The following is a 67,049-nucleotide window of genomic DNA, read 5'->3' as shown; positions in this document are numbered from 1 at the left end:
GAGAGACCCTTGGAGGCAGCTGAGTGTGCCGTGGTGGACACAGGAGCCAGACTCCCCCAGTGTCACCCACTGGCTGAGTCACCAAGAGCCAGGTGCTTACCCGTGCTAAGCCCTGACTTCCTCATCTATAAAATGGGATGATGGTAGCTCCCATGACACAATGTTTGGGGTGGGAAGAGTCACAGGCTCTCTGCATACGAAGCACCCAGCACTGGATTTGGCACATACGTGCTCAGCTGTCCTCAGAGCTGTCAAGAGGGGCTGGCAAAGACAGCAGGGGCTTTGGGGGCCCCACCTGTGGACGTAGCCCAACTGATGCAGCGAGTGAATGGCCAGCACCATCTCAGCCAGGTAGAACTGGGCCAGCCCGGGCGGGAGGCGGTCTTCAAAGCGGCTCAGCAGAGTGAGGAGGTCCCCTCCAGCATAGTAATCCATCACCAGGTACTAGACAGTGGTGGGTGGGGGGCAAGAATCAGATGGGGGGGCACCTGTCTCCCGCACACCTCACAGGGGTCCCGCAGGGCTCTGGAAAGGCAGGGCCATGTCTCCCAGCAGCTCTGGGGCAGCCAGCTCTCAGCCAAGGCTCAGGCAAGAGGCTCCAGGCCTGAGCTGGTGGGGAGTGGAAGCTTCTTGGACCCAGGAGGAGGGGTCTCTTTCTCCTTGGACCAAGGCTTCTGGCCCCCAAAGGTCTTCTCCTTCGTCCCCAGGGATGGCATCACTGACTCAATGGACATGAGTCTGAGCAGACCCCGGGAGCTAGTGAAGGACAGGGAAGCCTGGCGTGCTGCAGTCCATGGGGTCGCAGAGTCGAACAGAACTGAGTGAGTGAACCACCACCCCCCGCCCCTCCAGCTTTCTGAGCATCCTCACCAGATACTCCTCATCTTGGAAAGCATAATGCAGAGCGGTCACCCAGCGGCTGTCCCCCTTCACCAGAACATCCCGCTCCTCCCGGAAACAGGCCGTCTGTAACAGTTTGGGGAAATGGGGTAGGGAGGTTGGGATCAGAGCCCAGCAACCCCACCTTGCCAGTTCAGGGGATGGAGGAAGACTCAGTAAGGCTAGAACGGGGATCAAGGTCGCCTGTGTTAGCCTGAGCCTCAGTGTTATCATAAGAAAAATAGAAGAACTCTCCTTTTACTAAGAAAGGCTTCTTGTGCGGAAGGGATGGGAGGAACCCGTGCTGCTGGGGGTGGATCCTCTGCCTGTTTGGCAGCCATGCCCGGCCACTTCCCCTGCAGGTCTCAGAGGCCTGTAGACTTCCCTCTGCAGGGACCCCAAGTCCCCCCGGACCCAACACTGACCTCGGCCCTCTTCAGCATCTCCCACTTGTGCAGCATTTTCATGGCAAAAATCTGCCCACTGTCCCTCTGCCTCACCACAGCAACCTGAGGCCACAGAGAGTACTGGGGTCACGCCAGTTTGGGGGCAAACACCCTTTTCCTCCCCGCCACCAACCCCAGGGCCATCTGCTCACCTCCCCGAAGGCCCCTCGGCCGATCACCTTCAAGATCTCAAAGTCGTCTCTCTGCAGCCGCAGCTCTTTCACCTTTGCTACGAAGGGACTGACTGAGGGACAGAGAGTGGGGCTCAGAGAGCCTGTGTGGAAGGCCCCGGCTCCCTCTCACCTGCCCTCCCATGAGGCCAGGGCAGGGATGACCTCCCCAGCGATGGCCTCTGGCCAGGGGGTTGACAAGAGCTGCAGCCCATTCAGCCACGATCAGGAAGCACGGAAGGTGGGGTGCTGGCTCTGTGACCACCTGGCCCCTGGATCTCCCTGAATCCATGGTTCCCAGGTGGCATCTGTCCCAGGGGCTGATGGGATTTGTAGTCCTCCCCTGCCTGGGGGCTGACCCTGGCGGGCCAGGTCACCCTGGAATGATGGGGATACCATTCCCACCCCCAGCCTGCAGTCCTTGGCCCCTGAGCAGGACCAGGCCAGAGCCTGTCTTGGGAAACTGGACTGGCAACATTCCTTGTCCCCAGAGAGGCTTCTATGCCACCGAGGAGCTGTGGGTCCCTCGTAGGCACAGAGGTACCTGGGTGGAGTGAGGCCTGGGGCTGCCCTGGAGGGCAGGTAGGGCATGGTTCTGTGGGGCTCTGGGAGGGCAGGCTCTGTGCTCCCCGAGTGGGTCCTCCTTGGTCCGGAGGCACAGAGAGGTCTGCCCGGGTTCACACAAGGCTCAACAACAGGGCCAAGACACCTTTTCTGGTGCCCGATGCTGGCACCTGAGGGCGTGAGCACTCGGGATCTCCTCCAGGCCTAAGAAGCCCTATGACTCTGAGCCCTGCCTCCCTCTCTGGACACAGCCTGTACCTGGCCAAGCACCTCCTCCTCACCGCCCCAGACACTCCCAGAAAGGACATCTCCAGCCACTCCCTGGCCCTTCGCAGGCCTGGAGGAGCCCCATGCCTGGGGGGAGGAAATTGGGGCCTGGAGACTTAGGGAGGCGAGGGGGAACAGCTGGGGTCAAGGGCGCTACAGTCTGGGCTCCCTGCCTCAGTTTCCCCCTGCCAGCAGGTACACGCCCTGCCAGCTGGGCAGGTCTGTGGGTGGGACAGAGAGCTGCTCCACAGGTTTATCAGGCAGAACCCCCGCAGCAGGGGTGGTGTGGAAACCTCATTACAGAAATAAATTGTCCTTTTCCTGGGTCTGTGTATAGCTGGGGAGGAGCAGCTGCAGGACTCCAAGGGGGAACCCAAGGTGGGGGCAGCTACCCATCGATCGGATGGGAGCTGAAGCCTGGGCCCCAGAGGCAGGAGGACCCAGGCCCCCAAGCCAGGCTGCCCAGTCCCCTTGCCATGCTGCAGGGATGGGGGCTCTGGGAGGGAGCAGGGACAAGTTGAGGCAGGAGCAGAGTGAGTCACCGCCCTGCGTTACTTCAGGAGATGTCAACAGACAGGCCCCCACACCGGGGTCCCGGCGGAGGTGCCAGAGGCAGGCAGGGAGGAGCACGTGGGCATCACGGGGGTGATGACAACACGGACAGGCACACACACACACACACACACACACACACACACACACACAGAGTCCCAGGGAGAGAGGAGGGCAGCAGGGCCCAGGGCCCTCTGACCGCCCTCCGCCTAGAGGATGGCCTGGGGCAGGTCTCACAGGCCCCCAACCGTGCCAGGCTGGGCCTCACGCCCGCCTAGAGCTCAGGCATACCAGGAATGCTAGTCGCCCACTGGGCAAACACTCACCTCACCCCACCCTCCAAGCCAATGGCCTTCCCCCACGGCCCCACCAGGTGTAACTAGAGAGCCCTGGGGGCTGGCATTGGCTTCAGGGTCATCCGGGGCCAGCCACTCCTGGTGACTCAGGTAAGTCAACCCCAGGAAGCGTGCAGACCCACCTCCAGCCTGGCCCCCTTCCCCAGCCTGGGGCACAGCCCTCAGGAGGCCTGGTCAGCCGCTTGCCCACAAAGGGTGCCTGTGCCCAGTCTCGGGTGGTCCTGTGTGTGGGTAAGTGTAAGTGTGTGTGTGTGTGTGTGTGTGTGGTGGGAGTGGGGGATGCTACAGAGCTGTGAGTGGATGTAGACAAGCGTGTATCAGAGCCAGCGTGGGTGGGGTGGTCAGCAGGGCTCCCTGGGTCCCTCCAGGAGCTGAACGTGTGTCTCAGCGCGTCCGTGGAAGGTGGGAGCCAGAGAAAACGTGAGTCCTGTGCACAGGGGTCTCCATGTGAGTGTGTTCTCACCGGTCCTGAGGTGACTGTGTGAGCGTGTGTTGTGTACATGTGTCTGGACTCTCTACCTGGCACCAAGTTTCTGTGTGTCTGTGTGTGACGTGTGTGGGGCCCACGTGCCAGGTTCCGGGAGTGAGTCTGTGGGTGAACCTGAATGACGGTGAAGCAGGGAGGTGAAGGAGAGGGCCGAGGGTGGGGGTCCGGCGGCACGCATCAGGGCCAATGCAGGTCATCTGGGATGGGGTGGGGGAGCCTGAGGGAGTGCGGCTCCTCACAGGAGGGTCTGCGAACAGGGAGCACGAAGGCAGAGGCTCCCTGCGGGGTGTCCCTCTGTCCACCTCCCACCCACCCCCGCCCCCCACGGTCCCGCCCGGGCCACTCACCCCAGCTCAGGAACTGCGCCACATTGCGCTCCCGCCGCAGGGGGGCGCTGCTGAGCTCGTGGTGCAGCCCCAGCAGCAGATCCAGGAGGCCGTCGAGCCCCGGGCCGCCGCCGGCCTCGCCCCGCGCCAGCCGCTCCAGCGCGCGCAGCCGCCGCTCCATGGCTGCGGCCGGAGCCCCGGGCCCGGGCTAGAGTCGGGCCGCTCGCATGCCCGCCCGTCGGTCCGTCCGTCGATCAGTCCGCGGGTCGGTCCGCGAGTCCTCCCCCCACCCTCCCGCCCTCCCCGCTGTCACCGTCCGCCGCTGCCGCCCGCGCGCCCTCACCTGGACGCCGCTCCCCACCCTCCGCCCCGCCCCCCGACGGACGGGCAGGTGTGCCCCGGCCAATGGGAGACGGGACTGGAGGTGAAGGTGGGAGGGCGGAGGCGCGCGGGGGCGGGGCCAGCTCCCGGCCAGGAAGTGGGGGGGCGGGCCCCGAAGAGTAACTCCTGGGCGGGGCGGAGCAAGGAGAGGGGTAGGGGCGGAGGGGGACGTCCCATCGCATCCCAGACGGGAACCGGGTCCTCTCGCGGCCCCAGCCCCCGCCCCACCGGGGCCCTCGCCGGCGCCTGTCCTAGGTGGGGGATGCCCAGAGCACTGCAGCTCCCCTCGCCCCCTGGGGCAGGGGCAGCCTCTCCGGAGAGCCTGCCCTCTCAGCGAGGGGAGAGGGGCTGGGGACGCCTGCGGCCCCGAAGCCGGATGGGAGTTGTAGTCCGCTCCCTCCCTGGGATGCCGGCCTCTTGGCATACCCCCCACCCCCCTGGCTAGTTTCTGATTTCATTTTGTTTGCATCGTTACGGCCTACCGGGGAGACGGGTAGGTGAAGCAAGGATGCTTCCACCCATTTGGCAGATGACGCACAGGCTTGGGAAGGACGATGGTGAATTGAGGAACTGAGGGGTGAGGAAGCCCCGAAGCTAGATCCTGGAGTGGGGCTGGCCTGGTAATGTCACCACAGGATTTTTAAGCTTGGGCGGCCCGCCTGGAAAGTGAGGACGAGGGCCAAGGAGAGGTCGAGGCTGGGCCGGAGGAGGTGGGAGAGGGGAAGGTCGGACTGTCCAGGGATATTTCTGACTTCTGCCCAGCTGTCTCCAGCTGGGCTGGGCTAGACGCCATGGGGACATGGGGCTGTCCAAGAGGAGGGATCAAGGGGTGGGGCATTTTAATGGCTTCAGACAACAAATTCTTCCTTTAAAAGATCTCTTTGGAGATTTGCCTGCCTCCTCGGTTTGTCCGTGTTGAGCGGGGAGCCGCTCTGTGAAGGTCTGTGGAGCTGGACTGAACATCCCCGGTAGCACACAGGGGGCTTTCTCCGCAGTCTCCCATTTGCACTGCTCGGAGACCTGCCCTGGGGCAGGGCCAAGGTCTGTGCAATGGTCTGTCTCTCCCAAGTCAGTCAGGTGGGGGAAGGGTAGCCAAGATTCAAACCCAAATCTGAGGATGCTGTCATTGCCTCTGTGTCTCCTGGGACGGGGCAGGGGACAAAGATCAGAGGCCGTGTTGAGCACTCCTGGCTCTCACCTAAGGCAGGCCTCTGCTGCTGCTGCTGCTATCTCGCTTCAGTCGTGTCTGACTCTGTGCGACCCCATAGATGGCAGCCCACTAGGCTCCTCTGTCCCTGGGATTCTCCAGGCAAGAATACTGGAGCGGGTTGCCATTTCCTTCTCCAATGCATGAAAGTGAAAAGTGAAAGTGAAGTCGCTCAGTCGTGCCGGACTCTTAGCGACCCCATGGACTGCAGCCTATCAGGCTCCTCCGTCCATGGGATTTTCCAGGCAAGGGTACTGGAGTGGGTTGCCATTGCTAGGCTTCCTTAAAGGCCAGGGCCGGGGAAGGGCTCCCAGGAGGGATTCTCACCCTCTGTAGCCACAGGGGGGAGCCAGAGACCAGAGGAGGGCCTGGTGCTCAGGACAGGACCAAGTTCCATTTCCTGGGGAGTAAGACATGATGCTGGGAAAGATTGAAGGTGGGAGGAGAAGGGGACAATGGCATCACCAACCCGATGGACATGAGTTTGAGTAAGCTCCGGGAGTTGGTGATGGACAGGGAAGCCTGGCGTGCTGCAGTCCATGGGGTCTCAAAGAGTCGGACACTACTGAGCGACTGAACTGAACTGAAGACACAGACAGGGCGAGGGTCCTAGGTGGAAGATGGGCCATTCCTCCTCTGACCCCTTTTGGGCACCTTGATCCCCGCACCTCCACGGTGGCCCCCAGGGGTCAGCACTCAAGGGCCAGCGTGAGGTGAGGCCTCTGGGTCTAGCTCACTCCGGCTCAAACAAGTCCATCCCCCAGCACTTCAGACTCCATCCCCACAGTACAGCAGAGGGCAATACTGAGCCCCAGACAGCAAAACCCGAGTTCTGCTGGGGTCTTCATGGGGCCTGGCACTGGGGACTCCCCGCCCATCAGGCACATGATTCTGTTTGGTCCTGTATTCGCTTTTTTGTTACATCCTTGTTTCACGCTTCAGTTTCCTTGTCCATGACAGGGGATCGGGTCTGACTCTGTCCATTCCTTTGCAGTTGTAAGGCCAGAATGCCCCTCAAGACTCATTCTGTGTCTGAACCCCTCTTCCGGCCTTGACAAACAGCCGGTCCTCCCTTGCTGTCAGAAACAGCTCTGGCACGTGGGCCCACTTTGCCCAGCAGATCTGTTCTTTGACCTTGTGTTCTGGACCAGCAGGTGGGTGCTCCACGGAGGAGGGAGTCTGAGCAGGAGAGCTCTGCCATCTCCGACACTCTGGTCACTGCCTCCTGCAGGGCCAACTGTTCCTCACATAACCTCTCTCCCCTCTGAGTGCCCTTGGCATTGGAGTGCTGGCATTAGCTCTCACTCAGCCCTGGGGGAAGCAGCCCTTGCATTCCTATGGTGCTTCTTAGCAGTTCAAAGTGAATGTGGATGTTATCTTCACTAGGGCCCTGCCAGAAGCAGGGAGTTAACAATGCCCTCCCCCTCATTAACAGATTGCTACCTTGAGGCTGGGGAGGTGAGTGGTGGCTGGCACTCCTTACCTGGATTCCAGGCCTAGGCCAGTGCCTGGCAGCAGAAGGGCAGTGTGTGGCACTCAGACTCTGGGGACAGGGGACAGGAAAGTCCAGCCTGTGCTGGACTTGATGCGTGTAGGCTTCTGAGAAGGGTCTTAGATGGTTAGAAAAGGAAACTGTCAGTTTAATGACCTAGGCCTGGCAGAAGGGACAGTTCGGATAAGGGAGGGCCCCAAGAGGACAAAGAAAGAGCCCAGTGCAAACAAGTGGCAGGGAACCCTGGTTTTCTGACGTCCACAGAGCATAGCCCAGACACAAGGGGAGGGGCCCAGACACAAGGCAGGCTTCCGGCTCACATCCGCACCCACTTTTTCGGCCTTCCGACCCTGATCTGTGGCACCCTTTTCCCCAAGGCCAAGGTCCAGCTTGGTGACTGAGATGAGCCTCTCCCAGCCCTACCCCTTGAAGCACCTCTCAGCAGATGCCCTGCAGGTAACTAGAATGGCAAGCTACCCCTGCCCTTGGCCGCGCCGGAAGTGCAGCGCCCTCTCCTGGCCCAGGAGCCAGAGAACAAGAAGGGCTGCCTTGGGATCCTGTCGCCCTGCCTACTGTTGAGTGATTTCCGAGTCTGTGCACTACAGAGAACGGCTCCAGCTCCGGTGTGGGCGGCCAGTGGTACTGGGAGCGCCCTCCAGTGGCGGCTGGGGCTTGTCTCTCTAGGACAAACGTGTTTGGAGGGTTGGGAGCTCATGTAGAGTTCTCACAGTTGCTCAGAACTCTGAGTTTTACTTAAATGTGTGTATTCCTGGTGGTCCAGTGGTTAGGACTCCGGGCTTTCACTGCCGATGGCACAAGTTCAATCCCTGGTCACGGAACTAACATCCCACAAGCCTCCACGCACCACCCCACCCCCAACGCCCCCCTCGAAAAAAAAGTGTGTTTGCTAGGGTGCCTTGGAGGGAGGGGCTGATGCAGACAGTGTGGTTGAGGGTCCCCAGTCCACAAGCGAGTCCTTGGCAGGCTCACAGGCCCACTCCCCCGCCCACCCCAGCACAACAGGGGTGTATCCTTTGAAACGTCCACGCTCCAAATGGGTGGACATATGGTGATTTCATCATCCTGGCTTTTCTTCCAAAAACCTTCTCTGTGCTGCTCCTACACGCCACAGGGGCTCCCACGCCCCTCAGCCACAGCGGCTGCAGCCCCATGTGGCTTTCTAATTATCAATCCTTCTGGGCGCACAGGAAGCCAGGCCCAAGTCCCCTCGGCCACCACCGGCTCTGGCCCTTAGACGCCACCGAGTCTGGGAGCTGCTTCAGGGAAGGGTGGGTCCTGCCTGCTTTGTTCTGGGAATTGGGTGGGGTGTTGGGCTCCTTGCACCCTCACTCCCACCCTCATCAGCCTCCCCGAGGTGCTCAGCAAAGGCAGCCACTCAAGTTAGATATCCATGGGCCCTGCCTCTGGGAAGCAGGGATCACTGTCTGCCTTCAGCGCCTGAAGAAACAGACTTGGGAGAGGACAGATGAGCCCCAGCAAGTGGCAGAGCTGGGATCTGAACTCCTGCCTGTTCAAAGGACTTCCCTGATGGCTCAGAGGGTAAAGCGTCTGTCTGCAACGCAGGAGACCCAGGTTCAATCCCTGGGTTGGGAAGATCCCCTGGAGAAGGGAATGGCACCCCACTCCAGTACTATTGCCTGGAAAATCCCATGGATGGAGGAGCCTGGTAGGCTACAGTTCATGGAGTCCCAAAGAGTCGGACTGAGCGACTTCACTTTCTGTGTGCCCTAAGGTGCTGGATGGATGGGTGGGCTGCCTAATCCTCTCACAGTCTCAAGGGTAGCCTTGGGCACATCCTCAGACCAGTCCCTGTGAGGTAAGAGGCGGGCACTGGGTGGGATTCATGGTTAATCATGGTCAATCTTTTTATTAAAGAGCAGAAAAACTGTTGATTGCTCTCACATGGAACCTCCAGGTATAAAACAGAGCTGCTGTGTGGGGCCCCGAGGAGGCAATGGATGGACTCCCTTCCTCTCCGGCACCCTGGGATCTGAGGTATCATGTGGGCAGTCTGCCCCCAAAGTTTCTGACTCCAGGAGTGCTAGGAGGCAGCTGTAACCCCAACCTGACCCCAGTCCAGCCTCTGAAGAGGTAGCCTTTTACCCAGGAGGGAGCCAAGGAGGAGGCAGAGTCCACACCCGTTGGCCTTCCTGAACCCCATCATGGCCGGGAGAGGACTCCCTCACAACCAGTAAAACCCAAACCAAGGCGTGAATTTGGGGGCTGCCCTCGGCCCCTGGTCGAGCCTCAGATAGGCACTCCCATGCTGAGACACACAAGGTTGGAAGCCCCCAGGAGGCCGGAGGTGAAGGGGTGGAGCAGGCTGGACAGCACATCCCACACTCAAGGAACAAGAGAACCTGTCAGTCCTGATTTTTGTGCTCTGGTAGCTTGGATGAGCATCTCCGCCTCTCACGTGACTAGAAACCAAGGGGCTGCCCCAAAGCTTTCAGGATCCCAGGCCTGAGTGATGTTTAATCTTCAAGCTGGGTTTCTCAAGCCTGCGTCCACCGCTGCAGGCTTTGGGGGATGCAGCGACCTGTCAGCGTTGCTTTTCCTCTTAAAGAGTTATTTTCTATCGGAAACTCGGTGGTGTGCATGCTCTTGGAGCTGGGCAGACCAGCCACACTTGCTCTTCAACCTCCCCTGAGTCTCAGGTTCTTGGCTGTCAAATGCAGAGCATGTTGACCTTCCAGGTCAGGAGGTTCAGGGTCAACCTTCTGAGTAGAGCACTTAGCCTGGCCCTCAAAACCCACAGGCACCTGCTCACATCCTGCCTCTTGCCACAAATGTGCCTGGAGCGGATTCCACCTCAATTGCACCTCAAATCTGCACTTCCTCAGCGTCGGCTCCAATTTGTCACCCTCCCCTCTGCGGGTACAGTCCCCCATCTGTGACGCCGGCTGGCTCCCCCCTTTGTAGTTGTGTTGCTGGTGTTATCTGCTAGGTCTGCCCTCAAAGTACTACCTTCCCTGTCTCTAAATCACCCTGGGGCCAGCACAGAGCCCAGTGTTCCGTGTCTACTTGCCCCCTCCAGGTGCCCGTGGGCGCCTACCTGTCTGTCCATGGCTAGGGCGGAGCCCAGGTTGGAGGTGATGTGGTGAAGATCATGGTCAGGGCGGGGGTGTGGGCACCTGCTCCCCCAACCCCTGGGGGTGGAGGAAGCCTAGTCTCCAGTCATCAGAGGCTCTCCCAACCTCTTCACCCCATCCTTCCCTCAAATAAACGATTCCTGCTCAGTCCCCACTGAGCACAAGGGGATTGTTGGCCCCATTTGCAGGCCTAACCCTGCTGGGCTTGCCAGTCTGTCTCTGCTGGTATGTTGGCCCCCACCCCCTGGCTGTTCTGCCAGCATCCCGGCAGGCACTGTGGGGGCAGGCCCTGGGAAGAGACATCTCAGAGCCAGAAGCCAGCTTCAGCACAATTTAACATTTTTTAATGCAAGAAAAAAAGTCGTGTCTTCAATTGCTTTCTCTCCACGGGCAAGCGTGGTTAAGCCACTGAAACTTCAACAGTGAATTCCCGACGAGGCATCCGCCTCCATCCTCCTGATACTGTGTGGGGTGGGGGCCAAGGCCTGCTACAAGTAACGAGGCCAGTTCCTGGGGACGCGGACCCAGTGGGGGCCTAGAGAGCAGCACTGGGAGGGTGGGCCGGGTCAGAGGTCGGAGTGAAGGAGTCCCTGAGACCCCCGAGGGTGTGCCGGTGGGAAGCCGGCTGCCCTCGCCTCAGGGGCCCTGCGATCACAACCCTGGAGGCCATCTGCTGGCCCGCAGGAATGTCCACTGGCCGCGGTGGGCTCGGGTTTCTGGCTACTCAGCCTAGGGGGCGCCATTCTCAGGGCGTCCAAGTGGAGCCCCCCTCAGGAGGAAGGCAGGTGGGAGAGGGTAGGGGCTGGACTGTCCCTGGTCTCTGTCTGGACGCCAGATCAGACCCAGGCTGGAGCACCGAGCCCCACTAGGTTCCTGAGGACCCGCCGCCCACCAAAGTGGGGCAGGGAGGTGTGCCAGAATGTTCCAGGGAAGTGAGAGGGTGAAGCAGGGAACGCCGCCCCTGGGGTCTCCAGTGGGGTATGCTCCACATGCTCCCCACCCCCCACGGCTCCTGAGTGGGGTGTGGGGAAGGAGACAAAACTCACAGCTTCTGAACAAGTGGCTGGGAAGTTACTGGAAAATTCAGTCAAATACGAAAGGGGTTACTTTATAGAAGAAAAGCTAGCTTACGTATTTCTCTGGAAGACATTCTCCACCCCATGCCCCCTGAGCCCCTGGACTCCCCACAAAAAGGGCAGCCCAGCCTGGCTTCTGTGATGCCATGTCAGGGGGATGCAGGAGCAAGGGCAGGGCCTGCGGCCAGGGCACCTCGGGAAGGGAAGCGGGGAGGCACAGAACCACCGGAATCCGTGAGCGGCAGCGGAGGCCGGGCTGGGCGGGGAGGGGGCCACTGGCCTGAGGAGCGACTCAGCCTGAAAGAACGGCGACCCTGCATCCCTGTCTGCAGAGGCCGCAGCTGCAGGAGGGGCAAGCCAGGCCGACTCCCCGCCTCGGGAGGTGAGGACGGGAGGACAGAGGCCCTGCATGCATGGGGCTGCCAGACAGAGGAGGAGGCAAGAAAGAACGCTGCCTCTAATGTTATATATTAAAAATATCCATAGTTCTTATGCACAAAATTCCATCATTCACATGTGAGTGTCACCCCTGCCTCCCCAGGAGCAGCCTTAAGAGAAAGATGGTGTTTTTCCTTTGCGAGCTGAGGAAGCAGCGCTCAGCCTTTATGGTCTGGGAACTGCGGGCCCCCCCAGTCTCCGCCTTGCTGGGCACTGGGTGCTGGAGTCCGGCGGCAGGGCGTCACTCGTGCCTCCGCTTGGAGGGCGGGACCAGGTGTGGCGGCAGGTCAGCGGGCAGCTCGTGGCCCTCCAGCTTGACTTTGATGAGGTGGTTGGCCAGGGCGAACTCCTCGTCGTCCAGCAGCCCGTCCCGGTCCACGTCGGCCAGCTTCCAGATCTTCCCCAGCACCGTGTTGGGGAGCTTGGACTTTACCATCTCCTTCTTGGCGTTGGCGCCCGTGATCTTGCCGTTGACGGGCGACAGCGTGTAGAAGATCTCGTCGTAGGTGGGTTTGTCCTTGCCCACCACCCACTCGACATCGTCGATGCCCTCACCGGCCCCCTCGCCATAGCCGTGCCCGAAGGGCCCATTCATGGTGCCGTCGAAGGCACCGCCCTTCACGACCTGGGCGGGCATCAGGGACTCCTCCTGGCGCACCATCACCATTAGCCGGGCGATGTCGTTGGCTAGCATGTCGTCCACTGTGTCCAGCAGCTTGGGCTTCAGGGCCTGGAATTTGCTGAAGTCCTGGGTCTGCAGGAGCTCCTGTCGGGGCAGGGGAGGGCAGACAGGCCTGGGTCAGCCCTCCTGGGCTCTGGTGCTGCACGTGCAGCAAAGCACCAAGGAAAGTTCCCAAGGAAAAAGAGCTGGCTCCACCTCACGGCCCCAACCACTTCAGTCTTGGAGGTAAAAGCAGTTCCCTCCTAGCAGGACTGAGGCAAGAATTAACTGGGAGGAGGCTGGGGTGCCTGGCACAGCCCCGCCCTCTCCCTACCCCTCTGGGTGAGTCACCACATTCCCCTGCAAGGTGTCACGGCCCGGGTCCACCTCTCCCCGGGTCAGCTTCCGACTGGGTGGGGTGCTGCTTCCACTTTGGGAGGCCCCACCCCGTGGAGCCGGGGTTCCCTCCAGAATCACTGCCCCTGTGCCTCGAGCCGTCCGCATTCCGATCCCCACCAGCCTGCTCCCAGGGCAGAGGGGGCGGCTGTACCTGCATCTTGCGGAGGTTGGGGAAGTCACCAGGGGAGATCTGATGCTCCCGCTCAATCTTCTGGTAGATCTCGCCCAGGTTGTTCACCAGCTCTTTCTTCTTGCTCTCCTTCCCGAAGACATTGGGCATCTCCTTCTTGAGGGAGCTGATGATGTACGCGTGGACCTGTGAAGACAGGGAAGGGGCGGAGTGAGGTGCTTCCTGGACACCTTCTCAGGGCGTGGCCTGATCAAGTTATGCCCGGCATGATCATCAGGATTGCCTTGGGGATGACCAAGGATCAGAAAACTCCCACAAGGATATTCCCAGATGTTTCAGGCTTTATTCTAAACTCAGTACCTTAGTTAGGTATATCTAACACATCCTGCCAATTAGGGTGGTACACCCTTCCCTTCTCCACAGCGGGCGGGAATGCCGGCAGCCTGTGGAGAGCACAGCCCTCCAATCCCATGGCCTTGCCAAGCAGTGTCCAGCTAGGAGGGCTGCAACGAGCCAGCCTCACGCCCTCTTCTCCCAGACCTGCCAACTCCACCCCGAAAAACCCCTCCACCAGCCTGACCCTGTCTTCCCTGCAGGGTTGAAACCTGGCTGAGAACTGCCTGAGGGCAGCAGGTTGGTCACAGTCACAGCTTTGCTCGTTACAGGCTGGCAGAGACTGAGCGACTCAGTCCAGGGAAAGGAAACGGTCTCACAACAGCAGGTGCAGGACGAGACTGGAGAGGCTGGGGCTTTCCAGGCAGGGTGACTCAACGTGCCCGAGGGCCACGCCATTACACACCATCTCTGCAGATGAATGGGCAGGGGCCCAAAGCCTGCCCCTTGTTCTGTCCTGAGGCTGAGCAAGAACCCTGCCAGGAGTGGGGCTGGATGGCAGGCTGGGGCGGGGTTGGGGGGGGCGGTGGGGGGTGGCGTGGTCCTTTCCTGCAATCAAGCAGAAGTTGGACCAGAAACAGGAGGCCAGCAACCCCCTCCATTCACCGCTCTCTTCTTCAGCTCAGGACACCACTTGTCCCTTGAGGCCAGGAGCCACTTATGTGGATGTTCTAATGGGTTCCTTTCTCAGAACCAGCTTACCATCAGGAAGGTTCCAGAAGTGAGAGAGCTAGAGAACTGAGCAGCCCCGAGTCCTGCAGGACGGGGTTCTCCTAGCCCAGCCCCGAGTCCTCCAGGGCAGGGTTCTCCCTCTTTACTGAGCATACAGTAGGTCACAGGAGACCGTGTCCAAATGCAGATTCCAGTTCAGTAGGGCAGAGGTGGGGCCTAGAAACCTATGCTTCTAGCAAGCTCCAGTCTACTGGTCCTGGGGCACTCTGGGTAACCAGGGTGGAGACACACCAAGGGGTGAACGATGATGGGTCACTGCCCATTATTTGGGACAGGGAGTACTCAGAGCTACCTGAATTCAGGCCTCAAGACAGTGGGTGCCCTGAGTCACTGTGTTTGGCCCACAACAGAGCCCCAAAGCCTCTGGGCTACACACAGGCAATCGGCTCCACAGGGGCAGGAGCACTGCCTGGGGGTCTGCCCAGCTCTCCCAGGACAGGGCCTGCTCCTGGAGATGCTCACAACGTGCATTTTTAAAAATCATATGTCCTAAAGGGACATGCCATTGATCCCGTGGTAAAGAGTCTGCCTGCCAAAGCAGGAGACTCAAGAGACATGGTTCCATCCCTGGGGTGGGAAGATCCCCTGGAGAAGGAAACGGCAACCTACTCCAGTCTTCTTGCCTAGGAAATTCCACGGACAGAGGAGCATAGGGGGCAACAGTCCATGGGGTTGCTAAGAGCTGGACACGACTGAGTGTGTGAGCACAGACACACAGGGAACATGCTTTGCTCCTCGAGGTCTGAAGGGTCCACTGGCAGCATTAACCCTCCCTTCCCAGACCCCGGAGGCTTGTGCAGTGCTCAGCGAGGCACTGAGGCTCCAAACTCAAGCAATTCAGATGCTGTGCGCAGATGCCAGCAGGCCCTGAGCTTCCGTGGAGGGCAGGGATGGTTTGCAAGGCCTCTGGGGTGGAGGCCACCCAGTGGCCTCCCTGGGCCTGCAGGCCTACACCCCAATTCTCCATGAACTACCTCCTGTTCCAGCTGAAGCATCGCTTCCCGCCAAGGTCCCCCCGAGTCTGGTCCACCCTCCTCAGGACAGCTCCCCAGCCACCTGCTTCCATAGCAACCAAGACGATACAAATAAACTGTGCTCTCTTTTCGTCCTCTGCTCTCCCCTGTGCGGTGGACAAATGCTGGAGGCTGGGAACCGGGCAGTTCCCACTGCCTCCCCGGCACCCAGCACGTGCTGCAGGCACTCAGTGCTTGGCAGGCCTGGGGGGTCAGCCAATGAGGCCTCGAGCGGCTCCCCAGGCCGCCCCTCAGTAGAGTGGCATCTCCTTGTTTTGATGTTTGTGTTAAAAAGAATCTCAGTGAGGAAGAGATTGCACCCATGGGTGCACAAGAGGACAGATTCAGACGAGACATGGCACAGTGCGGCCAGTGAGTGCAGGGCTGGGTCTGGGGCATCCAGTCCCAGGGGCCCGAGCGGCCGCCCCAGAGCGCCCTGGCCCACGGCCTCCCCCCCGCCAACCCCCCGGGTCTACCTTGGCCAGCCGCGCCCGCTTGATTAGGTCGTTGAGCTTCCTGAGGGCGGCGTTTCGGGGCAGAGACTGGATGTCTTTGAAGAGGTCCTGCTCCTCGGCCTCAAAGAGCTTGCGGTTGTCGGGGATGAGGAGCGGGTGGGACCAGAAGGAGCCGATGTACACCCGGACCACCTCGGGGGTGTTGATGATCTTCCCCAGGGACCACATGAGGGCCCCGTAGACCCGCATCAGCTGCTGCGTCTCAATCTGGTCGGCCTTGTTCAGCACCACGCGGATCTTGTCCTCGTGGTTCTTGAGGGCCTTGATGACCTCCGAGAACTCGTCAGAGATGTCCAGCTTGTGGGCGTCGAAGAGCAAGATGATACGGTCCACCCGCTCGGCGAACCACTCGAGGACAGCCGCGAAGTCATACCCTGCCGGAAAAGAAAGGGTGGGTCAGGGACCCTGAGGGTCTGATGGCTCCCATCTCTGACTTGGCCTGGCACTTCTCACCCTAAGTTTCCAGAAGGGACTCCTGTGGACAGCACAGCACCCTGAGGGAAGTGGGTCAGTCAGGCACCCCCTACTTCTGTACCCACCACCGTAAGCCCCCCCCCATGTAGCTTCTGGCACTAAGAGGTGCTTTACAAACAAATAATGGAAAGTGAAAGTCACTCAGTCATGTCCCCATGGGCTATACAGTCCATGGAATTCTCCAGGCCAGAACACTGGAGTGGGCAGCTTTTCCCTTCTCCAGGGGATCTTCCCAACCCAAGGATCAAACCCAGGTCTCCCACACTGCAGGTGGATTCTTTACCAGCTGAGTCACAAGGGAAGCCCATAATAATGGAATAGGAAAAAAAAATGGAATAGAAAAAAATAAAGCCCGAACAATGGAAGAAACTCATGAAGTCCAAGTCCTAAAGTGGGTACAACTATGGCAAAGCCAGGAGGAGACCAAGCAACACGGGGTGGTGAGAACAGACCTGGGTGCTCCCAGCCGGGCGCGCCGCACGGCAGCCAGTCAAGAGCAGGAAGACCCGCGGCTGCCGCTGGCCCAGGGCTCCGTGCCGGGCTCCGTGTGCTGCAGGGGCCAGATGTGGCCCTCCACCTGTTTCATGAAGTTTTATTGGAACAGCCTACTCGCCTGTACTGTCTCTGGCTGTTTCTGTGCTACGATAGCAGTTTGGCTGTGGCAGAGACCGCAAGGCCTGGAAAGCCAATAATTTTGAACACTCTGACCCTAAGAGAAAATATTTGCTGACCTTTGCTCTATAAACCTATGAAGTGCTGCAAACCACTTCCCCCTCTAAAATGAATCGGCTGGACTGAGCCCCAGTTCCCAACTCTATTCTGTGCTGTTTCCCACCAACAATTAAGGCTGTTGGTCTGCGGCTGCACTGCTGACAGAACCGTCTGGTTTCAGCTCAATTCCCGGTCCCCCAGCTTCAGATGGAATTTCCCAGCCTCTCTACTGCAGAAATGAACAAGCCACGAGAAGGTGCACCAGCCCTTTTTCCTCGTCCCCCTCCCCGAGGCCTGGAATGCAGGTGTGAGGACAGGAGCTGGAATACAGCGCTATCGTATTTCACACAAACTTATTTCACACAAACTATCAGATGCCTCATCGAAGCCAATGGATCTGTGAGTCTCTCCAATAGTGGTTTAATTGTAACACATTTTGACAATTACGCCACCTCAAAATGCTTCGACCTGTACCGTTCCCAGAAGAAGTAAAAATTCTGCTTATCTTTTAGGCATACTAAGGAGTGGTAGGAAGACCATGGAAACAAGGGCTCCAGAGTCTTTGGGAAGCCTGGGTCCCAGCGTTTGAGCCGCCACTCTCTGCGTGACTCCGGGCATGCCCCCTTGGTTCCTTGCCTGCTGGCCAGAGGCTACCCCAAATGCCGGCCGGCCCTCCTAGGAACCACTATGTCCTTCCCAGAGTACAGCCACGTCCCTGAGAAGGTGCCGGAGAAAGCACCCCTGTACAGAAGGGCCTGGGATACTGCCCAGAAACAGGCCAAAAACCAGCCCCCTCTCCACTGCAGAGCTGCACCCACTCCCCAACCCTGACCAGGCTGAGATTTAAACAGGCCTTCTCTAGACAGCAGGAAGCAGAAGAGGAGCAGGCAGAGGGGGAGAGCAAAGGGAAGGACCAAGTGTCAACAAAAAGCCCAGAGTGACTCAGGGTGCCACAGAGAGGGCATCCTCCCTGCTTTCTTGTAAGGCGTGGGCTGAGCCCTCCTGCCAAGCCTCCCAGGCTGAACGTGAGTCCAGTCTCGTGGGCCGCCTCCCCTCCAGCCAGAACACTCCCCAGGGGCGGGGGATGCTTTAAGATAAACCGGGCCGTGTGGGGCGTGCCAGCGGTGAAGCTGTGCCTGGTTAGACACACATTCCGGCTGCCCGGCCCCCAGTTCAAACGGGCTCCAGGGCTGTCTGCCCGCCCAAAGCAGCAGCCACGCAGGCCTATGGATCTGGACACGCAGAGACAACGCAGGCCCTTAGTAAGGAAGCCCTGGAGTCCACTCCTGGCTCAGGCCACGGACTCTGTGACCCGAAGTTCTTAACTTCTGAGTTATACTTCTTTTCATCTGTAACAGTCAAATTACAATTCCTTCTCCTAAGCTCAGACCACACGGGCTCCTAGCACAGGCCCCGGCACCGAATGCGGGTCGGGCAGGCTCAGGCCGGGGAGAGGCCCCCCGGAACGAGCTTCTGAGTCACTGGGGTGCATCACTGATCAGGAACCAAGGGTGACAAACCATCAGCCTGGCTCGCAGGCCAGAGGCCGGCGCTGATCCTTGTGGGAAGACATCGAAACTTCAGGGAAACCCCAAATGCACAGCTTCCGGCAACTTTGCTCACAGCCTGGCCAGGGCAACCCGTTCCCGCCACAGGACAGGGTGGGGAACCAGGATGCTCTGATGGGAGGCTCCACCCGCCCGCCCCCTCCAGTTTTTGAACAGGGTGGGAGTGAGGTGGAGTCGAGGGCAGCAAAGCCCAAGCCTGGGCAGTGGAGACATCAGGCTTCCAGGGGCCGTGCAGATGAAGGAACGGCCAGGCTACCAGACTCCCTGCACTCAAACGGTGTAGGAAGGCAGGGGGCAAGGGCCGGGTCGCTCCCCCGCCCGCCACCGCCAGGCTGCGGGCTCTAAAGTACAAGGTCCCCAGGGCCCCGGAGGAATGGGGAGCAGGCCGGCCCCAGCCTCGAGGCCACCGCCTTTTATGGCCGGCTCTGGGAACAGCAGGCCAGTGCTGAGAAGGCGATGACTCAGGACTGAAGGGCTGCTCCCTCTCGGCAAAAATGGAGGCCCCCCTTCTCGCCTCGGCACACTGTTCGTCCTCAGACCACCGCAAGTCCAAACGACCCGAGTCCCACAGCTGGGGAGGCGGCGATGCCAAAACCAAGCTGCTGGGAAAGGGGCTCCCTGTTGGGCTGGGCTCGAGGCCCAGTTAGCTTTGGCCTGGGACTCAGGACTGCATGTGGGGAGCTGAGGTCACCCCCGGACTCCACCCAGCTTGGCCTCACTCTTCCAGCCCCCCAGTGGTGGGGGGTCGGGGGAGCTGATGGGGGGAGAGGAGGAGGAGGAGGAGAAAGCAGGAGGAAGATGAGAGGAGGAGGAGCAACCGCCTCTGAATGAGGCACCAGGTCCACCAGCCCCACCCAGAGCGAGCGCGGCTCTGCCTGCAAACCCAGCTACTCGCCGACATCTCAAGTTGGAGCCAACAGAGCAAAGAAGCCCATTTTTTTGCAGGTGAATGAAATTTCCTGTTTATATGGAAAGTGCTCACACTTTTGGTGAGAGAGACCTGGTGGCTGGCCAAGCACGCTCATAGGTCACGCACAGGGTCTCAATGCTCAGACTCGAGAGACGTCATCACAGGTGGAGGACCGCGTCCTACCACGTGGTTGTGGCCACAGCAGGAGCCCCCAACACCTCAGCCTGTTTGTCTCCACGGGCACCGAGGGCTGGACCGACCCACATCGGGGATGCTGAAAGCAGCGACTGAGTCTGCGCTCTGTCCCAAGTGGCTCAGTGGGAGGTGACAAGTCCTGGGACCAGGGACACGTCCGGAGTGGAGCCCTCCATCCCCAACACTGCCCCAGGCACTGAGCCTCCAGGCTCTGGGACATCCTAGAGGTCAGCCTTGGCAGCAGGATCGGGCCTAACACACAGCAACCCAAGCAAAAGCAGGAAGGCACGTGCGCCCAGTGAGGAGGAAATCACACTCCACACACCAGTGTGGACACCGTGCCGCAGGCTTGTGCATCTCAGGAGGGACGGTCATGGGGGAGCCAACACCCACAAAGGACATAGACCACACAGTCGGGGGTTGAGCTGGAAAGAAAGGGCTGAGCCTGCAGTGTGAGTAAAAGCCAGCGCTGATAAGAGACAAGCTTGGCTCAGGAAGTTCCGGGACCTTGAAGACATTAAGAAATGATGAAACAAGCCGGTCACGGGGACGATTCCACCGGTATGAAGTGCCTCGAGTCAAACTCACAGACAGACAGTGGAATGGTGGGGGCCAGGGGCTGGAGATGGGGAGGGGAGCTGTACTTTAATGAGGACAGAGTTTCCCCTTGGGAAGAGGAAGAAAGTTATGGAGGAGATAGATGGTGGTGGTGTTTGTACAACAATGGGAATATACTTAAAGCTACTGACCTGTGCATTTAAAATATGGTTGAAATGGTAAAGCGTGTGCTATGCATATTTCAGACTTCCTGTAGCTCAGACAGTAAAGAATGTGCCTGCAGTGCAGGAGATCAGGGTCTGATCCCTGGGTCAGGAAGATCCCCTGGAGAAGGGAATGGCAACCCACTCCAGTATTCTTGCCTGGAGAATTCCATGGACAGACCGTCAGGTTGCAAAGAGTCAGACCCGACTGAGTGACTGCCACCTGCATGCATACCTTACATGGGTCATATAGACAGGAGGCCCCAGCCTGCCGCTCTGGCCTTGGCCCAGTCCCCGGCGAGCCTCCTGCAGGTCCCAGCTGCCCAGGGGTTCTGCCCCTGTGGCGCTGGCTCCCTCCTGACGGGGTCTGCCTTCCAGTCAAGAGTCTCGCTCCCCACCCTCTGGCACAGAGGTGAAGAGGGAAGAGTTGGGATTCAGCCTCGTCCCAGCCCAGCACCCTCCAAACACAGGTAGTTCCAGTAGCTGGGGGGAAAGCTGCTTCAGATATTCCAGAAGTTTCTAGAACACAAACAATAGAGGGTTTGTCTCCAGTCAACTTTTGTTTCCTGCCATTCAAGCTGCGTGGGCCTCAGCGTTTCTTGCCACAGCTCCCATCACACATGCCTAACCCGCGCTGGGGCCAGGAGGAAGGGGTGCAGGAGGACACGAGATTAAAGAGCAAAGAGTACACACCGTGAGGACTTGTTCAGCATTCCTGGGGCTACAGATCCTGAGGGAAGGGCACAGAGGTTGGGAGAATGGGGCCTCCCCAGGCTAGGCCTTTACCCAAAGAGACTGAGAAACCGGGACTCCCTGGTCCAGGGGTTAAGACTCGGCACTCCCACGGCGGGGCAGCGGCTTGATCCCTGGTCAGGGTACTAAGACCCCACATGCCTTGAGAACTGAGAAATTAAAATTAGCACTCTGCACGAACGTTTACAGCAGCTTTATTCAAAACTGCTCCAAACCAGAAACCCAGATGCCCTTCAACAGGAGGATGGAGGACAAGCTCGGTACTTCCACACCCCAGGATGCAACAGCTACAGAAAGCAACAAACTGCAGGCTCTCAGAGACGGATGAGCCTCAGAAGCACACGCAGAGTGCAAGAATACAGACGCTAAAAGCTTCGCTCTGTACGACTCCGTCTATGACTTTCTGGAAAGGCACAACCTTGGGGCAAAGATCAGTGGTTGCCTGACGAGGGATGTAGATGAGGGTCTACAAAGGCGTGCGGGGAACTTTCTGGGGGCGATGGAAACTCTGTGTCTCGGTCATGGCGGCAGTGGCTATACAACTGCTGCCTTGGCTGAATTTTTATCATATGTAACAGACCTCAATAAATCTGGCCTAGAAATAAGCAACAAAGAACAGGGGCAGGGGCAGGGGGGTGGGTGGGAAAGGGTGGATGGACTCTGGAGTCAGGCCTGGACCTTCTACTCTCTGAGCTTCCATTTCTTCATCTGCAACGTGAAGGTGGCAAGTCTCACTGTGACTGTGAGTGAGTGCCTGACCCGCCCTAAGCGCTCCGTAAATGTTTGCAATCTCTTACTCACAGGATTTGTATTTTGGGCCCAAGAAGCTCAAATTCCGATGGCTGTGTGGGCAACGACTTCTAATGTGTGAAGAATGCCTCGTACCCCAAATATAAACTGAGCATTTGCAGGCAGCTGTCTGGGAACAGGTGGGGCTCCAGAATGGGCTGGTCCCACTCCCCCGCGGGCAGAGAGGCCAAAAGCTGGACAGGGGCGGGGGGCGGGGGTGGTGGGGGAGTGAGAGGAAGGCCCTGAGGAGGTAGCTGTGCTGAAGCCAGGCCCCCAGAGGAGGTCCTGGAGTCTGAAGGGAAATCCCTGCTGAGTCAGTGCTTCCCCTCCTCCAGCCTCCTCGGGATGTTCTTCAGAGAAAGGCCTTTCTCATCAGTCTGGGAATCCCTGGGTTTTTCAGTGTATTTTTATTCAGCTGACATTTGTGGAACACTGAACTGGGCAGTGGGCACTAGGGCAGAAGCTTAACACGTGCAGATTCCTGTGACCATTGATGAGAACCGGGAGGCTGGTGCTACGTTCCCTGTTCTATCGACACGGCTCCTGGGGGCGCAGCAACTCCCCCCCCCCGCCCCCAGGGCCCCAGCAGGGATGCAGTACTCGGCCTCTCATGAGGCTTCGAGGCTCACGGAGCCGTTCTACAGGCTACAGAAAACCTGGTGAGCTTTCGGGGCCAGGGCCTCTCAGGAGAGGGCAGCAGGAAAGGCCACCTGTGGTCAGGGGGCTCCAGGGATGGCTCCTGAGCTTAGCTAGAGCCTGGGATCCAGGGACAGTTAGCAGGGAGCAACTGAGAACCCAGCCTTAGCCAGGGCTCTCAGGTCCTGTCCATGGACGGCTGGGGGCGGGGGCGGATTTCTACTGGAGGCAGAGAATAGGGAGCGGAAAAAAGAGCAGAAAAAAAAAAATCTCAGCACTGCTGTTCAAAGCCCTGAGGCTGAGGCCCATTTCTGGACTCGGAATCTGGTCTCAAGTGGGGAGAGAAACACGTGGACCCTGCGCATTCCGGGAGCTGAGGCCGGCACAGCAGGGCCCAGGGCTCGTCAGAGCCATGCTCTCAGAACTCCTCAGCCCAGAGTGCCGGCCTCCCGCACACTGAAGCCTCTGCTGGGTTCGAATCCCAGCGCCAGCACGTGCTGGCGCGTGTCCTCTTAGGCTGCTTAATGCTGCTAAGCCTCCGCTTCCTCATCTGAAGAGCGGCGACTTCCTAACAGGCAGCTGCGGCAGCCGGCGAGCAGTGCTGCTTCCTAGGGCAGAGGTCAAGCAGAAAGCAGACACTGGCCGGCCGAGCTCCATCCCCTAATGCAACTCGAAACTGGTCCCTGCTGACTCGACTCCCACGGAGGGGGGCGGGGGCCACCAAGGCACCAAAGTTATGGCTCAGCTCCCAGCCTTGCCATGACAGTGGCGGGGGCGCCCTGCCCCGGCCCCTGCTTCCACCCAGTGCCGCCCTCCGCTGCCCACGGAGGACCAGCATGGGAAGACCCACTCCTGCCCAGGCCCTGCCTGACTGTGCGGGCAGCCAGCAGCCTGGGAGCCCCAGGCACCAGCCCCACGGGCCCCATGTGCCCTCTGGAACGCCTTGTATCAGTCACACAGGCAGCACCCAAGAATGAATGCTGGCCCCGCAGGTCACCTTTGTCCGCTGACACGAGAGCACTTTATCTTGAGGCACTCAGGAGATTAGCACAAGGGGGTGAGGGGGCAGCCCAAGACCCCCAGAGGCCCCTACTCTTCCCTGCAGGACTTCTCAGGCATCTCCTGCAGGGCCTGGGCTGGGTCCTGACCACTTTGGGCCTGCTCGGGCCCCACCTCTTATCTCCCCACCCAGTATTTCCTGCACACACTAGGCACCGTTCAGAAAGGGGAAAAGTCAGGAGCGGCCAGGCCAACAGGGTGGGAACTGGAGGTAAATGCAATAAGTGACGCCAACTGTAGCCTCCAGAAGGCTGCTCGACTTCCAGGGAATAAGGTCAGCAGACCACAGAAACGCCTGCCGCCTGCCTGGGACCCATGTGTGCTGTGGACCCGATCTTTCTGAGAGGGAAACACCTGCTTTCCACCCTGTCGGCACCGGGAGCAAGGGGTGGCCACCAGGGAGCCTGGAACACACTGCCCTTCCCTGACTCCCTCTGCCGGGGGACACGGACCTTTGCGGTGACAGAGGAATGGGGTCTCCCAGGGGAAGCCAACCGCTTTCGTGTCCACCTGGAGGACACCACCCCGGAGGCCACACCCAGCACATCTAAGAGGTCCAGTCCAATGGCCTTTCTCCACTGATAAAACGCTGACCCCAAACGTAGCCCGCAGTAAATCCCAACTTGGTAACTTTTAGTGTGCGCTAAGTCACTTCAGTTGTGTCCAACTTCGTGCGACCCCATGGAATACAGCCCCGCAGCCTCCTCTGTCCATGGGAGTATGCAAGCAAGAATACTGGAGTCGGCTGCCACACCCTCCTCCAGGGGCTCATCCTGACCCAAGGATCGAACCCATGTCTCTTAAGTCTCTTGCATTGGCAGGTGGGTTCTTTACCACTAGTGTTACATGGGAAGCCCAAAACTTTTAGTAGAATACTTTAAGACCACTAGAGTTACGGAGGGAAAGAAACAGTGGATAAAATCAGCTGGATCCCTCACAAGAGAACAGCCCGCCTTCAGTCAAAGTGATGCACTTATCTGTAAGCCAACCTCCTCCTTCCTGCCCATGATGGGGAAATACAGCAGTCTCCTGCCAGCGTCTTCCTCCAAGTATCTGCCACGTGCATGGGCACCAGGTGGGCCGGGGCGGCCTGGTCCCCGGGAACACACAGGCCGCCGGACTGCAGAGCACACTGAGGACCCATTCGGTGCCTGTCCTGCAGCCAGCAAGTCCAGACACCACTGCCCACCTTTCTACAGACGGGGTGAGGAAGCGGAGGGAAGGGGAGCAGGGAGGGAAACAGCCCTGCAGGCAGCGCCAGGGCACCCTGTGCAGCACGACAGACACCCATGGGACTTCCTCGGTGGTCCGGTGGCCAAGACTCTGCGCTCCTAATGCAGGGGGCCTGGCTCTGATCCCTGGTCAGGGAACTAGAGCTCACATGCCGCAAGGAGACTGCATGCCCCAGCGAAGACTGAAGACCCTGCCACTGCGACTGGGGATCCGGCACAGCCAAGTAAATAGATACGGGAAAGAACGAGAGAGAGGCAGACGTGCCCAGCTCCTCAGTCAGCTGAGCTCTAAGGCCCCTGCCTGAAGTTTCAAAAACTGGCCAGCAGGGGAACTTCACAGCACTGGTGGGAAACTGCTGCTTCCGAGTTCCCTTTTAGGAGACAACAGGGGCCACAAGAACCCTAAATGCTTTTCTTTAAATACCTGCAGAGGTGGCGCTTGGGGAGGATGTGTGCGTGCGTGCCAAGTCACTTTAGTCATGTCCAACTCTGAGCCACCCTATGGACTGTAGCCTGCCAGCCTCCTCTGTCCATGGGATTCTCCAGGCCAGAATACTGAAGTGGCTTGTCACGCCCTCCTCCAGGGGATCTTCTTGACCCAGGAATCAAACCTGTGTCTCCTGCTGCTATCTGTACTGCAGGCAGATTCTTTACTGTAGAGGCACTAGGGAAGCCCTTTTTACAAGCTATTATTACCCTTTATCCAAAAATGCATTCACATCAACTGACCAATCTGACCTGACAGCCCCCAGTCAGGAGACCCCTCCCCGCCTACTCCTCCAGGCCATTAAAGACAGAACTCTAGAGAGCCTCAAAGAAGGTTTCCCCAGGGAAGCTCAGTCCTGGAAGGAGATGGAGAAGAAATCCCCTTTTGTGGGTCTCTTTCTTTAAGAGTAACTTAATCAGATACTCAAGGCTTGTTTTGGCAAATGACAACAGCCTTGTTTATCGGGCATTTTCTTAAAACCAGGTTGGAACAATAACAGCAATAAGAAAGAAAAAATTGGCCCTTGCCACTTTCAAAGAGGCCCCCAAATCTGCTCTCTTGAACCCCTAGATGTGTGACTATCATCAGGGGTGGAAAACCTAGAAGTTTAAACCAGATGGAGAGATAAGAGAGCAGTTTCAGCATGTTCTGATGCAATCCCATATCGACAGGGGCCCACAAGCCAGGAAAAAAAAGGAGCAGCAGGCTTTCTCAGCACTGAAAACAGGGCCCCCACCCCCTCACAGACACACTGCCTCCCAAATCTCAGGCTGCTGGCTTCTGCTGTGAAGCTCACTAATGCCAGGCGGCCCACTGGGGAAGGGGGAGGGACGGGAGAGGTCTGCTAGTTAATGGTAAACAAATCTGGCCACTTGTCCTCACCCCCCTCTGAGGCTGATCCTGTTTCACTTTTGCATTTGCAGCTGCAGGCTCTGCTCGGAGCTGGCCCCCATGCTCCTCCCAGAAAGCACTCAGACCCCGAGGCTCCCCTCCCTTCTACAGAAAGAGGCAGCAGCAGAAATATAACCGAGTTCAGGCACATCCTGAACCAGATGTTTAGAAAAGCTTGGCGAAGTTGAAACAGGAGTTTACACAACTAAAATGGGCCTGGTGCACTAATATTCAGCACGCACACCTTACCACCACACGCGGCACCCAGGGAGGCTGCTGATGAACAGTACTGAAGCAAATTTAAACATGTTTCCACAGCCCAGAATGTTTAACAGATCCCTGCCAGCTTGTCCTCTCGGCTCGCTCTTCTAAGTCAAACTGTTCTCTCACAGTCCTGCTGGACTCGCTAGGAATTTATCCACCTCTGGGAGGCAACGCTTCAAACTAAGGTGAATGCACCCCAGGGGAACCAGAGGCTCCTTCAGAGCAGCAATGCTGACTGGAGTACCTGGACCTCACAGCCAGCCAGGATCCTGCCCTCCTTTCCAGAAGGCCCCAGAGGCTGGGAAGCTTGAAAACCACGTACAGTTGGCTGTCATCTTACCCTGACAGTGCTTATAACCTCAGCAGAGGGAGCCGCCATGCAGATAGCAAGGCTGATGGGAAACGGGTTCTCACTCAGGCTGGGAGAGACCTGGGTAGCCTCTGGGCCGTGTCCCTGACGTCAGATGGAAGCTGTCTGGCGACACCGGGCGGCCCGAGCTGTGTCAGAGCTTGCTCACCTCTGCTGATGCGCTGCTTCTCTCCAGACAGGATCCCCGGCGTGTCGATGATGCTTATGCTGTCCAGGACCGGGTTGGGCAGCTGGGCGCACATGAACCTGCCCGAGAGCAAGAGCCCGGAAGAGTGCAGTCAAGATTCGGCTATCGCTGCTCTGGGTGAAACAGCAGTGATTTCTGAACTCCCTCATCCCTGCCTCTGGCTTCCCTTTCAGAAGCAAGGAACCCAAAGGAGGTTTCTCTACTGTCTTAAGTTTCCAGGGGTGGGAACTCCCTGACAGCTGTGTTGAGGATGCTGCACTTCCACTGCAGGCACAGGTTCAATCCCTGGTAGGGGAACTAAGATCCTGCATACCGTGTGGCCAGAAAGAAGTTTCCAGGATGGCCAGGAGATTGCTCGTATTGTCTTAACTGGGAATCCAACCAGCAGGCTCCAACTGACCCACATCAGCACTTCCCTCACTGAGCTCTTCCCCCCAGAGTTCGAGAGTTCAACTTCCAAGTTGCTGACGTGTTAGCGAAAACTGCACGCACAAGCTTCAGGCACCATTCAAATCCAGAAGGAAGGGAAAGAGTGACAACCGGGACCTTGGAATTGCGTATTAAGATTTTCAACCACCTGGCTAAATTTCCACACACCGAGAGAGATGGTCCTTTCCTATACCTGCTGGGGCCAGCCCTCCCTTCCACCCAGCTGCTTGGGTGAAAGGACTGCGGTGGGCAGCCAGCAACAGCCAGGGGACCACACAGGCTGGTGGACGGTGGGGCAGGGAAGCACGGACACCAAATTCTCTGAAAGTCAAAGCAGATCAGGGAAGAATGAAGCCACAGAGCCACGGGCAAGGGCTCAGCTCTGTGTGCCCGAGTTCCCACCGAGCTCAAAACAGCCCAGAAGGACTGTCCCATCTGATACCAGAGATTCTTGACTGGACACAGAGAAGTCCTCTAAACACTTCTCTAGAAAAGGTACTTCTCTAGAAAAGGGCCCATTGTCTAGGAATCTGAGGAGATTAGCTTCTCTCTGTGGCCCCATCCCCCTAAGGGACCGCAGCCCACAGGCCAGGGGCGGCTGGCCGGGGGCAAGAGGTGCTGCCTGCAGGCACAACCGAGCAGAAGCAGCTGAGCCTCAGGATGAAGAAAGCTTGGGCCTCATCCTCACCGTGCCAGCAACAGAGCACATATGCTGTAAATAAACACACAACCTGGCTCTCCCGCCAGGGGAGGAGTCAGCGGAGTGAAAACCAAAACGCGAGGGTTTTCGGCTGGCTCCGAGAAGCAACACACGCACAACGGCCTTGTCAAGAGCCTAGCCGGTAAGCTGACATCTGTACGGATCAGGTGCTCTGCGAAGCCCGGGGAGTGAGGCCGAAAACACGGAAGGGAGCGGGCAGTGTAGATGTGTCCCGTCCCATTTTCTCACCAACAAGGACGTGCTGATTTCATCTCGAGCTACAAGTACCAGTTACAAGTACCCGGGCTGTGCCCTGCCTCTGATTTGAGTCTTAGAGCAGCCACTCAGGGGGAAGAGGCCGGAAAGTCAAGTCCATGACTCAATGAGTCTCTTTAAGGGTGCGGGAGAGGCTGTGTCAGCCAGTGAAGAGCCCCCTTTGTGTGCCCCGGCTGGCCGGCGGCGCTGGTGTACTACACGGGCTGACACAGCCCAGGCCTCGGCTCCAGCGCAAACCCACATCCCCACCCTCGGCTGATAAGGCCCCTTCCGGTGATGAGGTCGTTAGTATTCTGGGACCCTCTGGCGATGAAGCGGTGGCAGAGGGAAATAAAAGCGTGGCTCTGAGATCCTGCGGCACCAGCAGAGATAGTCAGGGTACCTCTCTTCGACATGGCATTCCTGACCGCTGGTTTGTTTTTTTTTTTTTTCCCCAAGGAGAAGCAGCAGGAGGAGGTAACTGGCTGCACAAAGGCAGACAGTCGGCCCTGCAAGGGCGCTACATTAACGTGCTCTGTGGTGAACTCGTCAGAGGCTGGGCTCCCTGAGCAGCGGTTTCCTGCACGAGATGATGTCTAAGATCCCTTCCAGCTCTGAAATTTTAGGTCTCCAAATTCAGAAAACAGGTCATACATCCACTTCTCCTTACAAAAAAGGTCTGCTCTCGTAATCAACAGTGGATACCTAAGGCCAGCAGAAGGAAATACACCTCCTTTCTTCTAGCCTCCCAAATTTCTCCAAATCTAAGACTGCTCAGAATTCCCAGCCTGGCAGGGAAACTTCCCACAAGACTGTATGGCGTCCACCAGGTGACAGCCAGCTGCCCATCTATAGGCACAGGTCTCAGACCCCAGTATCTCTCCGAGGCGGGCTGCCGGCCAAGAGGACCCTGCCTCTTCAGGAGTCTCACTCCAAGGGCTTTACTCTACTCTGGCCCTGACTCACCAACACCATAAGCCATGAAACAGGAAGGCAGGTTTAAATGCCCCGAAGAGGCAAAAAAATGACAGAAGCCAGCCTGTCTTCTCGGTTAAAAGGTCAGCTCTGCACACGGAGGTTGGCCTGGCCACTGGCTGGGATCGAGGGCGAGCTGGTCTTCCCTGTGGGGCTGGACAGTGTCTGGAAAGGAATGTGATCACACAGGGCGGGGACCTTCTGGAAGGCAAGAGTCAGGGATTCCTTCCGAGGCCCCTCCCCAGAAGGGACTTTGAAAGGCATGTAAAGTCACTCCTCTAATGGAGTTTGGCAGAGAAGACAATTTGTGAAGTCCTTTGGTATGTCCCCTGGGGGTGTGGGGGGCGGATTTTGGAATCCCCATTGAGCCAGGACCTTGAGTTCCTTTAGAAAAAAGTGAACCAGGCTGTAGCGCTCCTGAGCGAGGAGGCTGATGTATTTCATTCATAGGATCCTGAAGGTTAGACCTTTACAGGGTTACCCTCATTTACCCATTGAACTGGGAAACAGAGGCCCAAGTAGGTTAGGGAACATCCTAGGGAGTTTACAGGGGATTCCAGGGCTCCAGGGGCCATGGCCTGGCAACACAGACCCTTAACCCAGAAACCTTTACAGCAGCACAGGCCCTTCAGAGCTGCCCCTGGAAGAAGTGCTGGTGCTCCCCTCTGTCTGCTGCCTCTGCAGGCCGCCCCAAACTCAGCAGGCCACAGCAGATCTCCCCCGTCCCTCCTCCACAAACCACCGGTCTCCAGGGAGGCACACCACACTAGCAAAGTAAATGGCTAAAAGTTTCACTGTATTTTTCCAGGACACTTAAGAAACAGACCCTTGAAGGGAGGGGGTGAGGGAGATTGGTCTCAATGAATTAGGTGCGCCCAGCCTTAGTGAAGGAGGTGGAAACCAAGACTACCTGAGGGATGTGAGGAGTCTGGGATCTGCCAGGGTCGAGGATTGGGAGTTAAACCGATAACCTGGGAAATTCGGGGGAGGGGAGCGGAGGGAGACAGAGCTGCGGGAGCCGGCGACACCTACTCGCAGACCCCCTTGGTAAGGGTTTTCTTTGGAAAGTGGCAGGGGACCCAGTTCCGGGGAGTGGTCGCTGAGGGGTCTCGGGGGGGGTTTCGGACAAAGAACAGCGTGGGCAGCGGTCACTGGACTGTCGGGACCCCGGCGGCCCCCTCCCCCACATCCCGGGTCGAGGGGGGGCTACCTGTTGAGGAAGGCGTTGCCGAAGGCGTTGAGCTTGCGGAAGGGCCGCCGCGGGTCGACGACGAGCGCGTTGCCGGGCACCACGCCCTCGGTGGGGCCGTGCATGACCGCGATGAAAGAGTCGGTGGTGGGCTCGGGCCCGATGCGCATCCCCGGGAAGTCCTGCTCAATCAGGTGCCGGATGAAGGTGGTCTTGCCCGTGCTGTACTGGCCCACGAGGAGCACCATGGGCTTGTTGTCGAAGTCGGCGTCCTCCAGCGCGGGCGAGTGGAACTCGTGGAAGCGGTAGTGCTCCTCCAGGGGCAGCAGCTTCTGCGCGTACAGCTGCCGCAGCCCCTCGGACACCGTCTGGAAGAGCTCCGGCTCCTTCTTGCGGCGGGCATCCTTGCTGACCCAGCTGAACATGCTGCTGGACACCGGGCTGGCTGCTGCAAGGCAAAGGGGCGGCTGAGAGCCGGGCGAGGACGCGGAGCCGAGGCTGGGCCGGGCCGGCCGGCTGAGGGGGCGGTGGGGCAGGGGGGCGGGGAGCGGCCCGCACTGCGCAGGCGCACGGCACGGCCGGCCGAGTGCCCTTCTGCACAGTGGAACGCGCGCCTAGCCGTGCGCTCTTTATAAGGCCCGGCCGCGCGTTCGAACGCGCGCGCCGCCGCCACTCGGGGTCGCAGGGAACTGGGAGAGGGAAGGAGGAGCCCCGCCCGCGCGCTCCGCGCCACGTCCTCCCCTCCCCCGCCTCTCATTGGCCGATTGCAAGTCTCGCGAGCTCCGCTTGCTCCGCTGCGCGCCCCGCCTCCCCGCCCTGGCCCGGGTGCCGTGGCAACCGCACCTGTTTCGCCCCGCCCCTTGGGGGGCGGCTCGCGGAAGTGCTGCGGTCGCGAAGGCGACTGGCTGGAGTGCGGCGCGCGGAGGTCCCAGGGTCTGCACGTCTTCCTCCCCCGCGAGATTCACAGTTGGACACCCTAGTACCCTGAATACGCGCCCCACCACAGTTCCCTCAATGGGCGGCCCTCCTCCTCCCACTCAGAATCCCCAGAAGCAGGGGAGAACCCCGGATGCCTTGCGCCTCCTGTCTGCACTGCCCTTCCTTGCCTCCTTCTCTCGCTCCTGCTTCCCTGACACTCCTTCTCATCCCCTCGTCTTTTATCTGCTCTGGGAGAGGGAGAGACAGGGATGAGGTAGTGGAGAAAGCTGAGAGAGTAGACCCTCCAAGGCGGGGTGGTGACTGGGGAAATAAAAATGGGAAGGGAGGAGGCTGGTGGAGAAAGTCTGAGCCGTCGCAAGAGACCTGAGCTCCCCACAGGCCAGGAATTGGAAGCTGGACGCTAGCAGTGGAGGACACATATGACATAGAACACGTGAGGGAGAAGAGACCGCCTCCCTCAAGAGGCTGCTTCTGAGGGTGGGGAAGTGGGATGAAGAGGAAGTTAGGCCCTCTGGCACTTCAAGTTTTGAGGAAGTTAATCAGAAATTCCCTATGTAGGGTGGAGGGGAAACGTGGGGCAACAGTGAAATCTTGTGGGAACCCAGGGGGAATTAAAAAACCCAAATACTTCCGCTTTCCTCTCTGGGTCACCACCAGTTGCCATGCTGTACTCTGACCTGTGCTTCTTCCCCTTACCAGTTCCTGGCTCTTCCGTTAGGCTCATTCCCCCACCATCATCCCGGACCACACATAGGTCCCCTTGGCTGTCCAGGCTGGTGAGAATCTTCAGTGGGTGATGTCAGAGCTCTGGGGACTGTGATTGTTATGTAACCGGTATCAGGACACCAAAGTGGCAGGGGTGGTGGTGAGGGAGGCGCTCCTGGATAGACCTAAAATGCACCTGGGAGCGTGAAGGCTTCCCATCCAGCTTTCTGGCTGCTGGGAAATGTGGGAACCTGGAGGGCTGGATGCCTGTTATCAGGCACCTGTTATCAGGGAAGAGAGCAGGCTGGCAGGCTAAAAGGACAGATGCAGGAACTCAAATCTGAGAATCAGCAGAATATCAGGGGAGCTGAGTCAAGTGGGAACCAGAGGGGGCCAGATGGGAGTTTTGCTCACCCACCCCTTGTAGGATCAGGTCTCAGTGTCTTCTGAGGGAATAAACCACATTAAATTGATTGCCTTCCCTCCCCACCCCCCCACCTCACCCCATTAGGGAGCGGCTGAGTAATTCCAGCCCTGTCTGCAATCTTAGCTTTCTGACTTAACTGCTTTTATTTGGGACTTCATTAGCATTCTTTTCATCAATCACAGTAAAACACAGAAACCACGAGACTCTGGCTTTCTCCTCAAAAGAGGATATTGAGACTCCTAGGCAGGGCTGTCACCCGTCCAGACTTCCGGGGCCAGCCTTAGAAGCCAAAAGGACTTGCTTCCTTCATAGTACTTTGAGGGGTCCACCCCGGAGATGCGACTTCTGGGGTATTCCAGGAAAGGGCCTGAGGCGGAGGATCCTGAAAGAGGTGGTTGTCTAATGGCCTGAATGAGGGTGCCCGAGCTTGTCCCAGTAGCTCTGACACTGACCCGTCATGGTTTTCACGTCTCCCTAGAGCCTTGTATGCTGGGAAAACCCAGTCCTAAAAAAACAGAAAACAACAAAATGTTCCCAGGTTATTTATAAATGAAACCAGCCCCTGTTGGTTATGTATGGCCACTTGACTTTCTCCAAGGACTCAAAGGATTGGAAGAAGGGATCTCTCTCCCTTACGAGGCTCAAGTGTGTGGAAATTAGTTTGCCCAGTTTCACTGAGTTGCCACCTGGGTCCTGGGCGGCTTCTGTATCTAGTGATGCCCCAGACTGTGAAAATGTCCTAACTTTCTTTCCTTTTTTAATTTTTTTGTAGGCTAGTTTCTATTTGGTGGGAAGGTTTCATCAGACATGAATGAACCATTTCACTTTTGGTTTCTCCCCTTTTACTCTCTGTTTTTGCCTGGTTCCCTGACAAAAGGGTAAAGAAGAATTCAAATATTTTCCTTTTGCTCAGAAATGATGACCATTCCCCCACTCCCAGTGTTTCTTCCTTCAAATTCGCATACACCCCCTGCCAAACCCTGTCTTGGGTGATGCTAAATCTCCTCTGCTCCCAGCTAGCAGAAGGGGGTCAGCTGCTTACCCTCCAACCAGTCTGCTCAGCCCCATGATGGCCTGGTCTAGAGCAGTGTCTATATGGCTCCTAAAAACAACTTTAAAAAAAAAGAAAAGAAAAATAATTTTTCTCCAAACATAGCAGAAGCATCAGGCTGGAAAAAATAACACACAGGTTTGTCCCCGGGATCAGAAGTGGTTTATTCTTTCCACTGAAAGTTTGCATATAAGCACAGTTTTCTTTCTCTCAGTCATGAGGAATAGATTTGGCCAACAGGTCACTTTTGCCAAAACAAAATAAAGAATTCTGAACTTCCCTGGTGGTCCAATAGTTATGACTTCAAGCTTCCAGTGCAGGGGGCACAGGTTCAATCCCTGGTTGGAGAAGTTCCACATGCTTTGGGGTGTGGCCAAAAAAAAAAAAGAATCACGGAGTTCTGTTCTTTTGCGGGCTGGGGGCTCCAGCACCAGCCAGAGGGCATCCTCTCCACCTCTACGGGTCCCCTCTTTGGAAGACTCAAGGATGTGGCACTAGGCACTACGGCTCCGGGAGGGTTGCTGGGCTCCAGAGGCCCTGCAGGAGTCCAGCAGCAGTCAGGACGTGGTCCAGCTTGGAGGGGACGGTGTCACGGCTGCTCAGAATCTCTGCCTTCAGATCCCAGTGGGAAAAAGCCCAGAGGTTCGGGGATACTGAGTGACTTGCTTGAAGTCACCTGGGTTGAATGAGAAGCTGGACCTTTGGAATCTTAACACTGTGTTCTTTCCACACCCAAACCATTTGAAGTTGCAAGGTCAGACTGGTAGCAGAGCAAATCAAGAGGGTCTGAAGAGCCTTTGCCCGGGTACCAGCTGGGGTGAACTCTGTCCTGAAGCAGGAGTGCTCGCTCTGCGGCCAGGGGTCCCTGCCAGGGTGCTGTGTACGTATAGCCACGTGCTGCTTTGCAGAGCTGAGCTGCAGAGGCCTCAAGCACTGTTGATTGAAACTACACTGCGGGCTAGAGGAAGCCACCCACTGCTGGGCTTCCAAACGTGTGTCCCAGTCTCAGCGGCCTCTGACCGCATCTTGCAGGAGCTGCCCATCTGATCTCAGGGGTGTGGTTTTTACCTAAACTCCCCGGAGAGCTCGGCTGCCATCCCACCCCTGCTCTCCAGACCTTTGCTGTGGACACATCACGTCTGGGGACTTCCAGGGAAGTGGTTTATCATTTTCACCTGAGAGTTCTGCCTTCTACAGCGATACCATCAGGGGTCCCTGGGCAGCGTCTTTGTTGACCAGTCGGTGAGACCTGTCCCGCTCTTTGCGATCCCATGGACTGCAGCGTGCCAGTACAGCAAATTTCCCTGTACTTCACCATCTCCTACAGTTTGCTGAAACTCATGTACATGAGTTGATGATGCTATCCAACTATCTCATCCTCTGTCACCCCCTTCTCCTGCCCTCAATCTTTCCCAGCATCAGGATCTTTTCCAGTGAGTCAACTCTTCGTGTCAGGTGGCAAAAGTATTGGAACTTCAGCTTCAGCATCAGTCCTTCCAATGAATATTCAGGACTGATTTCCTTTAGGATTGACCGGTTTGATATCCCTGGAGTCTAAGCGACTCTCAAGTAAGGGTCTTGGGATCCCCTTACTCTACATTGATGAAAATGGTGGTTGTAAGCCCGCTGTCCCCGTGGTCTCAGAAGACTGAGAGTGCACGTGATGGGTGCGGATGTTGCTGCCTGGGTGGCCACGCTCCTAGCCCTCTGTGGGGGAGTGCCGCCACTTGCCTTTCTCATGTCTTCTCCAAGCATGTTCTCCCGCTCCAGCTGCCTCTTCCCTCCCCACAGCCTCTCTCCCCTGTTTCCCCATGACTGGGGGCTGCCTTGAACCTCACCATGGGCCCCACAGGCTGGGGACTGGAGAGTAATTGTATCTCTAATTGTGTGCCCCCCTCAGCCACCATGGCACAGAAACCTCTTTGTCTTTAACAAGCCTGCCCCCTGGTCCCTGGCCCAGCCCCTCACACCTACACCTCGGTGTCCCAGAGCACCTCCAGTCCTTTCTGCTACCCAACACCTTTCTCCTCCTTTCCCCAAATTGGTCTCCACCCAGGTCACTCAGAGCTGGGTGGTCCACGCAGCCGCCCCAGCTCACCTTCCCTGCCAACAGTCAGATTCTCACCTCCCTTTGACCTTGCTGGAACATCCGTCTGACCTAGCCTTCATCCTGAGCTTCAGGACAGGTCAGGGTCATCTGAAAAGGGACTGGAAATGGGGGAGAAGGGAGGGCTCATATCTGCCCAGGCTCCATGATCGGTCCCAGAAGTATGTGCTGGGGCTTCTCAAGGGGCAGGAATGCAAAGGGACCCTTCCTGGAGTTGGGGTCGACCCTTCAACTGGTACCTCCAGATGGTACCCCAACTGGCACCATCCAGTTGGGGTGGTGCCTCCATCTCTTGCTCACCCAGCCTGGCCTCCTCCCCTTTGGTCCCAAGTCCTCCCCCTGCAAGAGCCCTTTCAGTTCAGTTCAGTTCAGTCGTTCAGTCATGTCCGACTCTTTGCGACCCTACGAATCGCAGCATGCCAGGCCTCCCTGTCCATCACCAACTCCCGGAGTTCACTCAGATTCACGTCCATCGAGTCTTACCCTTTGGTAATTTCGGTAGGCAGAATTCTGAGATGTTCCCAAGATCCCCCACCCTGGTGCACACACCCTGTATAAAGCCTGTGAATATGATTAATATGATTCCTGCAGCTGGTCATGTTTGATGGTACAGTGGACTTCAGATAGGTTATTCCGGTGACCTGACCTCATCACACAAGCTCTTTAGTTTTCGGTTTGTTGTTTTGGTTGGTTGTTTTTGGCCCCCCACATAGCATGGGGGACCTTAGTTCCCTGATTAGGGGTTGAAGCTGTGCCCCCTGTAGTGGAAGCCCTGAGTCTTAATCACAGGAACACCAGGGAGGGCCACACGAACTCTTTAAAAGCAGAGCTCTGGCTGGTGGCAGAGGAAGTCAGAGACTCAAAGTGCAAGAATGGCAAAGGGTGTGCCCTTGTTGGCTTGAATTAGAGGGGACCACTTGGAGAAGAATGTTGGTGCTCTAGGAGTCTAGAGCAGCCTTCAGCTGACAACCAGCAAGGAAACGGAGATCTTACTTCTGGAGCCGCAAGGACAGGCTCCTGACCATCCTTGCCAGCAGATAAGAACAGGCATGGAAGCGGATGCCTCCGAGAGCTCCCAGAGAACTCAGCCCGACCAACACCTGACGTCAGCATTCGAGACTGGACTTCTGACCTACAGACCCATGAGCTAATAAGTGACTACTGTTTTAAGCCACTTAGTTTGTGGTTATTTGCTGTGCGGCAACAGAAGACGACTACTGCAACGGATTTTTTTTTTTTTGTCAACCACCCGTTTATTGGATTGGCAACTCCTGGCAACAGGACATGAGAAGAAAATGAAAGGAAACTAGAGTGATCGTGGAGTACAGATAACCAGGAAAAGTGAAAAAGTGAAAGTGTTAAGTCGCTCAGTTGTGTCTGACTCTGTGACCCTACGGACTGTAGCCCACCAGGCTCCCATGTCCGTGGAATTTTCCAAGCAAGGGTACTGGAGTGGGTAGCCATTCAAGCAGATATCAAACTGAATATAAAGTCACCTGGTTTCACACACACACATACACACACACAAAGGGACTCTCAACTGGAGGTGACTCTTCTCCCCAGGGGACACCCTTGGCAATGTCTGGAGACATTCTTGAATGTCATAGCTTGAGGGATCTGCTGGCATCAAGTGGGTGGAGTCGAGAGATGCGGCTAAGATTTTATAAGACACAGGACAGCCCCTACAGCCAAGAGATACCTGGTCTCGACCCAAAATGTCACTAGGGTGGAGGTTCACACACACACACACACACACACACACACACACACACACACAACCAGCCACTATGGAGAAACAGTGCAGCCTAAGAGCTAAGTGCATCACCAGGTTCGAGTCCTATCTTGAACCTGATCTTTAGCAACTCAGGGTCTCTAGGACAGGCTGTGTAAAACAGAGCTAAGGACAGCAACCCACCTCCTAGAATTAAGTGTTAGTGTACAGAGTGCACAGGACCGCAAAGGCAACTAACTCGCGTGCTTACAGGAAGTGTCTACAGGGCTATTCTTGCGTCAGAGGAGCTGGGGCAATTTTGGTTTTGTTGTTGCTGCTGTTGTTTAGTCACTAAGCCGCATCCAACTCTTTGTGATCCCACAGACTGCAGGCACACCAGGCTCCTCTGTCCTTCATTATCTCATGGAGTTAAACTCATGTCCACTGAATAGTTGATGCCATCCAATCATCTCATCATCTGTTGTCCCCTTCTCCTCCTGCCTTCAGTCTTTCCCAGCATCAGAGTCTTTTCCAATGACACAACTCTTTACATCAGGTGGCCAAAATATTGGAGCTGCAGCTTCAGCATCAGCCCTTCCAATGAATATTCAGGGTTAATTTCCTTTAGGATCAATTGGTTTGATCTCCTCGGTTTATTTCTTTTAGTTTACTTCCCTACATTGTCCAAATTTTATATAATGGACATATTTGATTCTCTCTTTTTAAAGTTTTCTTAATGGGAGGGGAGAAGAGGGAAAAAACTAAGGGACATTATACAAAGCAGCAGCCCTGTACTCTTCAAAAATGTCGTTGTCGTCTGGTCACTCAGTCTTTTCCAGCTCTTTGTGACCCCATGGACCTCAGCACGCCAGGCTCTTCTGTCCTTCACAAATGTTAAAGTCTTGAATAACATAGGCTGTGGATTGTTCCAGATTAAAGGCTAAAGAGACCTAACAACCAAACGTGAGGCATGATCCCAGCTCACGGGGACAATCAGAGACACCGGAAAGGGGCCGGCATATCAGATCCCAGGGTTGCATCAGTGTTGCATCACGGATGCCAGGCCTAAATTTGGTAAATACTGCAGTTGTGTAAGACATGTCAGTTTTCTTAGGAGATACATGTTGAAATACTTGAGGTAACTTCCTGCCAAATGGTTCAGAAAAAAAAAAAATGTGTGTGTGTATGAGACAGAAAGCAAATGTGGCAACAGGACAGTGTGAATCTGAGCGAAGGGCATATGGATGTTCCTTGTACTTCTCTCTCAGCTTTTCTGAAAGTTTCTTACTATTAAAAACAAAAAGAAGGGAATTCCCTGGAAGTCAGGCATAGGTTCAATCCCTGGTCGGAGAACGAAGATCCGAAAGCTCCGGAAAGCCAGCCGCCTTGCGCTGTAACAAGGCACCCCTCTTTCAGGCACCATGTGGCCTTGTCCAGTATCTGCTCCCTCATTACCTAGTAGTTCCAAGGTACCTTTACAGTCCACCGGATAATCAATCAACTGGATTCTACTCATGCAATGGAGTACTGTGGGCAGTGAATGAATGGGAACAAAATACAGCTCCAGGAACCACCTGGCGTCCACTCGACCCAGCCGCAAGTTTCCACTGATTCAATAAACGACCCCAGGCCAAATCAACACACACTGTTCTGGGCTACGTACCTGGGTGGTATACTGCAGAGAAAGGCAAGGAAACGGTTACGGTAAAGGTCAGCATTGCGCTTACCTGGGGAGCTTCAAGGGATCACCTCCAAGGACACCTGCAAGGAAGCTCTGCAAGGCAGATTTTCTTATCTTCAATGGTGTAACACATGGACTCATTTTATACTCATTGAAATATATACTATACATTTGTTTTATACTCAAGTAGCAATAAACGTCCCACCAGAAACGTGTGAGATGCGCGCTGAACCTTCACCGGGGACCCGCCGCTGCGTGCTGGGCGCTGACGGTGTCCCGCGGACCGGGAGGGGTCCGGGCGGGGCGGGGCCGAGGGATGGCCGCTGCGACCAAGGCTGGGCGGCGAGGCGGTCCCGGGGCGCCCCCTGCTGGTGGATGCTGGGAGTACGGCTTGCAGAAGAGCGGGCTCCCGGGCCGACGGCGTGAATGCCAGCTTCCCCTTTCTGCACCCACCGTTGCCCCTGTCGCTCCTTCCGCCCCTCCAGTGCTCACGACCTCTTCCTGGGCTTCACCTCAGCAAAAGGTGAACTCAACTCACCTTCTTCAGGGAACCTTTCCCGATCAAGGCCACCCAACTCTGACCAGTCCTTCCCTGACGTCCTTTCTTTGAGGGTGGACAGTTAATTTGTGTGTACTCTCAGCCACCCTAGTCAGCATCACCTTGGTCCATGGATGAGTGCAGATAGTGAGGAAGCGGCTGGCTGGAATTTACTGAGGCCTCCTCCCTGCAGGCACTGCGCTGACTGCTCCAGGCTTCTGCTGCCCCTCCCCCAAGCATCTTCACTCACTCCTTCAGCGTGCATTTATTCAAACACCTACTCTGTGCCACTCCCTGAGGCTGCAGGAAACAAAGTCAGTGGCAACTGCTCCTAGGGGTTCAGTCTGCGGGCAGAGTAGCTGGGTGTTGGTGATGGGGTGTAAGGGGAGCTCTAAGACAGGCCACACAGCACCCTGGGGACCAGTGAGTTGGGGAGAGGGCAAAGCCAGCTCTAGTGGCGAGCTGGGAGGCATCCTGGAGATCTCCAGGCTAGGTGAGATGTGCGCAGGCCCGGGGCGTGCTGGGGAAAGGCCACAAGTCAGTGGCGATGGAGGAGGCCGGGGAAGGGAGTTGGGTCTGCCTCTGGTCTCTGAAAGCCATCAGAGGGCTCCGTAGAGGCAGGTGGAGGAGTAAACCCAGGGAAGGAGGCTGCCTGCCACCCCTTCCCCCGGAAGCCAGCACTCTAGGCCTGGGGCCTGACAGCCCCGAGAGGGTCAGAGTTCAGATCCTCCACGCAGCCAGAGTATGTCGAACACCTACTGTGTTGGGCTGCCAGGCCAGGGAAGATGAATGAGTCCCAGACTTTGCCCTCAAGGAGTCTGGGATCAGCACAAGGATAAGATAAGCTCTTAGAGCTCTGAGCCCCGCACAAAATGAGATAAAGAGGCAGAGAGAGAGGCCCAAGGAGCTGGTGCAGGTGGAGGGGAGCAGATTGTTCAGTCATAGGAGGGTCACCCCTGAGGGCCCTCAGCCGAGGGGATGGGGCTGACAGGACACGGAGAGCAAAGCTGCATGTGGGAATGAGCAACGGAAAGGGGCCGATCCTTGGCCAGCCGCGCCAAGTCCTTAGAGAGAGAAGGTCGACTTGCTCTGTGACTTTAGCGAAATGCTCACCCTTTCTGAGCCCATGTTCTCATCTCCCAGACCAGCCTCACAGCAGTTACCTCACAAGGTTGCTGCGGTGATTCCAGATGATTGATGTAAGCAAGCTCCCAGCACAAGGGCTCAAGAACATTCCATTTACTAAGCAATTTGGACTTTATCCCTAGGTCTGTGTTTCCAATGTTTAAACACTAATGTTTTAGCAGCAGAAACCTTTTTATTCAAATGAAAATGTTCTCAGAACCCCATGTTATAAAACCCAGGCAGGAGTGAGGCTACTGTGGGAGCTGGAGCAGGGGTGGGGGCCATGCTTCTGTCCACGGCGGGGGCCTGGGCAGTCAAGAGAGCAGAAGGGGTGTGCGGAGCAGGGGCCTGGCTCCTGGGGGGCTTCAGCACAAACTGGAACCCAGAGTCCTTGGCTCCTCTTGGTCACATTGGACCGTTGGCGGTGCTTCCTCAGGGTGCAAGGTGGAGGCCCAGGGTCGGTCCAGACATTTATTGAGCACACACCTGGGCTCAGCTTGGGCTGGGGGCTGAGCTCATAGGTGGTGGGGAGAACAGAAACACGGGGAGAATGCAGTGCTTGGGGGAAGCATGGGGTGCTGGGGGTGCTCGCTGGGCATTTCCGGTCAAGTGGGCTTTAAGAAGGCTTCCTGGAGGCAGCAAATGATCCAGCAAAGCTTGGAACAGTTATTGATACTAAGTAAGCCTGACAAAGAGGCTGGGAAGAGTGCTCAGGCAGAGGGAACCTCACGGACTGAGCACAGAGACACACAGCACAGCCGGTGGAGGTGGAGCCCTAAAGCAATTCATTCATTTTCCCCACGCAAGCAGGAAAGTGGAAAGGCGGGGAGGGGCAGGCTGTGGTAGACAGGTTTCATGGCCCACCAGGGCACCCCCCTGCCCGCCCCTTCCCCTGCAGGTCCTGGCGGCTGGCATTGAGGCGAACATACCTGTGACCTATGGAATTGGCAGCCAGAGGGGACACGAGAGCACTGGCTGTCAATTCATAGGTCAGAGCCCTGTGCACTCGCTCTTGGCAGCCTGCTGACAGCCCACTGCCCTTCGCCACCCTGGTGCCGGGAGTGTGGCCATGGGGGTGGGGGTCCCTGCTGGTGTGTGCTGGGCAGTCGCCGCTTCGCCTCCTCCGTGGGCGTGGCCCCCACCCCAGATAACAGCAGCCCCACTGGAACTAGTGGTACTTCCACATGGAGTTGCTGTTACAGGGGGTGGGAGCCAGTCGGAGGCCTGGGCCCTGTCCTCACGGCCCTCGGTCCACAGTCTTTTTATGGAGGCTCCTTATCATCTGGGGCCCACACCTGGAGTCTGATGCCAGACTCCTTCTGGGCGAAGTCCAGGCTCAACCCCAGATCTGCTCATAAAGCCGGGAGTGGCTCCCGTTTACAGCTCCTGGGCAGCCTTTGCCCACTGACACCCCACACCCTCTCCCCAAGTTCCTTGTTTCCTCGTTTCTTTCCCAACTAGAGCTGGGCCCCAGGTTCAGGTCTGCCACTGTGGCCTCCACTCTCTGCCCTTTGCCCACCCTTCCTGCTGCAGCCACAGGGCAGAGACACAGTGAGGGACCACTGGGCATCTGCGATCTCCAGGGACCTCTGAATGCCCAGAACCCTGAGGAGGGCTCCAGACACGAAGCTGGAGATGAGACGGAGAGAATGGTGAGGGGACAGAGAAGGGGAGAGAGAGAAAATGGGAGAGTGAGGCAGGGGCGCCGAGAGAGGGCGATGAGAGGGGCAGGCAGAGAACGGGAAGCAGACAGAGCTGGGGGACGGGGAGCATAGAGAACCAGAGAAGGTGCTTGAGACATCACCCCCCACAGAATGCTAAGAACAGGGCTATCAGCCGATTCATTCTGGAAGAACACTCAGCACCTCAGTGGCCCGACAGCCAGCAGGGTCCTAGGAGCTGGGTGACCTTGAGCAAGTGGCTTAACCTCTCTGAGCCGCTGCTGGTTCTCATACCAGGGTGTGTGAGGTCACCCTGGCCGGCGCTGTTGCGGAGCCACCTCCCCTTCCAGCTTTGGGTCCATTCCCCCAGTGGGGAGAGGAAGCGAGTGTTGGTTGGGGTCCCTGAGCTGGCCCAGGGCCCCAGGGGAACAGCCCTCTCTCCTGCAGTGTGTTCGCATCCCCACCAAACAGGCTCTGGCCCCTTACAATAGCGGTCCTGTGAGGCCTAGGGGATTCTTTGGAGAACCCAAAGCTTCTGGGGAGAAAGCGGACCTGGGACTCAGCTTTTAGAGTGGACCTAGGCTATGGACCCCTTTCCCAGCAGTGGAAACTGGCCCTGGGGGGCAGAGGAGGCTGCCCAAGGTCACAGAGCAGGTTCTTTTGAAGACCTGCAGGCAAGACCAAGTACCTGGTTTAGCAGAGGCAGGAGCACAGGCAGAGATCCCCCTGTCATCCACTCAGGTTTCCATCGATGGAAACCGAGGCCCAGGGGCAGAAACGACTCGCTTGGGTCACCCAGGAGTTGCCTCGGGGCCCTTCCTTTCTTCTTAGAAGGGCTGGGCTCGGGAGCATCCAGGGTGAGTGGGCAGAGGGGCTGCAGGGACCTAACCCCGCGGGGAAGGCTCTTACCTGGGCACTGGGCTGGCCCTCGGGGCACGAGGAGGAAGTGGGGCCACTCTGGGCCCAGCGCCTTTTGAGCCGTTGGCCCAGCCCCTGGCTGCAGTTAATGATTACCCTGTCGCTTGTCAATACCGATCACAAGTGCAGTTCGAAGGGCATCAAACCCTGGACTGTGCTCGGGCAGGGTGGGGCAGTTCCAGGAAGCATCAGCCTGGGCCCCACCTGCCTCTCCTGGTGGCATCAGATCCCAGCCATCAAAAGCCCGCTCCCCTGTCACGGTGTGGCCTATCGCCCCACGCGACGTTGAGGACCCCGGGAGCCACTAGGACAAAACTTCTGCTCCACTCACTTAGGGCCCAGGTCCTCACCGAGGAGGGCCCACCAGGGACACAAAGCAGGTTGGGGGGCTTTGCTGACACCCCAGCAAGGTGAGCATTCTCTATGCCTCAGCCTGGGCCTCAGTTTCCCCATGGGCCCTCCCATCTCAGCGCAGTGCTCCTGGAGAACTGGGTGGGGAGGGGCCCAATAGAGCGGCCCCTTCTTCCTTGTTCACCAGAGACAAGGCAAGACGTGTGGGGAGGGGTGGGCGATAGCCATTTCCCCATCCCAAGTGTTTCTGTGCAAAAGTCACTGTCAGGCCCCCTTCCAGCCCGTGTTGTCCCCAGCGCCCCTCCCCCTCCAGGGTGGAGCTGGGACCCCAGGGCAGAGGTTCCAGTCACCTGAAAACCTGCTAAGGAAAGCAGGCGTGGCCCCAGAGGGCCCAGCCTTCCAGGAATGGCCTTGACTGACCCTCGTGGTCCCTGGGTCGGCTGGGCAGATGACTGGGAAGGGCCTGAGGTTCAGAGACCAAGGGCGAGGCCTCAGGTCACAGGGTCGGGGCCTCGGCCCCCCTGGGGTCCTGCACAGTCCTACCCTTTGCTCGGGTCCAGTGCCCTCCCAGCGCCCCAGGGAGGGCTGGATTGGGCTTTTTGGGGGAGGGGCCAAGAAACATAGTCTGGGTGAGGTGGGCTCCAAGGACCATTTCTCCTCTCCTCTCTACTCAGCGCCAGCCAGGTCACAAGTGGTGCCAGGGTGGCAGTCCCCCATGAGAGGGGCGAAGGGCCTAGTGCAGCAACAGGGCAGCGGAGGGGAGGAGCAGAGAGGTGGGCAGGCGGCTGGGTTCGAGGCCAGGGGCTGTGGGTGGGGTGGTGGTGGGCAGGGGGCTGTTCACCTGCCGGGTGGGTGGAGAGGGTGTGGCAACCCCTGGTGGTGAGCTGGGCGGTGCTGGGTACAGAGCTGGGGACGGGGCGGTGCAGGTTGAGGCTGGGGCACTGCAGGTACACAGGGGGGCTGGCGGTGGGCAGTTTATTCCACGTCATGCAGACACTGACCCACACGCTCAAGGAGCTTAAAAATACATTGAGCCACACGGTGTCCGTGCCCCCATCTCCCGCCGAGACACAGAAAGACACTTGGCTGAGTGGGTCCGGGTCCGAGAGCCTCCATTTTGGAACAAGGCAGCGATGTGGGCCCAGGTGCTGGGGGGGCTCGGTGTCCCTTCTCCCGGGAGGAAAAGTGCAGAGACAGGGCCGAGGCCCCAGGCAGGGAAGGTCCACTCTCACAGCGGTGGGCAGCGGGTGGGCCGTCAGGGTCCTTCCTGGTCCGTTTCTGAAGGCCTGGCCCATCCGGCAGGGGCCGCAGCACTCCGGAGGTGCCCCTGGGCTGGCCGGCCGAGGTGGGGTCCTGCGGGCCACGCTCAGTCCCGGGCCTCGTCCAGACGCCACTTCAGAGCATGGTCCTTGTGCGCGTCGGGGAGGATCTGGTTGCGCATCCCTCCCAGCAGGCTGGACGTGGCCTCAGTGGCCAGGATGAGGGGCTTCACCACGGTCGGGGGCAGCTGACGGATGACGCCCCCCACGGCGCCGGTCAGCCCCTTCTGTTCGTGGCCCCGAGACGCCACCTCGCAGATGGTCTGAGCTGTGTCCAGGATGCCCTGTGGGGGCCAACGGTCAGTGTGGGGGTCGGTGGCGGGGGTGTGGGTGTGGACGTGGGACGGCTGGGGGCGGGACTGGGCCTCCTTACCTCTCGAACCGTGTCGTAGGCCTTGGCCACGCCCTCCCGGAGGTCGGCGGGCTGCTGGCCCTTCCGCAGCCTCCGCACGGAGCGCTTGTCCTGCAGGGAGCGCGAGACGGGCGCCGCTGGGGACAGGATGTCATATACCGTCTCAGCTGTGGCCTGGGGGTGTGGGGGACAGCAGATGAGGAGACAGGACCAGGAGGGAGCCCACTACCCCCCGACAATCCCTGCCTCCCCCACAGCCACACTGTACTGTGCTGCTCCTGGGGTCCTGCCAAGCTCCCAGCCACCAGGGCAGGGGGCTTTCGGGTGACCTCATGCCTCCTGAGGGGACTCGCCGCACGTCCTCTGGACCCACACCCCTCCTCCTGCCCATCTGGGGGCGCCACAGACGCAGCCCAGCGCCTGCCCTCCCCAGCTGCTCCTCGTGAGCTCCAGGGGCAGCCCTGACAGAGACCTGGGTTCCCCTCTCCCTGGCCGGGCCACACCCCAGCTCACTGCCCTGGGGGGGCCTCAGATGCCTGCTTATCCCTCCAGCCTCCTCTCGAGAGATCCTGCCTGCCCCTCCCCAACTGCCCCGAGGATCTGCACGCTCCCCCCTCACTTCTGAGGATGGACACAAACATCTGTCCATCCGCCCGCTTCTACTCCAGACCCCAGGGCACTCATGTACAACTGCTCACAGGATAACCCCCAGGCTTCCCCCCGGGCCTGGTGAAGCACAAGGGTCAATCTCTGGTTCATTCAAGAGAACCAGCCCTTCCCCCCCCCGTCAGGACAACGCCATGAATGGACACCTAGTGGGCTCTAAAGCTGGGGGCCTGATGCTCCCACACAGGAGCCGGGGGCTCTAGGCCGGTCACTTGGCCTCTTGTCTCTGTGATTGTTCCTCCTAAGATCTCACACGTCCAGACTGCCCATGCTCGGTGGAGCTGTAAGGAGGGAACTGGGCACCGTGGAGCAGAGCCTCCCCGCCCTGGACGCTGGGGGTCCGCTCACCTGGATAGCTTGCACCAGCCGGTTGCTGAGTTCCAAGGCGGCCGAGGCTGTGGACGAGCCAAAGGAGGCGGCACCGCGCTGCAGTCCCCGCATGAGGCGGCCGTCCTTCCTGTACTGCTCGATGGGCAGCCACAGCAGGTCCCGGAACCCCTGGACTAGGGGCACAGGGTGGGCAGAGATGTCCAAGGCCGCCCCCACCTACCCTGCTGCGGGAACTCGTCCACTTAACTCCCCAGAGTGGCTTCTAGGCTGCCCGAGTATGGCAGTTTCCAGAGCCTCCAAAGTCAGATACTCACAGAGCTGGACGACCGAGTGCATGGGGCCCACGCCCCCCAGCAGGCCAGGCAGCTGGTTCTTGCGGATGTCCTGCAGCCACTCGTTGAGCGCGTAGCCCAGCACCTTGTCTACACCCAGGAGCCTGGGACGGGGCGGGGAGAGGAGGGCAGGGCGGGCAGGGCCTCTCACTGAGGGGGTCACAGGGCCAGAGGGAACCAAGGCACCCAACATACCCCGCAGCTCCACCCAGCCCTGTATGGAGGGACTGACTGAGCCCATTTCACAGAGGACAAAACTGAGGTGCCAGAAGCGTAAGGTCTTGGCCAAGGCCCGAGTCAGGAACAGAGAGAGGGCCCTGCGAAAGGCCTGGAGGCTCACCCATGCCGGCAGCAGAGCCGCTTTAGCTTCAGCTCGGAGCAGTTGAGCTGGGCCAGGCCGATGAGGAGACCTGCGAAAGTGCCCTGGGCAGGGGAGAGGAGCTGGAGTTTACACCCTGGGGCCCGGGACCGGCCCAGCCCCACCGGAGCCACTAGAGGCTGACAGCGGCTGGTATTGCCTGGCCCCCTGGCCTCCTAAGGCCTTGGCAGGACGGGGACCTGACAACCCACTCACCACCTGGTCCATGGTGACGTGCTTGCCATGGTAATCCAGCCAAATGGGCACCTCAGACGTGAAGCGGAACTCCCTGGGTAGGGAGTGAGGAGAGGGTCCTGAGGTCACTGACCTGGCCCCTTGCAGCCTGGCCCGGGGTCCCCAGCCCAATGCCCTACCTGAAGTAGATGGGCTGCTGCTCGGTGGGGGGGACGCCGTGCCTACCACCTGCGGCCTCCTGGGAGCTGGTGGTCTCCACACCCTCGGGCTGCCCTTCCTGTGGGCCGCTGGGTGGGACCGGGGTCTCAGGGCGAGCTGGAGAGGAGATGGCGGGGACAGACTGGGGGTGGGCCCAGGCATGGCAGTGAGGCAGGAGGCCCGGACCCTCCCCTCGCCGGCCCAGTTGCTCACCTTCGGCAGAGTTCTCTGCCGGGACCACGGGGTTGATGCTGGCCGCCAGGGTGGTGAAGAAGTCCCTGAGGAAGAGCAGGGCGTCCTGTGGGGAGTGAGGGGGTCAGACTCAGAGGCTGGGGGGTGCAGCGGGCTCGGCTCAGGCTCCGTCCCCACGCGGCCCGCTCACCTGATCCACGTTGAGCCGCAGGGGCAGCAGTGAGACGCGGAGGCAGCACTCGGGGCCCCCCAGGTTGGTCACGGGGGCCACGTGCAGTGCTTTGACCTTGAGCTGAAGGCAGGAGGTGAGCTCTGGGCCCCGCTGGGCCTCAGGCCCCCACGCCCCCACCGCTCACCCAGCTGGTCCTGCAGAAGCTGCTCCCTCAGTGAGAGCCGCCTGTGCCCCCACCCTCTGGGACTCACAAATGGCTGGGGTGCATGTATGTATGCACGTGTGCGGGGGGACCACGGGGCCCGTACCATGTTGGAGTGGGTGCGCCGCGGCATGCGCTCGCTCGTGTGGAGATACAGGAACTTGTTGATCTGGGAGGAGGCCAGCCGGTCGCGCACCTCCAGCTCCTGCACGATGAACACCTGGCGGGACAGCGGCTGCTCCTCCAGCTCCCTGCCGGGGACAACCGGGCCTGGCTCTGCCGGGTACGCCTCGTGCTGGAAGCTCACCTGCAGGGCGCACAGCGGCCTGAGCAGGCGCTCCCCACACTCTCAGCCCTCCCCCGCCCCCCAGTCTCAGCCCCACGCGGCTGTCCCGCCAGCCCCGTTCTCACAGCCCTCCCATCCCTGGAGGGGCAACGGCACCCCCGTCACTCTCGAGGGCAGACCCCGGTGCGGTCCTCCCCAGCACCTCTCCCTCGCTGCGGCTGTCAGTCCTGCCTCCTCTATAATCCCTCCAGCCCCTCTGCACTGTCAGCTCCGCAGCCGCCCCTGGCCCCGGGGCTGCCATTCCCCTTCCCTGAACGCCCCCCACCCACCCCCGCTCACCCCCTCCAGCCCCTTCTCCTTCCACCCAGAGGGACCTTCTAAAGTGTTTGCCCGCCCACCCCACGCCTGCAGACTCCTCCCTGAGGCCTGGCCAGGCCGTGCTCTCCCTCCAAGCCCACCCTCGGCCCTTGCCCTTGATGTGCGGCACCCTGGCCTCTCTGCCCTTGACAGCTCAAAGCCTCTCTCAGCCACAGGCCCTTGGCCCGGCCTTCTCTCCCCATCACTCAGCGCTGTCATCAGCTCCCTGGCCTGTCTGGAGTCCGAGGCGCCCCTGCCACCCCTCTGAAGCACTTCTCAGCACCAGCGCCCTTGCGAGCTCGGGGGGTGGGTCTGTGCAGGCTCGCTCTCAGTAAGCGGCCCTTGACCCAGCACCATTTCTCAGGCCAGCCTGGTCCGCTCTCTCCCTCATGGACACTCAGTGCAGCAGCCCATCCTGTGGTTCTTTCCGCTGTCCCTCTGGTAGAACCCAGAACCGCCTGTGGTCTTCAGGGCCTACGCAGCCTGCCCGGGGTCGGACCTCCGGCCTCGTCTCCTACTGCTCCCCTCCCTTCTCAGCGGCAGTCCCGCCGGCCTCCTTGCTGGTCCCAGAACATGCAAGGGATGCTCCTGGCTTGTAGCCCTCGCGCTGTGCCCTCTGCCTGAAAACCTCCTGGCTCACTTCCTCACACCTTTGTGCAAAATGGCCCATTTGCACGAGGACTTTCCAGCCCTCCCCAGTGCTCCCTGAGCCCTCTCTCTGTTCACATTCCCCAAGCACTTATCACATTTGAGTACATGTATATATAGTCTTTGGAGGCAGGCATGGCAACCCACTCCAGTACTGTAGCCTGGAGAATCCCATGGACAGAGGAGCCTGTCCACAGAGTTGGACACGACTGAAGTGACCTGGCAGACGCGCATGTGTAGTCTTATCAGGCTCCCTCTACTATGACACAGGGACAGGAAGGCAGGTTTCTATCTGCTTCACTCATCGCTGCATCCAGCACTTAGAACAGCAGAGCAGCAGCTGACCGAGTGCACGACCCGCAGGTTCCGTGGAGTGAAGCGCTAGCTGGGCAGCGGGGAAGGGAGGTCCTGTTCTGGTCCCCCACCCAGTCTGCCTTCTGTGCCCGAGCCCCCGGCTCACCTTGCTGACCCCGGTCCCCACCCCTGCCTCCTCTGCCCGAGCCCCCGCTCACCTTGCTGACCCCGGTCCCCACCCCTGCCTCCTCTGCCCGAGCCCCCCGCTCACCTTGCTGACCCCGGTCCCCACCCCTGCCTCCTCTGCCCGAGCCCCCCGCTCACCTTGCTAAGCTGGATCTCCATAAGGACGTGGTGCTGCCTCCCACTGCCCCCCTGTGCACGCCAGGAGTTCTGTGGCCGGTTGGGGCCGGAGCTACGAGAAGGGGAACTCCGGGGGCCTGAGAGGCTGACCCTTGCCCTGGGCAGAGGAACAAGGAACGAGTTGACTCAGAGGGAACAGCCTTCCCACGTTCCCTCTGGGGCCAGAGATCCTCCCCCTGGGAAGTTGGCGGGGCATGGGGAAGAGGAAGACTTAAGGCCAGAAGATGAGGCTTGGGTTCAAGGTCACCAGCTGCCAAAGGTCAGAACTGGACCCCAGCCTGGGCCCCATCTCCTGGGGGCCCCACTGCCACCCGCACCCGCTCCTTCTCACCTGTGGCCAGGGTGGGGGCCAAAGTCTCGGCCGCCATAGAGGTGCCAGACGAGGGAGATCTCACGCAGCACCACTCGACTGCTGGGCACGGGGAAGTGGGCAGGTGCCCGCAGCAGGTCCGTGCTGCCCAGCGGCTGTGCAAAGTGCCCGTCCTGCACTACAATGGGGCCTGGGTGCAGCTGCGTCACCACGGGCTCCCCGTCAGCGGGCTGCAGGGAGGACACCACGTGAGCACGTGGGCACAGCAGCTCCCCTGGTCCAGGCCGCTTGTTTCCCCCATCCTCACACCCCTCTCCCCTATTTCACAAAAGGGGGTCTCACGGGCCGTGACCCCGAGGGGCCTGAGTGCCCCGTGCTCCTGCCAGCCCTGCCTCCCTGAACTAAGGTCTAGCTTGTGTGCGACAGTGAGCTCAGGCATTCCCACTGGCACCGGGCGGCCAGGAGGCCAGCGCCCTCACAGCGAATGGTTCTCCTCCCCTTCCTGCTACCTGCCCTGCTCCTCTCCCCCCCGACCCTCAATGTCCCCACCCCTCTGCCCTGGACACCGTGCCTTGTCACTTCCTCTGGACCTCCATCAACTTCTTCCAAGCCCACAGCAAGGGCTGCCTCCCCAGGGAGCCCTTCTCAGCTCTACCTGTGGTTTCAACCCTCATTCCCGCAGATGGAGACCACCTCCTGCCTCTCTCACAGTGGGAGCTCTAGCTGGGCCCCAAACTGAGCACCCTCTTCCTGGCCCTGCCCAGCCTGCCCACCACACACCAGGATGCCCAGGCCAGGAGCGTCCAGGATGCAGAACTCATCGCTGTCCAGAGTGTCTACCTCCCCCTCCTCTTCCTTTTCAGCTTCTGTGGCCCTGGGGCGGGACCCCGAGCTGCCAGTGGGGGCCCCAGCAGCGGGCGAGGGGGGTTGGGCCCCACTCCGTTCTCCGGGAAACAGGTAGAGTGACACTGGAGAGGCCTGGAAGAAGGGGCTGCCTGTGGCGGAGAGAGGGGCCGGTTGAGGGGGTGCCTGGTGCGGGTGCTGACCGCATCTGCTGACACCACCACACCCTGACCCCACCTGAGGCCTGCGCCAGCTCCCGCAGGCTGCGCTCAGTGTCCAGGAGGGCGTCCGTCAGGTCCCGCTGGTTGATGAGGGCCGTCTCCACCGGCGGCGGGCACGAGGGCAGGGAGGCGGGGCTCTCTGAGAGCTGGGCCGGGCAGGGGGGCACTGGTGAGCTGGAGTTAGGAGGGAGGGGCAGGCCCCAGGGCCCTGGTGGGGGCCGCGGCAGGGGCGGGGCCTGGGCGGAGCTCCGGGAGCGCCTGGGCGGAGCTCCGGGAGACGTGGGGCCAGGCCTCACCTGCACCTTCTGGCCTGCGATCTCCGTGGGGCTGGGCGGCCGGGGTGGGGGGTGCAGGTCCCCCGCGCTCGTCAGGTACTGCAGCAGGTTGATCAGCAGGGCGCAGGAGTCAGCGCAGCTGTGCACGTGCATCGCATTGTTGGAGCAGCGCAGCTCGAACAGCGGCTGGCTCTGCGGGGCGGGGCGGGGCAGGGCGGGGGTCAGCCCTGGGATGGTCAGTCAACAACCCACTGGACACATGGGCACACTCAGCCTGAGGGGAAGAGGGGCTTCGCCCAGGGCTGTCCAAGGAGGCACGGGTGCTCTTCTTGCCTCCAGGCTCCCGAGTCCTGCACCTCAGCCCGGTGAGCCGGGGCCTGGGGTGGGGGTTTAGTTGCTCAGTCGTGCCCGACTCTTGGCGATCCTATGGACTGTAGTCCACCAAGCTCCTCTGTCGAAGGGCCTTTGCAGGCAAGAACACTGGAGTGGGGTGCCATTTCCTTCTCCAGGGGATTGTCCCCACCCAGGGATTGAACCTGGCTCTCCTGCATTACAGGCGGATTCTTTACCAACTGAGCCCCCAGGCCTAGTAACTGTCTTTTACAGACAGGGAAATCAGGGACCCCCAAGGGCTGCCTCCTCAGGTCCTGCTCTTTCTGGGCTACAGCTGCCTTGTGCTGGCGGGGTTCCTACGGAGGGATGTCTGCCTAGGGCCGGACCCTTCCCAGGAGGGCGGGTAACCACAGGGGAGGGCTACCAGGGACTGTGACCTAAGCCCAGGCCCCGGGGCAGAAGCAAAAGAGAGCAGGTGGGGGACAGTGATGCCCTGAGGCTCTGTCACCCAGATACCTGCTCTGGCTCCGTAGACCCTGGGCACAGCCACACTCACCAGTCTGTCATCAGTGTTCCCCTTCCAGGTTTTGATCACAAGTTCCAGGAGGTCAACGTCCACGACGCAGACGTAATCTGAGGCAGAAAGCAGAAGAGGGCCCTGTTGCCTCCTCCTACCTAGCCCCAGCCCTGGTGGGAGAGTCTAGGGTTTGAGTGGGTACTGGTGTGCGTGAGTGTGTCTGTGGGCACTGAGAGCCTGACCAGCAGCTGGGGGAGGACATCTGGCTGCTCTGGGGGTGGCCAGGCCACAGTCCCTCGGAGGGGAGGGAGCCCAGCCTAGGCCCTGCCCACCTCGCCGCAGATCCAGGGTCTCCATCTCACACTTGTCGGACAGGTACAAGGCGGAGTCGTCGAGGATGAACCTGGCGGGGAACAGGGCTGAGAAGGGCCGGGAGCCGCTGCAGGGCCGCAGCTCCTAAGAAGGTGGGGCTCACAGAGACAGGCAGAGGGGCCCTAACAGGGCGTCCCAAGCTGACAAGAAGCTAGTGCTGGCCCTTCTCTGGCCTCAGTGTTCTTGTCTGTACAATGGGGAGACCACAGGCCCAGCCAGCAGGCACTCAGGAACACTGGGCAGCATTTCTCTTCCTGCATATCTGTCCAGCTCGTCCACCTCACCTGGAACTCACAGCAGCCCTGGGAGGGAAATGTCCTGCTTTCCCCCTACTGTTTCTAAATATGTAAGAATAAAGCTAATCTCAGATTCTGAGAACAGAACCTGGGCCCTCCCAATCTGTGGGTTCTGCTTCTGAGGACTCAACCAACTGCAGATCAAAAGTATTTTTTAAAAAATCCATTCTTGGTCAGGGAACCAAAACAAACAAACAAACAAAAATCTAGAAAGTTCCAAAAAGCAAAACTTGAATTTGTTGCATGCTAGCAACTACTTACGTAGCATTTACACTGTGTTGGGTATTAAAAGTAATCTAGAAATGACTTAAAGAATATGGGAGGATGTGCATGGGATACACGCAAATGTTGCACCCTTTTACATAAGTAACTTCAGGGCCCCTGAATTTTGGTGTCACGAGAGGTCCTGGAAGCAATCCCCTGCAGATACTGAGGGATAGCTATCCATCTCCTTCCAGTCTTTTCTGTGAAGACACGGAGATGTATACAAACACACCCGCAAAAATCTTAAAAAAAAAAAAATATATATATATATATATATATATATATATGGCTTTGTATCTTGTTTTTTTTCAGTCAATATTATATGATGGAATTTTTCAATGTTACTCTTAAATTTGACTTTAATGGTTGGGTAGGCCATGTTTGGGTCAGGAAAATCCACTGGAGGTGGGCATAGCAACCCAATCCAGTGTTTTTGCCTGGAGAATCCCATGGACAGAGGAGCTGGACAGGCTACAGTCCATGGGGTTGCAAACAGTTGTACACAAATGAAGTGACTGAGCACAAGGCCACGTTTACTGACTGAGGTCGTAATCTGGGGTCACATAAAGTGTTTACAAGGTTTGGCTATTTTAAATTATACTACGGAGGCTTTATATTTCACCCTTCTTATCCTTTCTTTTTGGCTCTTCCCTGGTGGCTAAGAGGTTAAAGTGTCTGTCTCTAATGAGGGAGACCTGGGTTCAATCCCTGGGTTGGGAAGATCCCCTGGAGAAGGAAATGGCAACCCACTCCAGTATTCTTGCCTGGAGAATCCCATGGACAGAGGAGCCTGGTGGGCTACAGTCCATGGGGTTTTATCCTGAGGACGACCTCCAGAAGTGAGATTATCAGGCAAGAGCTCAAACGCTCTGCCTCAGAGGTCTGACTGCCTCTAGGCAGGGGAAACCTCCTCGACTTCCTCAGAGAGGGATCACTCAGATACACAGAAAGGCTCAGACTGGCCTGAGGACACGGAGCGGGCATGTGGGACCCTGGGGAAGGGGCAGCTACAGCCGACTTGGGGTGGGATGGACGGGGGGCTTGGGTAGGAGGAGCTGCATACCTGAGCAGGAAGGTAGCGGTGTCCATGACGATGTTGCTGGAGAGGGTGAAGGTCTCAGCAGTGACAAGGACACGTACGGGGAGGTAGAGGGGCCTGGGAGGGAAGGGGTCACATTTGGGCTGGGGCAGCTTCCTTGCTCATGAGAGCCTGGCCCCAGCCCCAGGCCCCCAGGCCCCTGAGCCTGGGTACCTGTAGTCCACGGCACAGGAGAACAGGTGGACGTGTAGGATGGTGATGACCGTTGGAGGCAGGTAGCCCAGCACTGGGTCATCCAGGACATCTAAGAAGTCCAATAGCTTTGGGGGCCAGAGGAGAGGTACATGAGGGTGAGGGAGCTTCTTTCTTCCCCAACCCCCAACCCCAGCCCAGCCCCCTACTTGCTGCCCACCAGCTGTCCACCACAGCCTGGCCCAGGGGCTCTACCCACGAGCCAGCTCCAGTCCAGGGTCAGCTCTGGCCCAGCCCCTGCCCTCGCGCCTGCCTCACCCACGCCTGGAGACCTGCCCGCTGCACCCCCTTGGCTCACCTGGGAGTGCCAGCTCTGCTCCGGCAGGGCCATGCGGTGGCGCAGGGTGGCCCTGTGCAGCCGCAGGGTCACCAGGAACTCCTGGGGGGCAGGGCACAGTCAGCACGGGAGCCCCAGGGACCTGGGAGGCAGAACCCTGACCAAACAGGTGGGCCGGAAGCAGGCGGGCCTGTACCTTGACGTTCCTGTGGGGGTCCAGCTGGATGCGCACCGCGGTGGACAGCATGTGGGGGCCCCGGCCCTGGCCTCTGCGGCCTGAGGCTCCTTCCTCAGTCACCCCGTCCTCTGATGGGTAGATGGTCCAGGCCAGCTGGGCCGGGGGAGCAAAGGCGGGCAGCTCCAGGCGACTGGGCAGTGGGTAGTCATCCATGGCCGCTGGGGAGGTATCTGGTGAGCTCCCCTGCCCAGTTGGTGGACGACCCACTCTACCCAGGGCACACATCCCTCCCGAGAGACCACCCCTGACCATGGACCCCTGGGACCCACGGCAACTGGCCCCCAGCCCTCACACCTCGGTGGTAGAGCGCTGCCTTCTCCGCTTCCAGGCAGAAGTAGCCAAGCCCCGGCTGGCCTCTGTACTGAGAGACGCTGAAGATGGTTCCTTGTTCCACGTCCAGCACCAGCTCCCCATGGGCGCCCTCCAGCCGCTTCCCACACTCGTCCTGCAGACAGAGCGCGCAGCCTGGCCTCAGAGGCTTTACTCAGCAGCCCCCACGCCCTCAGGGTCAGGGGGCCTCCAGAGCCCTGGTCTGACTAGGATTGGCTCTGGCCGCTCTCCAGACTGCTTCAGATCCGGGGCAGCACCCAGAGGAGAAGGGTCACCCTCCCTGTCTACCTCAAAGCATCGGATGGTGCCTGCTCGGACCCCGAGCCTTACCTAACCCTAACCCTGAGTGCCTTACACCCAGCAGGTGCTAGTAAGCGGCTGACGGGGCGTGATGGGATGGGTGGGGTGGCATGGGTGGGTCGGAGGGGCAGGTGGGTGCTAATGGCTGGGCAGGCCACACTCGGACCCCAGTGGGGCTTCTGTTTCGCACATTCCCAACTCGGAGCAGCTCACACAGGCCTGGTTTTCCTGGCAGTGGGGGCTCTGGAGTCGGGGGTCCCTGCTCCTGGGCTGTCGTCACCTCCTCTATGCCTCACCTTGGTCTCACAGTGGGCGGTGATCCGGCCCTTCAGCACCGTCACCAGTGCAGAGAAGGTGCTCTGGGAGCGAGGGCTCCGGGACTCACGGGCAAGGGGCTGGGGGGCACCTGATGCCCCCACTGAGAAGTGGGTGTCCTCGTCGTCCGAGTCCGAGTCTAGGGTGAGGTCAAGGAACTGAGTGGCAGGGAGGCCTGGAGGTGGGGGGAGGGTCTGCCACGGCCCCCAGGGCCCCTGGAGCACCCTTCCTACCCAGCCTGAGGGCAGACTTGCACATCTTGAAGCTGTCGTGCCAGAGGCCCGAGGCACCTGGGCAGCCGGCGGCGGGAGTGGGGGCGGGGGCGGGGAGCAGGTCTGCGGGCTCCCACATGAGCAGGTCGTTGTTGATCCTGGGAGGACGGTGGGACCACGGCAGTGAGGGGGGCCCAGCCCAGGCCCTGGCCACCCCCGCCCTGCCCACACCATCACCTGTTGTAGAGGCTCTCGTAGACCTCCTTGCTGGGCAGGAAGACATGGGCGGCGGGCAGGATCACTTCCAGGCTACAGCGGGACAGCGCCAGGGCCCGGTTCTGAAAGGTCCTCATCTCCTCAGGGTCTCCAGGGATCACCATCTTGCAGGGGGAGGGACGCGGGCAGGGAGAGCAGGGAAGGGGATGCGAGAGAGGTCAGGGCCTGCCGCCGGACTTAGAATCTGCTTCCTGAATGCCAACTGTCATTCACACGAGCCTCCTCTGCTGGGATGTATGACAGCCATCTTCAGGCTGGTCTGAAGGACTGACAGCATGTGGACCCTGCTCCAAGGGGCCTCATGTATGTTACCTCCTCTATCCCCACGGCAGGCCCCACGAGAGGGGTCATTACACCCACTCTCCGGAAGTAGAAGCTCATCTGTTGTTCACTTTCTAGGCGGTTGGACAATCCTGAGATGACAGCCACCAAGTGGCAGAGCCTGTAATCGAACCTAAGCCATTTGGACCAGAGGCCAGGCGCTTAACTGCCTCTCACTCAACCCTTAGCACCTTCAGAGAAGAGGACCCCGGGGCCCAGATGTCCACTGCTGAGAAATGGCTGATGGGATGGAGTCACAGCCGTCCCACCAAGGCCCGTGGCCCAGGGCACTGCCCTCGCCACGGCCCTCGCTCTCGGGCCCCACAAGCTGCGGTGTTTCTGACTCTTCACTGACCAGACGATGGAAGACATGGAATTCTCACTGGCACTGAGTCACATGTTATCTGGCCCTGCAGGTGGTCTTGTCTCCCTGGCCCACAGCCACCAAGTGGCTCTCGAGAGACTCAGAAGGCCTGGACCTCACCTCTTCCGTCTCGTACATGGTCCTCTTGGAGGAGAAAGGCGAGGGCTCAGGCTCCCGAAGGTCGCACAGGTTCTCAGCCGACAGCTCCAGATCCTCTCCCTTCTCCGGGGCCACTTCCCACTGTGCGTTGAGCTGGGGGTTGAGGGTCACCACTACCCTGCCAGGGCACAGGCCAGTCACTGGCCTGCAGGGCCTCCCACTGCCCTCGGAAGCAAAGCCCTCCTCTCCTGTCTGCTCCTTCCAGAGCCCCGACTTACTGGGGCAGGAAGTGCTTGTGCCCAGGGCTCTTGGGATCCAGAGCTTTGGAGACCCGCAGGCAGGGGACGGGCGGCTTCTCTCCATCTTCATAGGTGACTGGAGGGGATGGGGAGGGGTGGAGGTCGTCACTGCCACCTTTTCCCATCTCTTCCTCAATACCAGGTGGGTCAGTGGGGGCCTGGAGCCTTGTCCACGACAACTGTGTTTTATTGTTTACGGACCTGTGCCCTCCACTGCACCCACATTCTGCCATGGTCCTGGGATAAACGGTCCATTCTGCCCACTGCGAAGAGGAGCCCGGGGAATGGAGGGCGCCTCACAAAGCAGATAAGGCCTGGACCCCACTCATGACCCAGCCCCTCCCGGGGCCCCAAGTCCCCCTCTCTCAGAGGCCTCAGCCCCCTGCCCAAGGGGTTGTCTCCTGGGGGAGTCTTACCATGCAGGTCAGAGCAGGTAAGTTCCAGGCGGGTGGGGGCTGGGGGACCAGGCCCACTGCTCAACTCTGACCGGAACTGGGGCTCAGTCAGCTCCAGTCTCAGCTGCTCAGCCCGCACGGCCCGGCCTGCCCAGGGGTCCCGCTCAGGCCTCAGGTCAGCGATAGGGAAGCGCAGCTGCAGTGTGGCCCGGGGTGCTGAGAGCCGCACCAGCGTGTGCTGCTCGGCTGCCAGCGGGGGCTCTGTCTGCAGGGGGAGAATCAGAGCTGCGGCCACCCCCCGACCCCCGTGGTCAGGAGCGGGAGGATTCGTGCCCGCTCTCCACCCTGGTTGGGCCTCTCACCAGCAGGCCCGCAGGCAGCTCAGGAGGGGGTGTGGTGGCCTGGAGCAGCAGGGCAGCGAGCCGGTCCAGGGCCCCCAGTTCCACATCCGCCTGGAAGTCGGCCAGGTCCAGGGCCAGTTCTGAGTGACAACGGCAGGCAGGTGGGCGCCGGGGCCGGCTCTGAGGGGGAGGGTGCTCAGGTCAGCGAGGGCCATGTGGCGGGGGAGGTGAGGGCAGGATGGGCAGGGGTCCCCTGAGCGAAACCAGGAAGAACACAGAGCCCTCCCAAGGTGTGAGGAGATGAGTTCGGGGAAGGACCCAGGAGGGGAGCAGGGTGTCACGGCTTGCTCGAAGCAGACAACCATGCCGCCCAGAACCTACCACCCTCAGCCCTACGGGCTGGCAGGGCTTTGCCATGAACCAGGAGAGGGGCTGAGAGGGTGGCATGCATGTGGCCCAGAGGTATTTCAGGGCTCCGGGATGGGGGTGTGCTCTGGATGGAGCACAGGGACTGGGGTAGGGGGTGGGGGCAGAGAGGCACCCGGGGAGGCCGGTGGGGGGCAACACCCACAGCAAACAGCCAGGGGCCCCAGGCCTGGAGGCGGGGAGGTGGCTACCTTGGGCACCCGGCGCAGGGTCTGCGTGTGGCGCAGGTGAGCGCAGGGCTGAGCCGAGGCCTGGGGTCGCAGGCTGTTGGGGAAGCTCAGGATCTGGGCAGGGACGGGGAAGATGGTGGGGTCAGGCTGAGCCCCGGCACCCACCCTCGCCGCCAGGCCCGGGCACACTGCACGCACAGGCTGTCAGCCCTCACCTCTGCACACTCAGGCTCCAAGGCGCCCCTGGGCCACAGGCACTCCAGCACCTCCAGCTGCCCGAAGTGCATTTCTGTGCTGGTGACCCGCCGGCCCCTGCTCGTCTGCAGCTCCCAGGACAGCTGCACGGCAGCACCCGTTAGCCTACGGGGAAGAAGCCGGGCGTCAGAGGGGGGACTTCAGGGGCTCGGGGAGTCCCCTCATGCTCAGGCCTGCCTTGGGCTTGTACCGGACATGGCTGCAAGGACAGGCCCTCTGGAAGCGCGGTCGGAGACGGTGCAAGTCATGGGAGCCGAAGGACCCATCCACGGTGGCATCAAATTCGGCAAAAAACTGGGTGGTGAGGTCAGGTGGTCCAGAAGACGGGGCAGACGTCTGAAGCAAGGTCAGGGTCACACCCCCCAAGGTCATCTTCAGCAGCGAGTCGGGGCGCAGGGTGTTTGAGGGGGGCACTGGGGCTGTCCTGCCTGAGAGGATAAAGGCTTCACCAGAGGCTCCCCAGAGCTCGTGGGGACCCCAGGTCAGGTGACAGTCAGACACTTGGGCCCAGGGCTGGGAGAAGACTTGGCCGAGGTGAACCCTGACTCTGACCGGGAGCTTGGCCAGGCAGGGGTGACACGAAGCCTCGTATGTCAGACACTGAGTCCAGGCTCAATTCAACCTGCTCAAGGAAACTGGACAAACTGGAGGTGATAAAGCACTTACCCAGTACCTGACACATATAAACCCTCAAACATACAGCCTGGTGGGGTCAGATTTTATCCCTCACGAGGGGAGAAACTGAGTCTCCAAGAGTTTAAGTACTTGGGCCAATGTCACTGACTCTACCGCCTGAGCCCCCGGGGAATCCCCCAGTATCACTGACTCTGAAATCCACGCTCTGTCCATCACTTTGCCACCTCCCCTGAGTGTTCCCCTAGAACCAGGTCACCAGTGGCGGACCCCCAGGCCTCCTGCACACACATAAGCAACATGACCCGACACGGTGCCTTCCTCCAGCTCTCCCTGACCTGGGATGACTCACCGGTTGGGGGGGCTTGGGCAGAGAGCCGGCGGGAGGCTGTGGTACTGTGCACAGAGGAGCCCAGGTCTACGTCGGAGAGCGAGAGCTCGGACACAGCTGAGGCCACACTGCTTGTGAGGCCCGCCATGGAGAAGAAGAGGTCTGTGGGCCAGAGGAAGGGGTCTCAGAGACGGCCGGGCTCGGCCCTCCGACCCCTGCACCCATACCGGACTCCCTGGCAATTGCCAGGTCTAGCCCCGCACCCACCAGTGCCCTCTAGGTTGACAAGGGGGTTCGAGAGGGGGTCTGGGCTGAGGGGCTCAGTCCCAGTCCCCGCCTGCAGCTGCTGGTTCAGATCTTGTTCAATCAGCCACAGGTCTTCAGCGCCAAGCGGGCGGCTCTTGTTCAGCTTGTCCACCAGGCTCTCGGGGTCTGCCAGGGAGGACATGGCCTTGTGTCAGTCCTGTCTGCCTGCCCCTTCCCAGCCATCCTCCCCCACCCCCCAGACTACCCAGACGCCTCACCTGCAAGGCTCACAGCACCGAGCAGTTCCTGAAGCTGCTGGAGCTGCCGTGGGGTCAGGAGCAGGTGCAGGGAGCCCAGCTGTCCACACACCTCCAGCTGGGGGAGGAGCAAGCAACCATGGAGCTCATGCCAGCCTCTGCGGCCACCCACCTGCCCTCACCCGAGGAGGCAGCCTGCTAGCCGCCAGGCTGAGCTCGGCCACCAACTAGCTGTGCGACCCTGGCCCCAACTTGACCACTCTGAGCCTCTGTTTCCCTGTTTCCCCAGTTGCCTAGAAGGCAGTGAGCTCCCCTCTTCCAATGACCTCGCTCTGTCCCAGGGAATACCAGCTCTGCTCAGAAGGATGCTGAAATGGGGTATAATTCCTTGTCCCCAGAGGTCTGGGGACCCACCTTGGGGCCTGGGAACGCCTCATTCTGCTTCAGTTTCACTGTCAGCTCCAGGCACCCTGAGCAGCTGCCGATCTGCAAGGGCGGCTGTGGGGGTCCTTCCTGGGAGACGAGATATAGGAGAGGAGGGATCAAAAAGATGCGGTCAAGTGGCACTAGTGGTAAAGAATCCGCCGGCCGATGCAGGAGACGCAAGAGATGCGGGTTCACTCCCTGGGTTGGGAAGATCCCCTGCAGGAGGAAATGGCAACCTGCTCCAGTATTCTTGCCTGGAAAATTCCATGGACAGAGGAGCCCGGTGGGCTACAGTCTAAGGGCGCTCAAAGAGTCGGACATGACGGAGCACACACGTGGTTAGAAGGGGTGGAGAGAGGCAGGTGGGTCAAGGGCCAGCAAGGACAGGGATTCGAAGGAGAAAGAGATTGTGAGGACCAGAGTTGGCCCACCTGCTGGGGGAGCTCTTCGAAGTGCAGGCGGACCCCCGCCAGCTGCAGCAGCTTGTGGAGGAAGGCAGGAGGCTGGTGCACATCCACCGGGGGCGCCTGGCTTGGGTCTCGCACCGCCTCATCGCAGTACTCCAGTCTGGGGAGTGGAGGATCAGATAGTGCCCGGGCCACCGTGAGCTGGGGTCCCCTGCCACGCACCATACTCTAGAAGTCTGGGGTCAGTGACGTCCGGCCTGCTGAGCTACTGCACCGCAGCCAGGCCATCCTGGAACTCCACGGCCAGCTCTTGCTCCTCAGACCCTCGGCGTGTGACCTGATCCTGGGGTCCCAGCACCCTGGCCCTGTGCCACCCAGCCCCTGGACACCACTCCAGGCTCCCAGCACGGTCCACCTCCCTCTGCCACGGCCACAGCCCAGGCCCACTCAGACTTGACCTGACACCTCCGAGGAGCCTGGGATGGGGAGGCAGGCAGGGCCAGGGCCATTCAGTAGCCCCTCGCTCCCCTCCCCATTCACACAACCCACCTGCTCGGCCTGCCCTTACCTCTGCACATGGGCCTCCACTGCCACGCCACGCTCCCCAGTGCCCGGCGAGTGCTCCACCCTCACGACAGTATCTAAGAAGGTCACCTTGATCCTTCGCAGTACTGAGGGGTGGGGGGGGGAGGGTCTCAGGTCAGGCAGAGTAGTGAAGGCCGGACAGTTTCCCTGTCAGGCAGCAGGGTGCTGCCTGAGGTCCTTGTGTTAAGGGTCATGGAGGGGCCTACTCACCAGTCTCGATGGTTTGGGCGAACATCTCCAGTCCTTCCAGGGGCTGCGGTGGCTCAGAGGGCTCAGGCAGCCCGTCCCGCAGGCACTCCTGAGCCAGCTGCATGCTCGTGGTCATGCACGAGGCCCAGCTCTGTGAGTCGGCAGTCCCCGGCCCTGCAGGTAGGAAGAGGGTCTCATGGAAGGCGGGCCCAGTCAGATCCTGGGTGCCCAGGCCCACTCCCACTGTCTGCTCCCCTCCCCCACCTGAGCTTTACCCTGCTCTTACCTGGGCCCTGGCGGGGTTGTAAGGTGAGCTGGAGGCCTGACACGTGCACAGTGCAGTGGTCGGTAAGCAGGGCAGCCCAGGGCACGGCCACTTCAATGGAGCCCACGAAGCCTTCCACCAGCTCCAGTGGCGACTCCATAGACTCCAGTACCTCATTCACAGACTGGGAGCAAACAGGAAACAAAGCCAGCTCAGGGAACTCCCAAACCCAACTGTCTCCCTGGCCACTGCACTCCTCACCAGGCCGTTCCACCTTGGAGAGCGCTCTTGCTCTCCCATCCCTCCACGTGCTACTTACAAATCCTATCTTTGCTCAGCTGATCCCTACTCTTGGCTGCCCTATTACTGTACAGTCCAACACGCCCAGTCTTTCAAACCTGAAGATGGGGGAGCTGAAGGAGGAAGAGGAGGGAGCCAGGCAGAGGGGATGGAAGGGAGGGTTCCAGGCATGGGAACAGCACGTGCAAAGGCCCAGCCAAGACTGCCGCAGCCCACGTTCACCTGGACAAGCACAGGGTTTAAGGGGAGTGTCCGGGAGAGGCAGGCAGAGGCTGACCTGAGCTAGAGGAGGACTCCCAACTCCACCTGGTAAAGCTGCACCTCTCTCTGAGGCACAAGGCTACAGCCTCCCGTTACAAATAGACGGGCAGCCCCCTGCACCAGTCTGGGAGCTCCCTGGCTGCAGGAGCCCACCTGCCTTCATGGTGTGACTCTAGGCACTGTGTGGTGCCACCCAGAGAGGGCCTCAGTAAACCTCTGTTGGATCCATGAATAAAATACATGGCAGAACCAGAAGGTCCACAGAGATCAAGTGCAAATTCCTTACCCAGAGACCCAAGATGGGGAAACTTGAGGCCTAAACAGAAGGGACTTGTCTAGTCACCCAGTGTATTCTAGAAACTGAGATTGAGACCTGGGCTTTTCTCTTCCTCCTATCGCAGGGTCCCCAGGGACCAGGCTTCTCTGGGGGTCCACAAGGTAGGGGCTGCAGGCCTAGCAGCTTGGAGAAGGGTGGGCATATTGGGAAATAATTTGCATTCCACCAGGGGTCAACTCCTCCCTGGAGGCTAGGAAGGAAAGCAGCCTAGCTAGGAGTCAATTCACTCCCCAGCCAGAGGGCAGGGCAGGTGGGAGTGTAGAAAGACTACAGGTTTGGGCCAGTTTAAGAGGCTGAGGTTAGAGATCAGAAAAGGTCTTCTGCATGGGGATTCACAGGTAAGAAGTGTCACCAACTCTGGGCCTATGGGTCTCCTCTGCTCCACATTTGCTCAGGAAGGCCTGGTCTACCGTAAAGCCCAACTCTTCTTGCCCAGACTATATTGAGGTGAGGCACACTGTCTGCTCCCCTAGAAAACTGAGAAGCCCCTGTCCTCATGGCGGCTTCCCTGGTGGCTCATTTGGTAAAGAATCCACCTGTAATTCGGGAGACCCGGGTTCGATGGCACCCACTCCAGTATTCTTGCCTGGGAAATCCCATGGACAGAGCAGTCTGGCTGGCTACAGCAGGTGGTCCATGGGGTCGCAAAGAGTAATATACAACTTAGCGACTAAACCACCAACCACCACCTGTCCCCTTGCCCACCCCTGTCGCTCTGGACTTGAGGGCTGACCCAGTGCCAGCCCTGGTCTTTCGCCTCTACGGGGAGGCTCCTTTGCAACTTCCCAGGTCAGATGTACCATGAGTCACAGCTCTTTACCGCCCCCAGCCTCAGGCCTCTGACCCAGACCTTATTCCTCTCTGCTTGCCCAGAATCTCTCTCCTTTCTGCCTCAGGCCAGACCTCTCCACCTTTCCTCCAGGGCTTTCCTCTAGGTGATGCTAGATGCTGATGTCCAAGCCCCTCCCCAAACACCCATTTGGTCCATCCCACTCTCCCCAAAGCAGGAAGTAGGCAGCAGTGGCAGTCACACAAAGTGTTGATCAACAAGGGTGCTGACGCGGTTGCTGACATCCATATCCGGAGATGAACACCACCCACTGAGCCTGGGACGTGGGGTCAGGAGGTCAGGGCACCTTACCCACAGGTGCCCACAGCAGGGTCCTGGACCCCTTCCAGACTTCCCCAACCAGCTGTATGTCCCAACTCTGCCACATCCGTGGCCTGGTCCCACCAGAGCCCCCTAGTTCCTGCAATCCCTCCTCACCTTCTCCTTAGCCCCTTGACAACACCCTCAACTCTGACCCCCAATTTGATACGCTTATCCTGTCACTCTCCAGAGAAGTGACATCCGGGTCCCCAGCCTCAGTTTCTCTTCCTGCGAAGAAGAGGCAGGGACCCCTTCCCGTCTAGCTTCTGGCTCTGGACGCGACTGGCTGGGGTCCCTCTGACCCCTGGAAAGGGCCGGACGCCCAAGGCCTCTCCACTCCGGTGCCTGGTCCCTTAGGTCAACCCTTTCGCAGGCAGCCTCAGGCCGCTGAGCCCCCCGAGTCTGACCCTTCCCGGGTTCGGATCCTCACCCAGATCTCCAGATGTATATCCCGCAGGGCAACGCTGCCCTTGTACAGATCCAGGCTGAGCTGGTCCAGGCTGAGGTGCTCCTGGAAGAAGTGACCCAAGTAGTGGTGAAGCAGGTAGCGGCAAACCCGCTCTTTCACACAGTTCGACCACGGCCACAGCCATCGTGACATCTCGGGGACCGCCGGGCCCGGACCGCTTCCACTCGCCGCCTGCCAGCGTTCCCCGTCCGGTTGTGCTGTTCACTAGAGCCCCCGGCTCACCCCGCCGCTTCTCTTAGGGCCAGGCCGCACCCCCGGACGCCCGACCACGCCCCCCACGCTCACTGCCATTGGTCACTGCAAAGGGCGAGGCCTACTGATTGGCTGCGGGGGCGGAGCCTTCAGGCGCGAAAAAAGGGACTGGGCTCCCAGTACGATATAGAGCTCCCAATATTGATTTACGCTTGCGTATAAATTCTGTGTGGGTGGACCTTTAACCTCTCCTACGGGCTCCGGGAAGGCTGTAGCCTGAGGCGCCAGCCCTTCAAAGGAATGCGCATGTGCCAACTCGTCCAATAGGTACTTGAGGTGGTTGAAGAGAATTTAAAGGGACAGTGTCCCATTAAACTTAGTAAAAGCTTTCTAGAGGACTACTTAGTGTCAGAGCCCCAGCACTCATCTCTAGAAACAATTAACTGAAAACATTTGCATTCTGAGCATTACTTTGCTAGCGTGTGAAATGCTTTTGAACTGTGGTGTTGGAGAAGACTCTGGAGGGTCGTTTGGCCTGCAAGGAGATCAAACCAGTCAGTCCTAAAAGAAATCAGTCCTGAATATTCATTGGAATACTAAAAGCGAAGAAGAACTAAAGCGCCTGTTGATGAAAGTGAAAGAGGAGAGTGAAAAAGTTGGCTTAAAACTCAACATTCAGAAAACTAAGATCATGGCGTCTGGTCCCATTACTTCATGAAAAATAAATGGGGAAAAAATGGAAACAGTGGCTGACTTTATTTTGAGGGGCTCCAAAGTTACTGTAGATGGTGAATGCAGCCATGAAATTAAAAGACGCTTGCTCCTTGGAAGAAAAGTTATGACCAACCTTGACAGCATATTAAAAAGCAGAGACATTACTTTGCCAACAAAGGTCTGTCTAGTCAAAGCTATGGTTTTTCCAGTAGTCACGTATGGATGTGAGAATTGGACTATAAAGAAAGCTGAGCGCCGAAGAATTGATGCTTTTGAGCTATGGTGTTCAAGAAGACTCCTTAGAGTCCCTTGGACTGCAAGGAGAACCAGCCAGTCCATCCTAAAAGAAATCAGTCCTGAACATTCATTGGAAGGACTGTTTCTGAAGCTGAAGCTCCAATACTTTGGCCACCTGATGTGAAGAACTGACTCATTTGAAAAGACCCTGATGCTGGGAAAGATTGAAGGCGGGAGGAGAGGGGGACAACAGAGGATGAGATGGTTGGATGGCATCACTGGCTTGATGGGCATGCGTTTGAACAAGCTCCGGGAGTTGGTGATGGACAGGGAAGCCTGGTGTGCTGCAGTTCATGCGGTCGCAGAGAGTAGGGTACGACTGAGGGACTGAGCGACTGAACTGATTTGCATTTTGCAAAACACTTGACCTTTCTCTATCTCATTCCACCCTCACAGCAACCCTCTAATAGTCTCTAATGTAGAGACTATTGTAACCATTTTATAGAAAAGGAAACAGATTTATAAAGGTTGCTATGAGCCCACAATGAAGGAGGTCTCACCTGCAATGCTTGAGAGGAGATTAACGGATCTTCCCTTCTCTTTGTACTTGGTCAGGCCTCCAGCCTCTCTCCCTGTGATAATAATAATAACTTTTAATATCTCTAATCCTAAAATCCAGTAAAGAATGGATTCTAACCCCCCCGAGCAGGGGTTTATTATTTTGTACAGCCCTTGAACCAAGAATGTTTTTTACATATTAGAACAGTTGGAAATAACAAAAAGAAAAATAAGATTTCATG

The 67,049-nt window shown here is 58.9% G+C and overlaps 3 protein-coding genes across 7 annotated transcripts in view; all 3 read right to left on the bottom strand.

Annotated features, from left to right (window-relative positions):
• The window catches only part of CDC42BPG (CDC42 binding protein kinase gamma), an 18,172-nt gene extending 13,944 nt beyond the window's left edge, over positions 1-4,228 (bottom strand). The window contains exons 1-5 of the mRNA XM_068978618.1: positions 4,069-4,228; positions 1,478-1,569; positions 1,305-1,388; positions 871-966; positions 296-444 (exon numbers count right to left, since the gene is read on the bottom strand). Coding sequence (XP_068834719.1) covers positions 296-444; positions 871-966; positions 1,305-1,388; positions 1,478-1,569; positions 4,069-4,228 — 581 coding nt within the window. The remainder of the gene's footprint in view (positions 1-295; positions 445-870; positions 967-1,304; positions 1,389-1,477; positions 1,570-4,068) is intronic.
• A 6,390-nt stretch (positions 4,229-10,618) lies between these two features.
• EHD1 (EH domain containing 1) lies at positions 10,619-32,077 on the bottom strand. Of its 2 annotated transcripts, XM_068976436.1 has the most exons (6): positions 32,068-32,077; positions 30,454-30,880; positions 26,846-26,943; positions 15,559-15,971; positions 12,966-13,130; positions 10,619-12,520 (listed from the first exon to the last, which is right to left on the bottom strand). In XM_068976436.1, the coding sequence occupies exons 2-6, from the start codon at positions 30,855-30,857 to the stop codon at positions 11,996-11,998; spliced, it is 1,605 nt and encodes a 534-aa protein (XP_068832537.1). In that variant the 5' UTR covers positions 30,858-30,880; positions 32,068-32,077; the 3' UTR covers positions 10,619-11,995. The 2 variants fall into 2 exon arrangements, with proteins under 2 accessions (XP_068832537.1, XP_068832536.1); XM_068976435.1 differs by lacking the exon at positions 32,068-32,077 and having other exon boundaries at positions 30,454-30,927.
• Positions 32,078-44,616: 12,539 nt separating this feature from the next.
• Positions 44,617-65,289, bottom strand: ATG2A (autophagy related 2A). 4 transcript variants are annotated; one of them, XM_068976039.1, is made up of 41 exons: positions 65,068-65,289; positions 62,611-62,773; positions 62,346-62,498; positions 62,119-62,221; positions 61,575-61,710; positions 61,132-61,230; positions 60,739-60,835; positions 60,482-60,646; positions 60,236-60,376; positions 59,441-59,678; positions 59,211-59,355; positions 59,017-59,109; positions 58,421-58,579; positions 58,080-58,323; positions 57,643-57,739; positions 57,386-57,542; positions 56,542-56,684; positions 56,326-56,462; positions 56,074-56,267; positions 55,442-55,592; positions 55,106-55,305; positions 54,931-55,011; positions 54,594-54,700; positions 54,405-54,497; positions 52,742-52,812; positions 52,449-52,525; positions 51,587-51,751; positions 51,301-51,430; positions 51,001-51,215; positions 50,242-50,450; positions 49,872-50,007; positions 48,069-48,269; positions 47,779-47,880; positions 47,610-47,694; positions 47,378-47,513; positions 47,220-47,292; positions 46,986-47,068; positions 46,628-46,749; positions 46,332-46,486; positions 45,339-45,491; positions 44,617-45,249 (listed from the first exon to the last, which is right to left on the bottom strand). In XM_068976039.1, exons 1-41 carry the CDS (start codon positions 65,236-65,238, stop codon positions 45,013-45,015), a joined length of 5,817 nt encoding a protein of 1,938 aa, XP_068832140.1. In that variant the 5' UTR covers positions 65,239-65,289; the 3' UTR covers positions 44,617-45,012. The 4 variants fall into 4 exon arrangements, with proteins under 4 accessions (XP_068832140.1, XP_068832138.1, XP_068832139.1 ...); XM_068976037.1 differs by having other exon boundaries at positions 51,581-51,751; positions 56,074-56,231; XM_068976038.1 differs by having other exon boundaries at positions 47,223-47,292; positions 51,581-51,751; positions 56,074-56,231.
• Positions 65,290-67,049: the final 1,760 nt, after the last annotated feature.

The sequence above is a fragment of the Capricornis sumatraensis genome, chromosome 8, assembly GCF_032405125.1.
Source record: "Capricornis sumatraensis isolate serow.1 chromosome 8, serow.2, whole genome shotgun sequence".
Lineage (NCBI taxonomy): Eukaryota > Metazoa > Chordata > Mammalia > Artiodactyla > Bovidae > Capricornis > Capricornis sumatraensis.
The sequence above is the reverse complement of the archived record's forward strand: the minus strand, read 5'-3'. Positions and strand labels throughout refer to the sequence as shown.

Coding starts and splice junctions, on each gene's coding strand:
- EHD1 (XM_068976436.1), bottom strand. CDS start 30,857: ATGTTCAGCTGGGTCAGCAAGGATGCCCGCCGCAAGAAGGAGCCGGAG. Junction 15,972..26,845: donor GAAGCAGCGCATCAGCAGAG/GTGAGCAAGCTC, acceptor CTTTTCCGGCAG/GGTATGACTTCGCGGCTGTC. Junction 13,131..15,558: donor AGCGGGCGCGGCTGGCCAAG/GTAGACCCGGGG, acceptor CTGTCTTCACAG/GTCCACGCGTACATCATCAG.
- ATG2A (XM_068976039.1), bottom strand. CDS start 65,238: ATGTCACGATGGCTGTGGCCGTGGTCGAACTGTGTGAAAGAGCGGGTT. Junction 62,774..65,067: donor ATATACATCTGGAGATCTGG/GTGAGGATCCGA, acceptor GTTTGCTCCCAG/TCTGTGAATGAGGTACTGGA. Junction 61,711..62,118: donor GTGGAGGCCCATGTGCAGAG/GTAAGGGCAGGC, acceptor TCCACTCCCCAG/ACTGGAGTACTGCGATGAGG.